Below are 72,089 nucleotides of genomic sequence, written 5' to 3' on the forward strand. Positions count from 1 at the left end.
ACCTCACGTGTTCTGACTCTTGGTTCTGCTGCTGCCCCTCTGATGGGATAGTTGTCACCAGGAACTACACTGCACAGGGATCCAGTTCTTGCTGTTAATGAAATCTCTCCTTCTACATTTCAGATGGCTCATTTGATACACAGTAGGGTGCCACTCCAAGGAATTACTGACAGAAAAATCCTACCAATAGCTTCTCCCACCTTTCTGCCAGACCAGTGCAGCAAAAGGTTATTTGCTGGCTTTTATAGACTTTGGCTGGAAGAGCCACATCAGAAAATTCACTGCCTGTGCAATACATATATTGTAAGCATGTCCTATTGGCTTGCTTGTTCATATTTGGGATGCACCGACATCCCTAAATAATTGACACAAGAAAGTGACAACTGACATAACAATATACATTGAGTTTACAAAGGACCCCTATTCCTGTCAAACATATCCCTTCTATGGAGATAGACTGTGGGGAGCTCACGTGCTTGAAGTTCCATTTTTATCACGCTTTAGTATGTATGTGTGTGTGTGTGTGTGTGTGCATGTGTGCTTGTGTTTGTTATTGTTTGAAGTGAACTTGTTTATCTGTGTGTGCGTGTGTTTGTTATAGTTTGAAGTGAACGTGTTTATCTGTGTGTGCGTGTGTTTGTTAGTGTTTGAAGTGAACTTGTTTATCACAAGACTCAAGTCCATTTCCGTTTCACTTCTTCCTTTTCTTCTTTAAGCCACTCAGAGCAATGTTGAGGTTTGGGGCTATGGAATCAGGAGGGGATGTCATGCTTTCATAGGGGAAAATACCCCCCATACCCTTTATCTTTTCAAATTGCATTACCAGATTATTTCTCCAAGATGCAGTCTCTGAATGCAAGGGCTCTTTGTAAAATATTCAATGAAGCCTCCACAGATATAATTCCACTGGAGGAACAGCTCTGTACAATGTTTAGAACGGAGACAGGGAAATAGAAATTGGAACTGAGCAATGCTTGAAAATCTTGTGGGAGAAGTTCTAGAATTTAGACCCACAATCACATCAAACTCATTGCCATCTTTTTTCATTTTAATTTATAGCAAGCTTCTAGGAGGGAAACCTGTGGGTTTCCTAGACCGGCTCTGTCTCAATGTTACTCAAATTTGGGGATCAATATGGCTACACTGACTTAAGAGGCAAAAGCGCTTAATCACTTATTCATGAACTGGAAACCAACAAGTGTCACATCATGCCCTAAGTGTCTGCTTGAAGAACCTCTGGGAAATTAGGGAGCATATAAATGAGTCTCCAGCTCTTGTATAACAGATTTACCTAATGCAACACATCTTTTGATCTCCATAGTTAGACGGGGCCCTGTTCAATAACGCATCACCCTGCAATGACAATTGGTGGAGTAGCCAGCCTATGGAAGGAAGAGACTAGCACATGCTAGAAACAGACAGATGTTCCTGAAGACAGATGTTCCTGTAGACAGATGTTCCTGTAGACAGGTGTTCCTGTAGACAGGTGTTCCTGTAGACAGATGTTCCTGTTGACAGAATATAATCAGCATGGCACCACAAGCCAAGGTATAGAAAGTTGAGTGAAAGAGAGATGAGATTGAGAAGATATAAATGTGTCAGATTCTGTTGAACCTTACAGGAAGTGAAAGAAATTTCCAGATATTTTTCTCAAACTGCTTTGTGGACATATTGGATGTTACATATGCTTAACATGTTCAGCTACCAACCAAAAGGTTGATGACTAGAAGAAATTTAATGAAACAAAAATTCACAGTTCTTTGGCGACATGGGTTTTCGTGATTCAGAGTTGAATCAATCTATGTGGTTCCAGGTAAGCAGAGGAAAGATGAATCTGGTTTATGTTTTAGAATGATAGCCCCAGATCTGAGCTGGAGATGGTTCATAGAAAGGCAAGGGGGAACTGTGGACCTCTGGACAGTGGATGAAAAGAGAACACGGGCAAGGATAAAATTCGAAGGCATTTTATACTCCATTGATTCAATTGTTGCTGTTGCCGTTAGGGTTCACCCAGTCAGGTCCGACTTACGTGACCATATGTATAATCAAATGAAACATTAGCGGGTCCGCAACCATCCTCACAATTGTTCTTATGTGAGCCCATGGCTGCAGTCATCATGTCAGTCAATCTTGTTGAGGGGCTGGCGTTTTTCCCGGTCCTTCTCCAAGGATTTTTCTCTCATGACAACACGTCCAAACTGATGACTCATCCTTGCCTCTAGGGAGCATTCTGGCTGAACATCTTTCAATATTGAAAGTATTTTCAATATTCTTCGCCAGCACCACAATGCAAATGCATTGATTCTTCTTTGGTCTTCCATATTTAATGGGCAACTTTCTATAGCTGTGAGTTTGGTTTTTTCAGTTAAGAATCAGCACAATGGCAAGAGATTTCCAAGTGTGATCTCACTTGAATCTTTCACTAGCTAGTGAAACTGCTACTATGGTACCCATTTTCATGTTAAGGAAACCCATCAAGTGGCTATGTAACATGTCTGTATTGTAAGTGAGAAGTAATGGAGTCCACGTTTTCTGTATATGCTCAGGAAATTAGTTGGTAAAGAATAATAAGCCATTCAGGGTCACAATTGGACTCAACTTTTATTTAGGAATCATCAAAAAACAAAATTTATCAATATATTAGTTATCTTTCCACTTTCTGCAGGAATTTAGGTTTACTGGTAACAATGTTCACAGAAACTAAGCAAGCAGGGCAAAGTACTTTCCAAAAAATTATTTGAAGACACATCACATGTAAGACACTATGGTAAGCTCTGCTGATACAGACATGGTTTCTGCCTGTTAGCAAACGTAACATACAATGAATGCTAAGGTGAAAACATCAAGAGTATTAGTTAAATAAGTTTGCCCTTTACTGAAAAGAATTTTCATTATTAAATATATTCATACATGATTAATAGCATAGCTTCAATGATATATATGAAAAAATGCCAGAGTAACCAGAAGATATTGAGAACTCAGAAAAAGTCTGAGAAAAGAATTCCATGAAGGGAGGCGATGCATTGTATACTGCTATTTCATCCCTTTGGGGAATCATTAGTGTAGTGTTCTGATACTCTACATTTAAAAATGATTTTATTTTAAAAATTTTAATAGTATTTTTAGTATTAACTGTCTAAATAATTCAGAGAGTTAACTGTCTTTCATTTATCCTGGAGTAAACAACAAGATTCTAAACTGAATGCCAGGCAAAAGAGAGAATGGTATTTGCTCCTTCCGTGGCACTGCTCATTAATAATTCATGGCAATGCCACACAGAACTTGCAGACAGTTCTCACTCAATTGAGGGGGGTGTGGTGGCGGGGGAGGGGTTATTAGGAAGTTAACAGGCCATAACAACCAGGATCAGAAGATATTAGGGGTAGTCACTGGTCCACAGTAAGAACTCACCTCAGCCAACAAACAAATCTCTCTCTCTAGTGCTCAGCCTCTCAAGCCTCTGGACTTCTCTCTTACTGCTTCAAAGATGGTTCATCCACATAGCTCAGGGAACAGTGCAGGTGTGGGGGGGGCATGTTCTGTGGTCACAACTAAAATTGACCAATCCCATCTATTAGTGTCACACATACCCTGTTGCAACGTCCCACACAATCACTTGGTAGAAGTTATAGAGACAAGGGTCAAAAGAACTTTTCATTAAAAACTTTTACTCCACCATAGTATTTGTCCGCAGGTGATGAATTCGTGTTTTAATCATACAGTCCTCACTTGACTATTCTGATATGCATGTGTTCTGCTTGTGACCTGACAACAGGCGGCCTCAAATTTCAGTGACCAGAGCAGAGAGACAACACCGTCATTTGAATGATTTCATGAGTGCACACTTCCCTGCTAGCTCTTCAGCCCACATAGAAACAACAGGTGCTCATCATAACAAGAGACAAAGACATCCCTTCTTTCAAAGTCTGGTTTCAGGTCATGCACAGACAGCAAAGCAGGTGGTTGGACTGACTCCTTGGCTCCTATTTACTCCAGATGAATACCGCAAAGAAGGGATTGTGCCCCACCCCACAAAGTTGCAAATTTGACCAGAAATGAAAATGCTAATGCTAAAAGTGAAATGGGAATCAAACATAACTGGAATTATAGGAAAACATAGCTGACTGCGAGAACACTGGCATTGCTACTATTAAGAGTCATGTGGCCCTGGGGAGCCTTAGTGAGGACTCGCCATTCACCTAGAAAATAAAATGCTGGTGATGAAAAGCCTGACGGTGTGTCACAGCAAGAAATGCAGGTAATCGTTTACAGATATTTCACAGCATGAGAACCACAAGAACAAAACGTTAGGAGCTGATTCAAACAGAAAGGAATGAAAGATTTTATCTTGGTAGAGTAATAAGTTATGCTATCAAAAGGATGGCAAGCATTTCTCAGGCTTCTCTCCAGTGCTTCCGTCTTTTAATACATATGTCAAAGAAAGAACACAAGCCGATTCTACAGGTTTCTGATGGTTTCATTTACAATGTAGTAAATAAATACCAGTTTTATTATTTTTCAGTTTTTCTAAGAAAAATGTTTTGAATGTGTGCAGTAAAAGTTTTCAGGGTTCACCGAACAACCATAATTTTGGTCAATGACTACTAAGGTTTCGGGATGGTTTCTGGGAGCATGGTCATTTTTATGCCTCCATGTGTACAATGAAGGACTGCCAATATATGAAAATATATTTAAGTAAGTTTAATGTCTAGTTATGAAGGTGGAATATAGTGCTAATTATTTTATCCTGGGATCAAAATAAAAGTATGAGAGAAGCTTCCAAACGTTTGTGGAAATTTGGAATTTAAAGATATTGGAAGTTCTCCACAAACTTTTTGAAGCCCCCTTTTGTCAACTCATCAAAAACCTTATTTAGAACCATCCTATGCCAACGCCCTTTATTATTACTGCCATATGATACTTTTGTACCCTCATCGTTAATAGAGAGTGTGAACATATTGGCAATAGTTCTGGTAAACAAAAAAATGGATTAGTAGTTGTAAATGACAAATGTATCTCTCCTGTGATTTTGAAAACCACTATTTAAATCATGAAGCATTGTTCCACGTCTATGGATAATCAAGGAGCTTGTTACAAATCCATTTCTTCTTGGTCTCGGACCTGGCACTACTGACACCCTTGTCATTCAAGCAGGCACACTCTCCATCCCCTTTGATGATAAACCTAAAACCAAGTGCACAAACATTGATTACACAGAGGCCAGAGATCTAAATTGACTCCACCACTAGAAATCCTCAGCAGCAGCCCTCTATTGTTTGCATGTCAATCAAAACACCGAACTGTGTCACCAATAGGACTGCTGCCCACCTTTTCCTGATTGCATGTCGCTTATATTCTCAAGGTCCCTGCTCGATTTATCACAGAATTATCATCAGAACAAGCCCAGGTGTGTTGCTGATATGGTGTGCAACTGCAGTTTGCTGTTGAGCCCAAAGTGAAGGCTATCCCGTGTGGCCATCAGCTCAGTCTATTTTCGGTCATGCCCTGAATTGCTTCATAAATGTGTGAATAGTTTAAAAAATTACTTGCAAGTAAATGCCTAAAAGGTCTAAACTTTTGTTTATGGAAATGATTAGAGCTTCACCAAATATCACCTTCAATGAAATGCCTGTGGCCAGCAGGCTGGTTCCCACTCGCAGCCACTCCGTGCAACACCGCCTGTCCTGCAGCGTCCTTACCACCAGTGCTGTGTGTGAAAAGACTCTCGTGGTCACCGTGTCACGCCCTCTCACTAAGGCTCTTCCTTTTGGCTGACCCTCTACTTTATCAGGCATGACGTCCTTTCCTCGGATATTCTGAATATCCTAAAGAAATCAGCGCACTCTAAGGTTTCTTTGGGCAATCCAACTCTAGAAAGAGTTCTCCGGGTTCTCTACTGTCCTCCTTGTATGACTGGAAGTAGCAGCAGGGGGAGTGGGCTTAGTAGGCATGATGTCAGCGCAACAAAGGGCCGTGGAAATGGACAAGTCTGGCCTCCTCTGGCTTTCCTGTTGCAATGAGACAGGGATCACACATGCCTTCGCATTCATCCTTCTTCACTACTTTCACACCACGCCGCCTAACTTGCATGCTGGGTGTGATAATTCATTGCAATGGCCACACAGAACTGTAAGACAATATTCACAACTCAGGGAGTTGTTTTGGGAAGTTAATAGGGTACCACAAGTCAGGAACAACAAACATTAAGGATAGACTCATTAGTTTCCTCAGTCAGCAGTCAAATCTTGGTGGTTCTCAGTCTCTGAGCCACGTGGTAGCCAAGTCTCTGGTTCTTAGTCTCTCGGTCATGTGGTCCTTTGTCCTTTGCTTCTGTGGGCCAGCATGCCAACCTGACTGTCACTCTGTCTCAGGCCCGAAGAAGACAAGGTCCCCCATGGTATTGGCATTGTTGTTCTTCTAAGGTCCTCTGGGTTCCTCTCTTCGAAGCTGCTCCACAGATGACTCAGCTTCACAGCAAGGAAAATGGGCCAGTCTCCTCTATCCGTGTTACACACACCCTTTGTGCATAGTCCCACCCAATCATTTGGTGGGCGTTACAGGGACTGGGGTACTCTGACACACAACTTACTCGCATTGACTTATCGTTGACTATAGGAGCCCCCTGGGGGTTTCTGAGACTTTAAATGTTTATCAGAGTAGAAAGCCCATTCTTTCTCCCGTGGAGCTGCCGGTGGTTTCAACGTGCTGACCATGAGGCTCCCAGCCCCACTTATAACCACTACCCCCACCAGGGCTCCGAGAGATTTGGGTGGAAAAGCCACATTAAGAGATTTCACTCCACCACAATCAGTTCTTCAGTGGCCTACTAGGCTTTTTAAACTATTGATGTGCATCAATTGTCTTTATATTCTACATAAGTCTTTAGGAAATAAAAGTTTTCAATTAATGGATGAGGGCAAGAACTTTGTTCGAAGACTTTATCACACTAAAGGTTTAACTTTGATTAATACCATCACAATAAGTAATATTTTCCAAGAGTGACAACTAGTAAATGGAGGAGCAGACACAGGATTTATATTCCCCACCTCACATTTCAGGGGGCTTTATATGACATTATATTTATTAGCTCTTAAAGACATCTCACATACACGGTCACACATTAACACAGCATAAGGAAGACAAGTGCCAAAACGTACCAGCTATTGTGGTCAGTGCCATCTGTCCATTCCCAGTTGTCAATTGATGATTCTCTGCTGACACCAATCCAATGGTCAGACGCACCTGCGTATCTTTTCAGGAAATCCTAAGATAAAACCCAAAATGAAAATATGTGCTTCTCTTATCACCCTCGGGTGTCTGTCCCCTCATGTCATTCTCGGATGTCTGTCCCCTCATGTCACTCTCGGGTGTCTGTCCCCTCATGTCACTCTCGGGTGTCTGTCCCCTATATCTTCTCTTTTGGGGTGGAAGCCTGGTGTAGTTGAGAAGTAGACACACTGGAGCCAGACCAGTGTCCAATGTTCAGCACTTGCCATTTCATACATGATTCTTATTAGTTACTTAAAGATAATCACATGGTTTAATTCACCTGGTAAAATCCCAATTTCTGTCTGTTGTTCTAGGATATTTTATTGTGTCCACTTTCACTTCCCAAGATATTCTAATTTAAATCATTCTTTATAGAATGTATTTTAATATATTCATTAGTGGAAGATGGAACATAGAACCAAAGAGCCTATCAAATGTGAATACTTGCTATGTGGATTAAATGAAGGTATTTAAATGACTCATAGGATGCCCAGCATGAAGAATATATCTCAACAAAGGTTTTCACTTATCCAAAAGTACATCCCTTATCTTAAAGTCTGACTGGATTGGATTCCTTCTTTATCATATCATTTAGCTTGATCTCTGTTAGGCCATCCTTTCAGGTGACTAACTATTCAACAGAAAACATGATCCCAAAACAATACTTACCAGTTCTTTCCAGGTTTCAAACTGAGCAAGTCTGGCTTCCACTGCAGTACAGAATGCCTGACTGAATGTCCAGTTTCTTGCATACTCAGAAAAATAATAACACTTCCCACTAAATTCAAGCCAGGTTTCTGGGCAGACAGCACACACAGGAAACCCGAAGACATGCTCTTTATCTCTCTCTAGGAGTTAGACAACCACAATAGAATACATTCAGTACATTTCATTTTCCCTTTTAACTGTTGACTGGTTTTATAGGCCATGAGCTGGAAGACATATGCTAAGCACAACAGTCTTTAAATACAGTGGTCTTCAAGATGGGAACCAATGAGCCTTACAGTTCAAGCAGCCAATAAATGCAAATGAGTTTAAGTAAATCTATTTCCACAGTATCAACTTCCTTAATATTTGTGTTAAACCAGCTTGGCTAGAGAAACAAACCAGGGACACTCATATATGTATAAGAAAGAGCTTGTGGTCGTTACATAACCTCCTGTCAACTTGAGGAGCTTAAGAGTGAAGGGGTGGAGTGTAGCCTGTCAATCAGGTGGGCATGGCTTTCTCATGAGGACCGTGGAAACGCTTCTCTTCCTCCCTGGAGTTAGAACACACTCTGCTTCACCTTCCTGCTGACAAGCTACTTCAGGCTATACTGATGGCAGCCACAGTCCTGAGATGCTTCCACCGCCATTGGATCCACAAAACTACCCACCCATCGGTCTGTGATCTTCCTGCATTCGGCATCATTGCATGTGCTGCTTAACTCTGAAGAGGAATTTATAGACTAGTAATTTATAGATTAATAGGCTAATAACGGACATATGGATTAGAACTAGACTTGGCTGGGACATTTTCTTAATATACAATTGTAATTGTATAATGTAGTTGTACATTAAGAAAACGGCCCAGCCCTTTCCAGATCTAGTCCATATGTCCAACATTAGCCCATATGGCTGATACTAGTATATAAATTCCTCTTCTGACTCAAGCAGTTCATGCAATGATGCCAAATGCAGGAACATCACAGGCCAGTGTATGGATAGTTTTGTGAATCCACTGCCGGTAGAAGCATCTCGGGACTATGGACGCCAACAGTATAGCTCAAAGTAGCTTGTCAGCAGGAACACAAAGTAGTGAGAAAGAGGTCGTTTGAAGCATCCTCCTCATGAGAAGGTCATACCCACCAGGTGTCATCCTAAAACTGACCGGATTGACTGCTAAACTCCACCCTTTCACTCTTAATACCTTCCGAGTGACATGGGCTTATGTAACCAGCCCAGCATCCTTTCCCAATGTTACGCCGTTTCTCCTTTTCCACATCCCCCCTCACAGGAAATCTCAACCTTTAACGGACACCCCCTCCAAAAAAAAAAAGGCAAAACCCTTCCTTCTTCTTGATTTTATTAAGGTGTATTTTGTGAGAGCTCCAGAAGCCCCCAGAGGATATTTTAGTAGCAGATTAAAAATATTGTTTTTAGTACCAAAAGTGCAATCTGGGCTTTCTTTTTCTGTTTTATGTCGTTCTGTTAAATATGGATCTCTATCTGGTTCAAACCGGCAATGCATATAGCTGTCAACCAAACTTCGAATATCCAATTCCACCCAGAGGCACCTTAGAAGCAAGGCCTGGCATCCTACTTCTGAAAATCAGCCACTAAAAACCCTATGGAACACAATTCCCAGACCTAGAGGGTGATCATGCATCAGAATAGACAGCAACTGGTATTCATGTGTGAAATAGCTCTATAAGCAATAATTTGGCCCTTGCTATATAATCTGAAACAAGTTATATTTCAGATCTGGGTTCATCAAAAGAACGGAACTTTTGTTACATAATTTCACTTTTCTTCTCTTAACATGTGCAGTCCATGGGCCAATTAATGCAGAGAGCCTATTGGCTCTCTCTGCAAAAGTTTAGTCATTTTTAAAAGCAGATAATTCTTTTGTGTATTCTCAATTAGCTAAAGAAGACACAATTTTTAAGAATAGAGAGGATATGCCTACAACCTTTCATGCCGAAGTGTCCCCTGACTATTTCTTTAATCAAATGGCAATTTGGATTAAAGCAAGCCATGGAGTCGATCCAGAGATGTAGCACCGGACCTTCCCACAAATTTCCTCCAGTCACCGCACTGCTTATATCAGTAAATGTCAACTATTCTCTTGTGTTACTAACTTCTTAATTTTTAAGAGTTAACTATGGCAAGGAGCACGCTATATTTACCATCTCCTGTTAACTGCAAACAATTTGATCCATAACTTTATTTAAGTTGACTACTGATGAATGTTTTGGTTAGAATGCACATCCATGAGAACAGAGAATTTTGTGCTTCACCTGGACAGGGCTGAGCGTATAATGGAGCTAGAAAAATATGTAGTGATAACATACATGTACACGGAGCACTGTAAATTTCAGAGCATCCGTGAGGTTACTTACCCTGAAAAAAAACAGAACGTGAAACTGCAGTTAAAGTCAGGAATACGATGATGAAGCCACACACAATTCTGGTAGTGGTTACCTTGGATGTAATACTTAGCCAGTTCATTTTACCTGAAAAATGAAAATATCATGACGGTTTAAGGGAGAAAAAACAAATTTATCATAGAACCAACAACTAAGCATAATTTACTCCAATTTTAGAAAGATCACGATGCCAGTGTCCTCTTAAAATCACCCACTATCTTCCCCTTATCCCTCTTATTCGATTTTTAAAATGCCTTCCTTTCACTTTGGGCTTCTACTCAAGGCCTCCCTTAATACAAGAATACCTTGTTCTAATAACCTGGCACTCTTTGATACTCACTTCCTAATACGATCACTGAAGGCAAAATAGGTGCCTAAGCAAATGTGGTAAAGAGCGGGGATGGGGCCCGGTTATCAAAAGATGTGGCATCTGTAGTCTTAAAGGTAAACAAGCGGCCATCTAGTAGGGAAGCAAATAAGCCCACATGGATGAAGTTCACCACCCTGTGTGATCATGAGGTGTTGACGGTATCAGGTATCAAAAGCTCCAAAACAAACAACTAAAGCATGCAAATGAGGATGGTTAGAGTGGAGTCCCAAAGCCTCTCTGTGGACAATTGGATATCCCACCACAGAAAGTTTATAAGGAAGGGGTGATTTAATCAAAGTGCAGTATAGCACCATTGAAACACGCATCATTGTCTAGTTCCTGAATGCTTCCCCGCCCACGCCCCATCCCCAACCCCCCTTACCATGACCTAGTTCTACCTTACAAATCTGGCTAACCCATGGTACAATTGTTACAGATAGGAGCTCTCAACGCATGAAATTCAGGACAGTTAACCCAACCCCTCAGGAACAGTAGTGAGAGTAGCGATATCATAAGGCATAAGGGAGGGGGCTAGTCGGGGAGGGGAAGAGGGAGAGAGGGGCACCACATTGAATGGTTAGATATACAGCCTCCCCAGCCCCCAAGAGGACGGATAACAGAAATGTGGATAGCAATTCACACTGTGCCAGGACTCCCTAAATATATATTAATAATATGTTTGTATAGAGAATAATGTAACCTTTGTGGAAAAATTTACTTACTTCTTAAGGTAACAGAAAATAAAACCCCAATGAAAGCCACAAGTACACTGAAGTGCCAGCAGGCAATAATTTTGGAAGGGAAGGTAGTGAATAACTTTACTGGATGTGTTCTTTGATCTGCAAAACACAAATGTCATCCTGAAGGTTATAGGGGAAATACACACACACACATACACACATACACACACACACACACACACTGATCATAGAATCAACAATCAAGTGCCACTGAGCCGCAACCTGCCTGCTGACAAGCTCTCTCACAAACGGTCCTGCTCCATGAGGAATGGCCATGGTCAAGGAAACACAGAGATAAGAAACCTCATTCCTTGTTATGGGAATAAGACTTTAATGAGAGGGAAATAGAACAAAACAAAAAGGAATGCTTACAAACCATATTGGAAAAGAAAAAAATTTCAAGAAATTGAAAACACCAAGAAACAAAAGCCGTTTTTAAATTTATTCATAGCTCAGTGTTATAAAATTGGAGGGAAAAGATGTTGAAGACTATGACAAGGAACAGGGAGGAATGGGAAAAGTGAAATCAAATGAGAAAGAACCACATACAAAGAACCACAAGACTGGGACAGAGGCCTGTTCTGATGCAGGTGCTTGTGCATCTCTGTATAGTATGTTTGTCTTCATATGTGTTCTAGTCCACAAGCCAAAAGGAAAAATAATAAAAATGAACTAATGCAAAAGTAAACTTTTTTTTTTTTTTTGTTAAGAGAGAAGGCTCACAGCCTTAAAAACTCTCCAGAATCTTTATCCATCGACGCAAACTCTGGTCTGAGGGTATAAAGAGAGTAAAGCCCAATTTAAATGGACAGAAATGCTTTTGTGACACATGAGCTAGTTTCAAACAAACACCAAGAAAACAAGAGGAATACACATAAAATATTAATGGTTCTCACTCTCTACAATCCAGATGATCTGGGCTTTTACTTGTTTCTCTCTTTTCACATTGTATGTCTTTTAGTTTTATAAACATACAGAAAATGTATATTCCTCCAAAATATCTGTCAGCAAATGAAGAAGTGAAGAGGCCTTCTTTACCTCGGAAGAGCTCTGGAGGTGATGTGGAAGGACCATTGCGCTGCTAACACTTCAGCTCAGTGGTTCAAACCCACCAGCCTTTTCTCAGGAGAAAACTGAGGCTGCCTGCTCCTCTGGATTTGGTATGACCTAGCCAACAGCCAGAGACCACGGGAGAAATGCTTCCCTTGTTACCACGTGAAGTGCATTTCAATTGTGGCCAACTTTGTATGTTAATGAAAGAGGGTACTATAAATATTTGGGTACTTAGCAATTGTCCATTACTTACTCTCAGCCTTGCGTTGACCTTATTTTGTCTTGCTTCTCTCCTCTCTCCTCTCTACAGGGCCCTCAACATACCCCTTGCTCAGTTGAAACAAGCATAAAAATGTAGAACATCCATCCACTCCTGTCCTCTCCTGGTAGATCATGCAAAGATATGGCCGAACACACAGAAAAGCTTTTCCTCTTGCCCTTATTTGACAAACTTGCTACCCTCGACCCTCTGGATGAATCTCAATGCTAAGACGAAGCAAAAGCTATCAGACTGAAAAGTTCCCTGCTGTGGGAGTACATTTCTGTATGACATTCTGAAAAGAAAGCAAAAGTATAAAAGGGCTGGCTTACCTACAAGTCAGTTTCTACCGCACTTTCATGGAAGAAAGATCCCCCCTCTCCCCACCACTACCCTGTTCTTTCATGCTCTCAGATTTTATAACCTGCATTACCAGATTCGAGGGAATTCTGGAAGAGTCCCGATGAAGCCTCCACAGACATCTTTCCACACAGAAGAATATTCTGGAATACAACGTAGTATTCTGGTCAGTATCTCTCTGTGAATTTTCGTTCCATCTCGCTTGTCTTGTTTATCCCTGTGAACATTGAGGACTGTGGGGATTAGATCAGCTATCCCGCATCAAGCTGGGTCCAAAATGGGGCGTGCAGATGAAAGGAAAAAAAAAGAGATATATACAAAGCATGGGATCAGGAGGACTTCAATCTGATGCACTGAAGTCTTGAGAATATTTGAAGCTTGGTTTTTATATTCTTCTTACACAAGGAAATTAGTTACAAAACAAACATCAAAGAACTTAAACATTCCTAAACTCTTATCTATGCAAATGTTACTTTTTAACTAGTCACAGTTTCTTAACCTTAGAATAATAAGAGCACTAGTTTCAAAGACAATCACAAGGATATGCAAGATTCAAGAGAGCCTCAACAGAGATCTTAAATAACTGAGTTATCTCTCAATGTTTTGAGCAGAAAAGTCACAAATAACAGTCATTTTGCAATGCTTTTGTCTGCAGAGACACAGAGGCACCAGGAATTAGTCATCCATCAGTAAACACCTTGATCAGCCCTATGCCTCCTACAGAGGACCAGCAAACTCAGAAGGGGACATGGGGTCCCAGGGTGGGGGCTAACTGGCTGAAAACCCTGAAAAGCAACCAGAGTGCCAAGAGGAGCTGGAGAGAACTGCCTTTCCCTAAAGCGGTGCGAAGAAAAGGCCAGTTTCTCGTGTCCATCTTTTCTGTGCTTCTGTCTTCTCTCATGTGGCCTCCAGCCTTTGTCTCTGTGCTCACCTCCTGGGACTCCAGTAGATCACAGGACTCCTAGCACTAGGCTGAGCAGTCACTGTACCTTCTGCCCAGACTAGACCACAGAGGGTGTGCCTGAGCCTTTACTACCTGTTTTTGTGTTTGTGTTTGCAGCTCTGTAGTGCTTTCTCTAAAATGTTCATAGTCTGTTTCCTCTCTCGCTGAACAAAGGCCTAACTAACTTCCATTTTTACCAGCCATAAAGCCAGGCCCCCCTCCCCCTCCTTGGCTTCCATTGTGTCTCTCTGATCCAAGGTCCCTGTCCACCAGTTAAAGCCACAGGCTGCGTCAGGAAACCTTCCTGTTCTGGAAAGTCCAGGACTCTCCCACAGGGCCCCTAGCTCTGACAAGGATACCTCTCAAGGTTACCGGGCCACCTCCTGACCAATGGGTGTTATCTTTCCAATTCCTGAACCGCCATTGGCCCTGCTGGACTTGGCCAAAGCCTGAGGAGACCCGGACTGGACTTCTGTCACCCTCGCCAAGCTTGGGGTATTGCTCAAGGTATTGGGTGAGTAAATTTCCGTCTTACACACAAGCTATCTTTTCTGACCTGCCTTCATTTTCTGGGCTAAGCAGTCCTTCCTCAATCTCGGTCATGGATATTGATGGCAAACCTACCTGCCCCAGGTATACTAGCCCTTTACTCATTCCTCCTTAGAATCCCTTTGTGTCTGATCCATCAGTTGGGAAGAAACATTTTAAATAAGTTAGGAGCCTCCTTACCCCTTACTTTTGGTCTCACAGCACCTCTGCTCCTTCCCCTCCTTTCACCCGACCTAGAAGAACTGGCCCTACAGATCCCGTTGCTTCCAGATGTTAACCCATCATGCAAAGCCTCCTTTCTGACAATCTCACTATTCCTAGCCCCCGTCCCTGCAATGCTCCAATCTCACCATTAAGAAAACAAAAGATACGTACTCGGCATTAACAAAGTTGTTATCCCCAGACACCCGGAAGCTCCCAACTCCTATACTCTTTTATCCCACATTCCCCCTTCCCCTATACCGTTTTCACCACCCCCCTTAACCCAGCTTGTCAACATTCCTTTGCCTTTACCTGCAGCCCCTCCTAAAACAGTTCTACAGCAGACAAAGCCCAACTCCCTAAATTCTCTCTCCCTCAAGACACACCTATCTCATTCTGCTGCTATCTGATTGAGCTTGCACCCCAACCCACCACTCAGAGTCTAAGACAAAGCTGACTTTAACAAACTCTGACATGGCATGCCTCCACTCCTGCCTCTACTGAACCCTGCCAATCCTTTTTAACTCCACACAAGCAAAAAAAAAAAAAAAAAAAAGGTATATCAGTCTGTTTCCTGGCTCAGGACCTGGGGCCCGATCTATCCCCTATAGCTTTCTGTCTAAGCAACTAGATAAGACAGCCAGCGTTGGCAACCCAGCCTCTAGGCCCTGGCAGCAGTTGGCAGCCGCTGCCCTCACCCAGAGAGCCCTCGAGTCAACCAGGAGAAAGCCTACCACACAGGTTGAAGACTCCTCTCACGCCGAGTCCTGTCCTCGCTGTCCCCAAGCCGCCTCCAGAAAGTCTATCACCTGTTTATCGAAAACCCTAACATAACTCTGCGCCAGGCTCCCTGTTTAAACCCAGCAACCCTCTTGCCTCAGCTCCTAGACTGGCTGTAACTTAGTGGTCACTCCTGCCCCAGGCAGTTGAGACACTAACACTTCCCAGACCCAGGCTCTGATCAACTGTATCCTAACCCAGATCTCACTGTTTGTTGATGGCAGTCCTGTCATAGATGCCCAGGGGCAAGGGCAGGCTGCATATGCTGTCCTCTCACTTGACCAGGTCTGGAAAGCTGCATGCCTTCCCCTAAAACGTACCTCTCTAAAAAGCAAACCCTAATAAAGCTGTTTCTGTTCTCCCTTGTCCTGTCAGTTATGTCTGTCTTCCTCCCTGTAATTCCGTTTCGCCTTGGCAGTTTTAAAGAACGGAAACCAAACAGGAAAGACTCCCACGGGTGCAAATCTCGATCTCTGACATCATGGATGGGAGGGCCTGCTTGGTGCAAAGGAAAACCAATAAGCCACCCTGCCAAAAGGGACAGCAAAGATTTTCATCACTTGTGCGTGAGCTGGAAGCAGCTAAGAGGTGTCAGCACTCCCTTCAGTGTCTATTTCAAACACCTCTGAATATTGCCAAATGTTTGCCAAAATACACAAATAGGAATCAGATTCCCAGTCCTGCCTGATTCAACTAAGCGAAATCACAAACAAAAGCGAGTAAAAACCCTAGAATTCATTTTCAGTATACTGGACATCAAACAGTGGAGGACCTGCAAACAACCTGGTGACAATCCTCACCATTGGGCCAGTTCACTGAAATGAGAGAATTTCTAGGAGGATCACCTTACTTATGGAGAAGTCACATCCTCAATGGCTCCAGGGAAGGCATCCTCATATTTCCTAAGGTGGGATGAAGTCCTCCAGGTGAGCCAGTCAGCGGATGATGAGGCAGTGGGCTTCCCTGCAGCCTCCAAAATCCTATTTAAGGCATCTTCCAGTCACTTCTGACCCATAAGGCTTGGGAAATCTTTCTGCTTCTGAAGGCAGAGATCCTCTGGCAGGCACACTGGATCCCTTTGCCTTTCAGTTTCATTTTCCTGCTTCAACCCTCTCACCCCAAAGTCCTGCCAAAAATGAGGGGAATGTGGTTGGGGTACAGTTCCTTATCACATCAGAGGATGAGGCAGGGCTCCCACGTGGCCACCCCAACCACCAGCGTCTTTTTTGCCCCTCACCACTCCATATCTGAACAGCAGCCCTTCCAGATCTGAACAGCATTCCCAGAAGTCTTGGGACTTCCAAGCAACTACCCCTTTCATGTTGATTCAGCCAGGGGCTTTTCAGAGGGCTGCGTTTGGTGGGGGTGAGGAGCTAGACCAAACACACACACACACGCAAAACAAAACATACTAATGCACCCAAGGGGAGGGTGTTCTTTATATCTCCACAGGGAAAGAGGGACGAGACTTCAACCCTGTGCTCAAAAACGTGAATGCAGTATACCGGCATTAAGCAACAAAGCAATAGAGAGGTATGAGGGGCAGGCCCCATTCCAACTATGTGGACAGTCTCCCCACATGTCCAGCCAGCCTTCCCCACTCCCAACCACCACAAAAGAATTCACTTGAGAGGGCAGCCATGAAGCTACAGCTCAGGGAGAGAGGCATGTCAGATCAGAGCACACAGGAGCAAACAAGGGGGAAGGGAGAGAGAGTGGAGCACCTCCTGGCCCACCTGCTCTGAGGACAATGTCCCTGCTAAGAGCAGCCAGTGCACACAGAGGACCATAGGGCAAGCCCCACCACAAGACACAATATCCATCAATGCCCCATAGCCCTACAGGGGACAAAACTGGAGACAGAGTAGGAATTGTGCCAGATCCGTCCCTACTACACCAAGGTGAAACACTAAGGGCGTGCAACAGAACAGCCAGGGGAACAGAGCAATGAAGTCCCCAGGGAATACCACAAGTAGACTGTGGGGCTAGGGAATTGCACCCCATCAGACTCAGACTGGAATAGAAAACACTCTTAAAGGTCACCAAACAGACCTTGAACGATTTATAGGCTTTTCTTTTCTTTTTTCTGTTTTTGGTTTTGTTGCTTTGTTTTCTTTTCTTTTGTTGCTTTGTTTTGTTCTGTCTTGTTTTTATGCATAGTATTATCTCTGCATGTCTATCTAGATAAGATAGGCGGGATACATTTTCTCCAAGAGAAAACAATGGGAGCTAAGTCTGGAGGGAGACATAGCAGAGGGGGAGGCAGGGGAAAGGATGAGGGTTTTAATCTGAATGGTGAAGTTAATCTTATTATAGTAACCAGAATGTTATAGTTAATATTGGCATTGTTTCTTTTATGATAAGGAATGTACCTTAAAATGCATGCTTGCTCTTTTTGAAGTTACTAGAAATTATAATCAATGATGTACCTTGTAATTCTCCCTAAACCTAAAGAATAGTAACTTTAATTTTACTTGCTGCTTCTGTCCATGCTTGCTTAAGTCTTAGACAAAGGATAAATGAGTTTTTCGCCTTGAAAAAAATGGACTGAAATGTGGATTTTGGACTGCAATCAAAGAATCACCCTTAGATTCCAGCATCTGGTTATAACTGAATCAAGACTCTTCTAAATAATCAAGACATTACAGTGGTTGTCATTGATTCAAATCCATAACAAAGCAAATCCATAGGAACTCATATGTGTATAAGAGAGAGTTTTATATAAAGGGCAATTATACTTTAAGAAAGCATCCCAACCCAGGTCCAAAATTAACCTATATGTTTGATACCAATTTATAAAGTCCTCTTCAGACTCACGAAACACATGCAATGCTGCTGAAAGGAGGGTGATCACAGGTCAGTGGGTAGAAAGTCTTTGGATCCAGTGGTATTGTAAGCCTCTCAGCACTGGCAGGGGCCTCTATATGGCTTCTCAGGCTTCAGAGCTCTGTTTGCATCAGGGTGGGGGGGCAAGCAGAGAGAGAGGTGTCTTCCTCCTCCAGGGAGGTAAAGCCAGATTTCCCAGAGTTCTCAGAAGAAGGCCATGCCCACACAGAGGCCTCATTGACTCTGATCTAATTGACAGACTAGGCTCCACCCTGTCACTCTGAGTCCTCTCAAGCCCCAAATTGACACCAGATTATGTGTCTACCAAAGGAACCTATAGTATATAGCATTTTTCTTCAGCAATATCAAGTCTAGTAGGAAATCAACAAATTCCACTTGCATGATCAGTAAAGAGGATGTGAAATTTTTTAAAACCATTTTATTAGGGGCTCATACAACTCTTATCACAATCTATGCATATACATACATCAATTGTATAAAGCACATCTGTACATTTTTTTGCCCTAATCATTTTCTTTTCTTTTTTTACATTTTATTGGGGGCGCATACAACTCTTATCCCAATCCACAAATGTTCATACATCAATTGTATAAAGCACATCTGTACATTCTTTGCCCCAATCATTTTCAAAGCATTTGCTCGCCACTTAAGCCCTCTGCATCAGGTCCTCTTTTTTTCCCCTCCCTCCCCGCTCCCCCCTCCCTCATGAGCCCTTGATAATCCACAGATTGTTATTTAGTCGTATCTTGACCTATCCGGAGTCTCCCTGAGGATGTGGGATTTGTTGATCCTCTTTTCTACTTGCATCATTGCAGGATACAAACACACACACAGACACACACACACCCCTCAGGTTTAGAACCTGGTAGTTCATTGACTTTCAATATTTCTAGCACAACACCTAACCAATTCATTCACAGAAGTCTACGAAACCTAGACAAAATGGATTTTATTTCATGTTGTATTCACTACCTTGTAAAAGCTCCTTGTAACAAATCACACACACTTTTAGCAAACCAGTCCAATAAATATAGTTATAATCCACCCAAATTTAGCCAAGCTACTTAGCCAGAAGTAGGGCCACCTGGTTAAGTTTTAGAGCCACCTTTGAATAAACTGTGAGCGAGGAAAGTTTGTATTAGTCCCCGCTCCCTATGGTGGGTGATTTTGATATTCTATAACCGAATCAAGAAGAATGGAGGCTTGCAACAAAGAGCCCGACTTTACATTGCAAAACGGAAGCTCAACCTGGCTCTTTCCTCATCCCCAAATGCAAAACCAGACTTTTAAAGGTAGGTGCTTTGCATCGCTAGAATCAGGCCGGTTTACACATTTCACCACTGACTGCAAACGTGTTGACATCACAAAGCCGACCTAGAGACGGAGGAAAAGGCCCGAGGCTGCCCCTGCTGAGGACTGTCAGGAAGTTGACTCAAACTCAGACCAATTCCCACAGGTCTTCCGGACACCCCCCCACCCCCATCCCTGAGTGTCATGGAAATCACTGTTCCATTCCTTTTGGCACAACTTCGCTCAGATGTGCACACTCTTGGCCAATACTTCTCCCTACACTCCCAACACAGGCAGCTCATGGGCCTTGTCAGGAAAGCAGAAAATAACATCTTCTCAGCAAGTTTTTATACTCTGATGAACCCAAGACTCACCCACGCCTCATGTTCATTGCCGATTCAGACTTCCAGGGCCTTGGCTGGTGCCTGGGGCCTGCATTTCTGATACTCTCACAGGCCAGCCTTTGCACCCGGCCCGCCCAACGTGGACCAGCGGAGCTTCTTTGCAGACCTGGTGCGTCATCAGAAATCCTCCAGGTTGCTAAGAAGGCCCAGTTCCTACAGTGTCCTTACTTTGAGATTCTCAGAGCACAAGGTGCCAGGGTGATCAGCACAGGGTTACTGGGTGAGTTGCAAACTGGGGAGTGGGGAGGAACTGGGGAGAGAACTTGAGAAAGAACTTAAGACAGAACTTTGGGAGGAACTTGGAGGAGGTATTTGGAGGAGAACTTGGGAAAAGATCTTTGCATGACGCCAAGCAGTCTCTGCCAGGCTGCATCATTGGGAGGAATCCTATGGGTGCTGCGTAAAACCTGACACTTCTTCTAACTCTCATTAAACTTACTTGGATCATGAGCCAGGCTTCGGCGTGAATTCTTTCTCGTGCAGATCCAAGGACTGAGGTACAACTCTATCCCCAGAGAGATCTTACAGTTCCTTGTAGCAGATACTTGCCTCTGGGTGTGTATGGCTGCTAGGTGAAGTGACATTCCTGGCAAGAATAAATGGAGCAACTTAGAGGCACATGTTCCTGAAACCTGCTTGGCAGCAGAACAACATGCACACAAGCCTACACAGACAGCCGGCTCTGGATGTGATGCACCCTGGACATGACTGAAGCTCAGAACCCCTTCCAGTCCAATCCCTGCCCTGTGCACTCTGTCTTTCCTGCTTCATATGATGGTGCTGTGGCTGGTTGAGGGCCTCCACTTCATTCCATCACACAGAGAAACTGTGGGTGCAGAGTCAATCTGCCCCCTCTGGTTTCTAAGGCCGTGACGTGTGGGAAGTGGATTTGCAGGAGGTTTGAACCACTGACTTTCCAGCTAGTCATCCATCGCTTAACCACTTGTGCTACCCGTTATATCATGTGTATAGTGAGTAATAGCAGCCACTTCTTTGAACGCCGAACAAATTATTAAATTCTAGAACAATGGAATCCATACTTGGGGGTTTTAATAGAGGAGGCCTTTTTGATCAGCTACTCACTTGAAGAAAGCATTCTGGTGGAACAGCCATGAAGCACTCAGCTGCTAACGATAAGGTCAGCAGTTTCAACCTACCAGCTGTTCCAAGGGAGAGAGATGGGGCCATCAACTCTGTAAATTCACTGCTGTCAAACTGGCTCAGAGCAATTTGGGAGCAAACAACTCATCTCTCTCCTTCCTACTGCATGGTGGTTTTGAACCTCTGACCTTGTGGTTAGTACTCCACTGCTTACCTATGGAGCCACGAGAGAGGTTTTTCATGAAGTGTACAGTCTGAGTAACTCTAAGAAACAGATATGTTGTTCCATAGGGTGACTGTGGGTTTGTCCCAACACAAGTGAAATGGGTTTGGGCTGTTAACCTAAAGGGTCACAGTTCAAACCGAACCAGCAGTTCCTAGGAAGAAAGTCCTAGAGCTCTGTTTCCCTACAGAGGACAGCCAAGAGGTGTAGGTCAACTACAGCAGCTACCACCACCACCAATGAGGCAAGTTGAGAATTTGCATGATTATAGGGACCTAGTATTCCGAATGGAATTATGTCCTGCATCAACTCTGCGGCAAACCCTCACCTGGGAACCTGAGGTTATAGAGCGTTTGGGGATGGGTTTTGTTATGTGAATGAGGCAGCATGAATGTCTCAATTAAACTCGCTTTCACCCAGTCAGTTACAGGATAGGGTCGAACTGTCCCTATGGAGTCCCGAGACTATCTTTTTATTGGAGTAGAAAGCCTCGGCATTCTCCAGAGGAGGGGCTGGTAATTTCACATGATTGACCTTATGGTTAGCAGCCCAGCCTGTAACCCATTACACCACCTCAATCTATTTTGAGAAATTAAAGAGCAGTTTAAGCATGGAAGCATCTAGGGTAAGATCACCAAGAATACTAGGGATAAAAGTTGAAAAGACACTGGGACCATCCCCTAGACAGAATGGAGGGGAAGAGTGCCTTCCAATCCAGAGACTGGAATTCCAAATTCTAGTATCCCAAACTCTGACAAGGCAGGAACCCTTGTGAGAACAGGGTCATTAGAGGATGCCAGGGCCATGCGGTGTTGCGTTCTGTTGTACATAAGGTCACTATGGGTCCAAACAACTCAGCAACACCTACCACCACCAAAAACAAACTGGGATACAGTGCACTGGTGGAGACACAATCATCAAAGACAAAGCAGGTGCATAGCCAAATGTGAAGAAACTGATGGTGCCTGAGTATCAGAAGATATAACATCTGGGGTCTTAAAAGTTTGAAGATAAACAAACAGCCATCAAGCTCAGAAGTAACAAAGACCACATTGAAGAAGCACACCAGCCTGTGTGTTCAGGAGGTGCTGATAGGATCAGTATAAAGCATCAAAGAACAAAAAATCATAACATTGTAAATGAAGGGTAGTGCAGAATGGAGACCCAAAGCCCATCTGTAAGCAACTGGACATCCCCTTACGGAAGTGTTAAAAGGGTCGAGGAGAGGAGATGAGCCAGTCAGGGTGCAGTGTCCCGGCCAGCGGGACATCAACAACGTGGACCTAAAAGAGGAACTGGGAATGAAGATGGGCAAGGGCACAGAGAGATGGAGGCAAGACAGGAATCTGATCAAGCCTCGTTTATTGAGTTGAGAGCAGAGGTTTAAATAGCCAGCGAGGGGCTGGCACCATTATGTCACATGTAAAATAAGGTCCAGCTGAGGTAGCCAATAGTCGTGCATCTTCAAACAAGGAAGGAATGGCGGGCAACTGATCAAACAGGTAAGTATGCTAATGAAGCATTCCTGGTGAGCCTGGGGGGAGATGCCATCATTCATGTATTGACCAATGAGCATAGCAGCTGCTAGTGAAAGAGCACCAATCCTAGCAAGGGTCAAGGCAGCCACCCTCTGGCGGGAATTGAGACAAAGGGCAGTAACACCTCAGGGCAGTTTGTATGGCAGGAAACCGAGAGTAAATTCATGGCTAAAATCCAGGGTAGGGAGACACGAAGTTCCCTACATGTCCCCCTTCTTTACCAATACAATAACAGGCAAGAGTATGATTTTAATATGGCGTATCTCTCGGGGGGCTGCGCCTGGCTTAGGTTGTCTGGCTACTGACTCATCCTTACCTGTCATTGGTCTCAAGGAATGCGCATTTTTCAAAAGCAAACCTTTTCCTAGCTTTGGTTTGTATAAGCCATGCCAATCGTACCCGTCATTGGCTGTCCAGCCCAGTGCACAAGGCAAGGGGTTCTTTCACTCTGAAGGTTCTGAGAGTGGGCCACCCCTGTCCATCATCTCTAGCCAATGATAATGTACCTGGATAGGTTTAGCCTGGATTGCCTCAATTTGTTGTTTTACAAATGCCATGAGTTTGTTGAACAATACAGTGCCCACCAACTTCTCTGGCAGTCACCTTGCTCCATCAGCATCCTGTGGGAAAAAACACAAACATTCCCTCGCCCCCTAATTAGGAGGGGAGCTGGCTTTTGCCATTAAGTGGTTCTTTCCATTTTATATATGCTTTGTCTTTATATTTGGCAATCCTTTTCCAAAGGCAGTCAGCAACAGACTGACCGTGTACATCCAAATTCCAAAATGTTAAAATAAAGTATGGTTAATTAAATTGCGAGGAGTAGAAGGATATATCTCCCCCTTTTTCATTTTGTCTAAATGTCGCTTAATAGTCCCATTAGCAGGTTCCACAATACCTTGGGTTTGAGGATTAGAAGAGATTCCAGTTATGTGTTTAATTTGAAAAGTGACACAAAATTGAGTAAATGATTTACTAATATAAGCAGATCTATTATCTCTCTTTAAGCATTTAGGTACACCAATTACAGCAAAACAACATAACATATGATGAATAACCAAAGACGTTTTTTCACCAGTCATAGGAGTGGCCACAATAAATCCAGAGTAAGTGTCCACCTAATGTGCAAACAACTCAATTTACCATACGAAGGAATGTGAGTAACATCCATCTGCCAAAGATGTCCCAGGAGCTGTACCCTGGGACTAACACCTAAATGAGGAACTGGTGAATGGAGAACACAATGGGGACAAGAGTTTAGGATGTCCCTTGCTGCTTCTTTAGATATGTTAAAGTGATGTTTTAAAGCTGGGCTAGAGTAATTTGATCTTCAGATAAACTGGCAAATGCTGCTGCAGCTTGACTTGCACAATCAGCTAAATTGTTGCCTTTTGCCAAAGCCCCTACTAGGGAAGAATGAGCTCTGATAAGTGCCGAAAAATAAGGATATTTGTGATTCCAAATTAATTGTTGCAATTCACCAAATAAAGCCAAAATAGGTTCATTTTGCGATTGAATACAAGCAACAGTTTCTAAATTATTTAATACGAAAACAACAAATAGGCTGTCTGAGTAAATGTTAGTGCAGATTGAGCTGGACATTTTTTAACCAATGTATGTAGCTGCAGTTCCATTAGAGGAACCATCAGTAAATATTGTAAGGGCATGAGGTGTGGGTTTATTTTTAAAAATACTGGGGAAAATAAATAAATGTTTTTTAGCAAATTGTAACAATTTATCTGGAGGATAAATATTTTTCACCAATCCACAAAATCCAGCCAATGCTATTTCCATAAATCACAACTTTCCCATAACCAAGAAGTTTGGGGTCTGTCATAAGGTATAACTATAGAATTAGGGTCTTTTCAAAAATATTTAACAGACTCGGATCTATCTTTCATCACTAATTTAGCTATTTAACAAAAAGGTTTCAGAACTCTTTTTTCTTGAAGAAGCTAAATATACCCATAATAATAGTCTTTTCTGCCATAACACACCAGATGTAAAGGTACCAAGGTATACCATAATTAATATACATAATTTGTTTGTCGAGAATACATAAATTTACCAAATTTAAGGTTTGTTCTGCTAAAGGGGAAATTTCCCAAGTCGAATTTGGATCAGGATCTCCTTTTAAAATATCAAAAAAAAAGGCTTAAGCTCTCCAGTACTTATTTTTAAATATGTTCTAAGCCAATTAATATCTCCTAATAATTTTGAAAATCATTTAAAGTTTGTAAGTGATCTTTTCTTATTTCTATCTTCTGGGGTTTAACAAAAGCTTTCTGTAAAATATGTCCTACATATTTGTAAGGTTCAATAACTTGTACTTTTTCTTCTGCTATAACTAAAGCCTATTTAATGCTTCTCATAATAAGTCACAAATAAAGAGAACGATCTTTTCGTCCCTATGAACCATCTAAATATCATCCATGAAGTGAATGTTAAACACCAATGTTTCAGAAGTTCTTTCTGACTTTATAACTGCAGTTACAAACTTTTGACATGGGGTGACGCTATTAGACATTCCCTGATGTAAGACTTTCCACTGATAACACTTCATAGGTTCTTTAAAATTAACACTAGGAACACTAAAAGCAAATCTTTTATAATCTTTGGAATCCAAGGGGATGGTATAAAAACAATCTTTCAACTCTAAAATGATTTTATATGTATTGGCTGAAATAGCAGAGGGGGAAGGGAGCCCAGGCTTCAGGGCTTCCAAAAATTCCACAGTAACATTAACCTTCCTCTACTATTTTCCTTGCAAAGCGACTGCTATAGCAAGCCCTGAGTAAAGAAAGGTTTAATGTCCTGGCATAGTTTGATATAATCAGACAAGTTGCTCTTGTTTCTTAAAGGTCTCAGCACTATCTAGCAGGCAGTATTTGCATTTTTTTAAAAACCAATTGTTTAATTTTTTAATACAATTCCTGATTTTAATTAGACAAAGGGACAAAAAATAGCACATACTTGAAGGTTACATAGTCTACAAATGATGGCAATATTTTCCTTGAGAGAGTAGTATCATTGGTATAATTATTTTGTAAATATTCAAAAAAGACTCAACTTTAAGCAGTAATAAACACAAGCAAAAGTGATTTTATCCTTAAAATAAACATTCAGAAAAACCTCTTTGTACATACAAAGTGAGAGTATGTAATACTTACACACACACAAGCGCACACGCACACACACATTGTTCACACAAACTTTGTTCACATAAACAGCTTATATCTGCTGTATTTTGAAAACTCTCAAGAAACTCTGAATTTCACAACAAGTAGTCTTTTCCTGACAAACACGTTTGAGCCAACTATTACCAGTCTTCTGCCCAAAACACATTTTCTCCTATCGTGGCTTCTACTAACTCCATAGGAAAATGAGCCACAGAACCATACTGAGAACAAGCAGATTTTAAATCTTTTACAGTTTTGAATGAAATGAGGGGAATTGTCGCCCCGTCAATGAGCATTTTGTCCTTTAACTGGATAACATTTTGGAATTTTTAAATCTACTTCCTGTTATGTTGCTAATGACTTGGACTCTTGCTCCCAGGCTATGGCCTTTGCCTTTCTTTCATCCCAGCAGGACTGAGTCTGTAGCACCAGGTTTCAAAGTCCTAGATCTTTATCATGCTAATGTATTGATCAGCCCTCTAACTGCTTCTGCCTGCTTTCAAAGTCCTCAGCGGCTTCAGCAGCAGAGGGAACTTTTCCTAGCTACAAAATCTGAAAACTTCTCTAATCTTTAGTAACTTATTTTGTTCCTTTAGCTTATAACATATTTTGAAACATATTTCCATACATACATTTATTAGAAATCTGTCGCATAATTTATCACTTCCAACTTTTCACCACTCACTATTTTTTTTCTCTAAATATTCACGGCCGTGCTTCTCAGTGGTGTCTGTTATGTTTTTAATCACAACTTTTAACCTTTACTCCTTGCGCCTTAAAAGCATCATGTAATTCTACAAATAATTGATGCTGACTAATTTCTTGACCATCGTCAGACAAAAAAACTCACCTGGTTATTCGTCGTAGCAGGTTACAACGACGGTGGGGTGGACTTGATAAGTCGATTGGCCGATCCTTGCTGACTTGTCTGCATCGTCAGTGGGGATCCTCGTTTTCAAAATGCTTGAGCGAGGAGCGTCTCAAAACTTCCAAGCGACAACGGCACGGCGGCGGGATGTTGCAGAGTATCACTGCAAATGGACGCTTTTGGAGCCAAGCTTTGGGCACAGCGGGTGGCCGTGGGAGCAGGGGCCCACGACATGAGCTGGCAACACTCATGAGCTGGCGGTGGGTGGGACCCATGCGGCATGGCTCCATGCTTTACAGCAGCATTGGCGCACAGCTAGTGCTCGGCAGCCAGCTTGGAGTGTCAGCTCAGTTGCCACGCTGGGTTTAGCAGCGGGGCACCAGTGGGACCGTTTTGGTTCAGCGTTTCAGCTCAGAAATACGGCCAGATGCCAGCGTCGCAGGAGTTGAGGCTTCTTCTCTTTCTCGCGACTCATTGTGGCACCAAAATATCCCTGCCCAGCAAAATATCCCGGGACATCAACAACGTGTACCTGAAAGAGGGACTGGGAATGAAGATGGGCAAGGGCACGGAGAGATAAAGGAAAGACAGGAATCTGATCAAGGCTCATTTATTGAGTTGAGAGCAGAGGTTTAAATAGCCAGCAAAGGGCTGGCACCATTACGTCACATGTAAAATAGGGTCCAGCTGAGGTAGCCAATAGTCGTGCATCTTCAAACAAGGAAGGAATGGCGGGCAACTGATCAAACAGGTAAGTATGCTAATGAAGCATTCCTGGTGAGCCTGGGGGGAGATGCCATCATTCATGTATTCACCAATGAGCATAGCAGCTGCTAGTGAAAGAGCACCAATCCTAGCAAGGGTCAAGGCAGCCACCCTCTGGCGGGAATTGAGACAAAGGGCAGTAAAACCTCAGGGCAGTTTGTATGGCAGGAAACTGAGAGTAAATTCATGGCTAAAATCCAGGGTGGGGAGACACGCAGTTCCCTACAGAGCCGTATAGCACCAAGGAAACATGCAACTTTCCTCTAGTTTTGTAATGCTTCCTCTGTCCCCACTATCATGATCCCAATTCTAACTTACAAATCCGGCTAGACGCGAGGATGTACACTGGTACAGATCAGAGCTGGAAACACAGGGAATCCAGGACAGACAAACCCCTCAGGACCAATAATGAGAGTAGTGATACCAAGAGGTGAAGGGGAAGTTGGTATCAAAAGGGGGAAACGATCACAATGATCTACGTATAACCCCTCCCTGGCGAACGGACAACAGAAAAGTGGTTGAAGAGAGACATCGGACAGGGTAAGATATGAAATAATAATAATAATTTATGAATTATCAAGAGTTTCTGAAGGAAGGGGGGTGGGGGAAGGAAGGTGGGGGAGGGAGTGGGATAATGTTGAGCTGACACCAGGGGCTCAAATAGAAAGAAAATGTTTTGAGAATGACAATGGCAACCAATGTACAAATTTGCTTGACACAATGGATTGCTGGATTGTGATAAGAGTTGTATGAGCCCCCAATAAAATGATTTTTTTTTAGCTAAAAACTAAATGTTGTGATATGTGTGTGAGAGAGAGAAAGTGCACTGGTAGAGCTGGGGGCTACACTGTGGGCTATTAACTAGCTGCAGGGAGGCGGAACAATGAGGTCTGATCCCACATCATTTCCAGAGGAGGAAAGTCAAAGGAGCCTTTCTACTCTATTCTCTAGGTCCCTCTGAGCTGCCACGGACTTGGAGCTCTGGGTTTGGATTTGGAAACAGGAAGAAAATAAGTTTCTGTTTGTTAAAGTCACCCACTTGTGGCTTTCTGCTACAGCAGCAATCAATACACACACCACTGAGCATGGGGCTAAAAGAACACAAGCTTTCCTGAAAGTGGTTGACCACATGTTAAGAATCTTAAAGTCTTTCCTATTTATAAAGTTAGAGATGAATCAATGGGGGCAAATATCCATTTACCCCTTCCTGTGCTTTAAGAACACCAGCAAGATGATATTGTTAGGATTAAAGTGCTACTCACGAGTCAGCCATCCTTAAGTACTGGGGGCTAGATGACAAATTCTGGACTGCCCTTTGGGGTATGATAATAGTTAAAATTGTGGACAAATACATTCCTGAGTGCCTCTTCTAGGGAAATGACAGGCTTATCTTTTCTGCTTTCTTGAACTGAGACATGGACTAGGACTGTTTCAGTGAATGGAGTATATTTGGGGTGTTATTGGTGGACATTTTCAGAAAAACTGTGACTTGTCACAGTCCTTTACCCCAACAGTAACAGATTGGAAGTTCCTAATGTCATCTTCTGTTGCACATCTTTCTGCAGTGAGTGCAAAGCAAAGGGGAACCTTCAGCAATTAAATATTTAATTTGGAAAAATCTTACTTTCTTCCTTTAGCAAATATCTAAATAGAATGGGGGATGCAGAATATGTGACAACTGTGATCTTAGGCTATAGTGAAGATATAGTATAATAAACTTGATTTGCATTATAGTAATCTACTAGAGGACACAGATTTGTATCTTCTAAAACAATCCCAGTGGATCAAACATTGAGATTAGGATGAAAGGGACTGTGTCTCCTTCTTGTTAGCTCTCTCTCTCTCTCTCTCTCTCTCTCTCTCTCTCTCTCTCCCTCCCTCACTGTTTGTGTGTGTGTGTTTTGGTATGTGTGGTGTTACATGTGTCAGTGTGTGTATCACACTGACCAAAAAGAAGCTTCTATATTGTGAAGAACCCTGTGGAGCATCTGATGTAGCAAAGAATTGATGTCTCTGGCCTCCAAAGATTGCCAACTGCCCAGTGAATAAATTTGACAGTCAAACTAATCCCAGTCAAGGTTTGCAATCACTGCAATTGACATTGACCTGGCTCTAGATGAGCCTTGTAAGAGATGCTGGGTTAGAGGCACTCAATGTCCACCTGATCTGTAGAAACTGAGATGACAATAGTTCTTCTAAACTGCCGTTTAGGGATAATCTGTTATACAACCACAGACTTCACGTGCAGGTGTGCTACCACACTAATACCTGCACAAGTGGAGATGATGGGGAACTACCCAGTGCATCAAAGCTGGAAGGAATTTGAATAGTGTGTGTGAGACTATTCCAGACAAGGGTTTGCAAGGAAATGAAGAGCATGGAACTGGAAACTGGAAGGACAGAGGTCCTTGTCATGTACAGTAGAAGGATGGGCATCTTGGGTCTGACAGGGAAGAGTGCTCCCCCTGGCCATGCATAGGCAATGGTGCTCTTGACCGCCTCCTCTGGCTTGTAGAGTGGGACTTGCCTGATGTTGACAATGAGATTCTCCTCAATCCAGGGAAGATAAGAGTCTGTTTGGCCTGCTAAGGAAACCTGGTTGCATAGGGGCTAAAAGTTGAGTTATGATTTTCAAAGGGTGCAGTTCTAAATCAACAACTACTCCGCATGAGAAAGCCAGGTACTTTTACTTCAGTAAACACTTCCAGTTTCAGAAACTCCAGTGGGCAAATCCAACATTAACCCATATATCCACATCAATCCACAAAGTCCTCCTCCATCTCACAAAACACACACAATGGTGCCGACTGCAGGCGGAGAGCTGAATCAGTGAGGGTGTAAACATCTCAGCACTGGTAGGGGTCTCCACACCGCTGCTCTAGCATGCAGGGCTCCATCAGGGTAGGTCCATGCGGCTTCTCCTCAGGGATGTCTTACAGGAAGTGAGCCTTGCAAGCTGAAGCAAGGAACTGGCTAAGGCAGCTGCACCCTCGTCCAACCATCAGAAAGCAAGAGAGCAGAGAATTAGAAAATGCGTCTAACTGAGCCATTTAGTCCCCCGCCATTCAAATACGCCAACGTGTGTGTAAAGACCGGGTTCGCACAATAAACCAGAACGACCTCACGTGTTCTGACTCTTGGTTCTGCTGCTGCCCCTCTGATGGGATAGTTGTCACCAGGAACTACACTGCACAGGGATCCAGTTCTTGCTGTTAATGAAATCTCTCCTTCTACATTTCAGATGGCTCATTTGATACACAGTAGGGTGCCACTCCAAGGAATTACTGACAGAAAAATCCTACCAATAGCTTCTCCCACCTTTCTGCCAGACCAGTGCAGCAAAAGGTTATTTGCTGGCTTTTATAGACTTTGGCTGGAAGAGCCACATCAGAAAATTCACTGCCTGTGCAATACATATATTGTAAGCATGTCCTATTGGCTTGCTTGTTCATATTTGGGATGCACCGACATCCCTAAATAATTGACACAAGAAAGTGACAACTGACATAACAATATACATTGAGTTTACAAAGGACCCCTATTCCTGTCAAACATATCCCTTCTATGGAGATAGACTGTGGGGAGCTCACGTGCTTGAAGTTCCATTTTTATCACGCTTTAGTATGTATGTGTGTGTGTGTGTGTGTGTGCATGTGTGCTTGTGTTTGTTATTGTTTGAAGTGAACTTGTTTATCTGTGTGTGCGTGTGTTTGTTATAGTTTGAAGTGAACGTGTTTATCTGTGTGTGCGTGTGTTTGTTAGTGTTTGAAGTGAACTTGTTTATCACAAGACTCAAGTCCATTTCCGTTTCACTTCTTCCTTTTCTTCTTTAAGCCACTCAGAGCAATGTTGAGGTTTGGGGCTATGGAATCAGGAGGGGATGTCATGCTTTCATAGGGGAAAATACCCCCCATACCCTTTATCTTTTCAAATTGCATTACCAGATTATTTCTCCAAGATGCAGTCTCTGAATGCAAGGGCTCTTTGTAAAATATTCAATGAAGCCTCCACAGATATAATTCCACTGGAGGAACAGCTCTGTACAATGTTTAGAACGGAGACAGGGAAATAGAAATTGGAACTGAGCAATGCTTGAAAATCTTGTGGGAGAAGTTCTAGAATTTAGACCCACAATCACATCAAACTCATTGCCATCTTTTTTCATTTTAATTTATAGCAAGCTTCTAGGAGGGAAACCTGTGGGTTTCCTAGACCGGCTCTGTCTCAATGTTACTCAAATTTGGGGATCAATATGGCTACACTGACTTAAGAGGCAAAAGCGCTTAATCACTTATTCATGAACTGGAAACCAACAAGTGTCACATCATGCCCTAAGTGTCTGCTTGAAGAACCTCTGGGAAATTAGGGAGCATATAAATGAGTCTCCAGCTCTTGTATAACAGATTTACCTAATGCAACACATCTTTTGATCTCCATAGTTAGACGGGGCCCTGTTCAATAACGCATCACCCTGCAATGACAATTGGTGGAGTAGCCAGCCTATGGAAGGAAGAGACTAGCACATGCTAGAAACAGACAGATGTTCCTGAAGACAGATGTTCCTGTAGACAGATGTTCCTGTAGACAGGTGTTCCTGTAGACAGGTGTTCCTGTAGACAGATGTTCCTGTTGACAGAATATAATCAGCATGGCACCACAAGCCAAGGTATAGAAAGTTGAGTGAAAGAGAGATGAGATTGAGAAGATATAAATGTGTCAGATTCTGTTGAACCTTACAGGAAGTGAAAGAAATTTCCAGATATTTTTCTCAAACTGCTTTGTGGACATATTGGATGTTACATATGCTTAACATGTTCAGCTACCAACCAAAAGGTTGATGACTAGAAGAAATTTAATGAAACAAAAATTCACAGTTCTTTGGCGACATGGGTTTTCGTGATTCAGAGTTGAATCAATCTATGTGGTTCCAGGTAAGCAGAGGAAAGATGAATCTGGTTTATGTTTTAGAATGATAGCCCCAGATCTGAGCTGGAGATGGTTCATAGAAAGGCAAGGGGGAACTGTGGACCTCTGGACAGTGGATGAAAAGAGAACACGGGCAAGGATAAAATTCGAAGGCATTTTATACTCCATTGATTCAATTGTTGCTGTTGCCGTTAGGGTTCACCCAGTCAGGTCCGACTTACGTGACCATATGTATAATCAAATGAAACATTAGCGGGTCCGCAACCATCCTCACAATTGTTCTTATGTGAGCCCATGGCTGCAGTCATCATGTCAGTCAATCTTGTTGAGGGGCTGGCGTTTTTCCCGGTCCTTCTCCAAGGATTTTTCTCTCATGACAACACGTCCAAACTGATGACTCATCCTTGCCTCTAGGGAGCATTCTGGCTGAACATCTTTCAATATTGAAAGTATTTTCAATATTCTTCGCCAGCACCACAATGCAAATGCATTGATTCTTCTTTGGTCTTCCATATTTAATGGGCAACTTTCTATAGCTGTGAGTTTGGTTTTTTCAGTTAAGAATCAGCACAATGGCAAGAGATTTCCAAGTGTGATCTCACTTGAATCTTTCACTAGCTAGTGAAACTGCTACTATGGTACCCATTTTCATGTTAAGGAAACCCATCAAGTGGCTATGTAACATGTCTGTATTGTAAGTGAGAAGTAATGGAGTCCACGTTTTCTGTATATGCTCAGGAAATTAGTTGGTAAAGAATAATAAGCCATTCAGGGTCACAATTGGACTCAACTTTTATTTAGGAATCATCAAAAAACAAAATTTATCAATATATTAGTTATCTTTCCACTTTCTGCAGGAATTTAGGTTTACTGGTAACAATGTTCACAGAAACTAAGCAAGCAGGGCAAAGTACTTTCCAAAAAATTATTTGAAGACACATCACATGTAAGACACTATGGTAAGCTCTGCTGATACAGACATGGTTTCTGCCTGTTAGCAAACGTAACATACAATGAATGCTAAGGTGAAAACATCAAGAGTATTAGTTAAATAAGTTTGCCCTTTACTGAAAAGAATTTTCATTATTAAATATATTCATACATGATTAATAGCATAGCTTCAATGATATATATGAAAAAATGCCAGAGTAACCAGAAGATATTGAGAACTCAGAAAAAGTCTGAGAAAAGAATTCCATGAAGGGAGGCGATGCATTGTATACTGCTATTTCATCCCTTTGGGGAATCATTAGTGTAGTGTTCTGATACTCTACATTTAAAAATGATTTTATTTTAAAAATTTTAATAGTATTTTTAGTATTAACTGTCTAAATAATTCAGAGAGTTAACTGTCTTTCATTTATCCTGGAGTAAACAACAAGATTCTAAACTGAATGCCAGGCAAAAGAGAGAATGGTATTTGCTCCTTCCGTGGCACTGCTCATTAATAATTCATGGCAATGCCACACAGAACTTGCAGACAGTTCTCACTCAATTGAGGGGGGTGTGGTGGCGGGGGAGGGGTTATTAGGAAGTTAACAGGCCATAACAACCAGGATCAGAAGATATTAGGGGTAGTCACTGGTCCACAGTAAGAACTCACCTCAGCCAACAAACAAATCTCTCTCTCTAGTGCTCAGCCTCTCAAGCCTCTGGACTTCTCTCTTACTGCTTCAAAGATGGTTCATCCACATAGCTCAGGGAACAGTGCAGGTGTGGGGGGGGCATGTTCTGTGGTCACAACTAAAATTGACCAATCCCATCTATTAGTGTCACACATACCCTGTTGCAACGTCCCACACAATCACTTGGTAGAAGTTATAGAGACAAGGGTCAAAAGAACTTTTCATTAAAAACTTTTACTCCACCATAGTATTTGTCCGCAGGTGATGAATTCGTGTTTTAATCATACAGTCCTCACTTGACTATTCTGATATGCATGTGTTCTGCTTGTGACCTGACAACAGGCGGCCTCAAATTTCAGTGACCAGAGCAGAGAGACAACACCGTCATTTGAATGATTTCATGAGTGCACACTTCCCTGCTAGCTCTTCAGCCCACATAGAAACAACAGGTGCTCATCATAACAAGAGACAAAGACATCCCTTCTTTCAAAGTCTGGTTTCAGGTCATGCACAGACAGCAAAGCAGGTGGTTGGACTGACTCCTTGGCTCCTATTTACTCCAGATGAATACCGCAAAGAAGGGATTGTGCCCCACCCCACAAAGTTGCAAATTTGACCAGAAATGAAAATGCTAATGCTAAAAGTGAAATGGGAATCAAACATAACTGGAATTATAGGAAAACATAGCTGACTGCGAGAACACTGGCATTGCTACTATTAAGAGTCATGTGGCCCTGGGGAGCCTTAGTGAGGACTCGCCATTCACCTAGAAAATAAAATGCTGGTGATGAAAAGCCTGACGGTGTGTCACAGCAAGAAATGCAGGTAATCGTTTACAGATATTTCACAGCATGAGAACCACAAGAACAAAACGTTAGGAGCTGATTCAAACAGAAAGGAATGAAAGATTTTATCTTGGTAGAGTAATAAGTTATGCTATCAAAAGGATGGCAAGCATTTCTCAGGCTTCTCTCCAGTGCTTCCGTCTTTTAATACATATGTCAAAGAAAGAACACAAGCCGATTCTACAGGTTTCTGATGGTTTCATTTACAATGTAGTAAATAAATACCAGTTTTATTATTTTTCAGTTTTTCTAAGAAAAATGTTTTGAATGTGTGCAGTAAAAGTTTTCAGGGTTCACCGAACAACCATAATTTTGGTCAATGACTACTAAGGTTTCGGGATGGTTTCTGGGAGCATGGTCATTTTTATGCCTCCATGTGTACAATGAAGGACTGCCAATATATGAAAATATATTTAAGTAAGTTTAATGTCTAGTTATGAAGGTGGAATATAGTGCTAATTATTTTATCCTGGGATCAAAATAAAAGTATGAGAGAAGCTTCCAAACGTTTGTGGAAATTTGGAATTTAAAGATATTGGAAGTTCTCCACAAACTTTTTGAAGCCCCCTTTTGTCAACTCATCAAAAACCTTATTTAGAACCATCCTATGCCAACGCCCTTTATTATTACTGCCATATGATACTTTTGTACCCTCATCGTTAATAGAGAGTGTGAACATATTGGCAATAGTTCTGGTAAACAAAAAAATGGATTAGTAGTTGTAAATGACAAATGTATCTCTCCTGTGATTTTGAAAACCACTATTTAAATCATGAAGCATTGTTCCACGTCTATGGATAATCAAGGAGCTTGTTACAAATCCATTTCTTCTTGGTCTCGGACCTGGCACTACTGACACCCTTGTCATTCAAGCAGGCACACTCTCCATCCCCTTTGATGATAAACCTAAAACCAAGTGCACAAACATTGATTACACAGAGGCCAGAGATCTAAATTGACTCCACCACTAGAAATCCTCAGCAGCAGCCCTCTATTGTTTGCATGTCAATCAAAACACCGAACTGTGTCACCAATAGGACTGCTGCCCACCTTTTCCTGATTGCATGTCGCTTATATTCTCAAGGTCCCTGCTCGATTTATCACAGAATTATCATCAGAACAAGCCCAGGTGTGTTGCTGATATGGTGTGCAACTGCAGTTTGCTGTTGAGCCCAAAGTGAAGGCTATCCCGTGTGGCCATCAGCTCAGTCTATTTTCGGTCATGCCCTGAATTGCTTCATAAATGTGTGAATAGTTTAAAAAATTACTTGCAAGTAAATGCCTAAAAGGTCTAAACTTTTGTTTATGGAAATGATTAGAGCTTCACCAAATATCACCTTCAATGAAATGCCTGTGGCCAGCAGGCTGGTTCCCACTCGCAGCCACTCCGTGCAACACCGCCTGTCCTGCAGCGTCCTTACCACCAGTGCTGTGTGTGAAAAGACTCTCGTGGTCACCGTGTCACGCCCTCTCACTAAGGCTCTTCCTTTTGGCTGACCCTCTACTTTATCAGGCATGACGTCCTTTCCTCGGATATTCTGAATATCCTAAAGAAATCAGCGCACTCTAAGGTTTCTTTGGGCAATCCAACTCTAGAAAGAGTTCTCCGGGTTCTCTACTGTCCTCCTTGTATGACTGGAAGTAGCAGCAGGGGGAGTGGGCTTAGTAGGCATGATGTCAGCGCAACAAAGGGCCGTGGAAATGGACAAGTCTGGCCTCCTCTGGCTTTCCTGTTGCAATGAGACAGGGATCACACATGCCTTCGCATTCATCCTTCTTCACTACTTTCACACCACGCCGCCTAACTTGCATGCTGGGTGTGATAATTCATTGCAATGGCCACACAGAACTGTAAGACAATATTCACAACTCAGGGAGTTGTTTTGGGAAGTTAATAGGGTACCACAAGTCAGGAACAACAAACATTAAGGATAGACTCATTAGTTTCCTCAGTCAGCAGTCAAATCTTGGTGGTTCTCAGTCTCTGAGCCACGTGGTAGCCAAGTCTCTGGTTCTTAGTCTCTCGGTCATGTGGTCCTTTGTCCTTTGCTTCTGTGGGCCAGCATGCCAACCTGACTGTCACTCTGTCTCAGGCCCGAAGAAGACAAGGTCCCCCATGGTATTGGCATTGTTGTTCTTCTAAGGTCCTCTGGGTTCCTCTCTTCGAAGCTGCTCCACAGATGACTCAGCTTCACAGCAAGGAAAATGGGCCAGTCTCCTCTATCCGTGTTACACACACCCTTTGTGCATAGTCCCACCCAATCATTTGGTGGGCGTTACAGGGACTGGGGTACTCTGACACACAACTTACTCGCATTGACTTATCGTTGACTATAGGAGCCCCCTGTGGGTTTCTGAGACTTTAAATGTTTATCAGAGTAGAAAGCCCATTCTTTCTCCCGTGGAGCTGCTGGTGGTTTCAACGTGCTGACCATGAGGCTCCCAGCCCCACTTATAACCACTACCCCCACCAGGGCTCCGAGAGATTTGGGTGGAAAAGCCACATTAAGAGATTTCACTCCACCACAATCAGTTGTTCAGTGGCCTACTAGGCTTTTTAAACTATTGATGTGCATCAATTGTCTTTATATTCTACATAAGTCTTTAGGAAATAAAAGTTTTCAATTAATGGATGAGGGCAAGAACTTTGTTCGAAGACTTTATCACACTAAAGGTTTAACTTTGATTAATACCATCACAATAAGTAATATTTTCCAAGAGTGACAACTAGTAAATGGAGGAGCAGACACAGGATTTATATTCCCCACCTCACATTTCAGGGGGCTTTATATGACATTATATTTATTAGCTCTTAAAGACATCTCACATACACGGTCACACATTAACACAGCATAAGGAAGACAAGTGCCAAAACGTACCAGCTATTGTGGTCAGTGCCATCTGTCCATTCCCAGTTGTCAATTGATGATTCTCTGCTGACACCAATCCAATGGTCAGACGCACCTGCGTATCTTTTCAGGAAATCCTAAGATAAAACCCAAAATGAAAATATGTGCTTCTCTTTCTCTTATCACCCTCGGGTGTCTGTCCCCTCATGTCACTCTCGGATGTCTGTCCCCTCATGTCACTCTCGGGTGTCTGTCCCCTCATGTCACTCTCGGGTGTCTGTCCCCTATATCTTCTCTTTTGGGGTGGAAGCCTGGTGTAGTTGAGAAGTAGACACACTGGAGCCAGACCAGTGTCCAATGTTCAGCACTTGCCATTTCATACATGATTCTTATTAGTTACTTAAAGATAATCACATGGTTTAATTCACCTGGTAAAATCCCAATTTCTGTCTGTTGTTCTAGGATATTTTATTGTGTCCACTTTCACTTCCCAAGATATTCTAATTTAAATCATTCTTTATAGAATGTATTTTAATATATTCATTAGTGGAAGATGGAACATAGAACCAAAGAGCCTATCAAATGTGAATACTTGCTATGTGGATTAAATGAAGGTATTTAAATGACTCACAGGATGCCCAGCATGAAGAATATATCTCAACAAAGGTTCACTTATCCAAAAGTACATCCCTTATCTTAAAGTCTGACTGGATTGGATTCCTTCTTTATCATATCATTTAGCTTGATCTCTGTTAGGCCATCCTTTCAGGTGACTAACTATTCAACAGAAAACATGATCCCAAAACAATACTTACCAGTTCTTTCCAGGTTTCAAACTGAGCAAGTCTGGCTTCCACTGCGGTACAGAATGCCTGACTGAATGTCCAGTTTCTTGCATACTCAGAAAAATAATAACACTTCCCACTAAATTCAAGCCAGGTTTCTGGGCAGACAGCACACACAGGAAACCTGAAGACATGCTCTTTATCTCTCTCTAGGAGTTAGACAACCACAATAGAATACATTCAGTACATTTCATTTTCCCTTTTAACTGTTGACTGGTTTTATAGGCCATGAGCTGGAAGACATATGCTAAGCACAACAGTCTTTAAATACAGTGGTCTTCAAGATGGGAACCAATGAGCCTTACAGTTCAAGCAGCCAATAAATGCAAATGAGTTTAAGTAAATCTATTTCCACAGTATCAACTTCCTTAATATTTGTGTTAAACCAGCTTGGCTAGAGAAACAAACCAGGGACACTCATATATGTATAAGAAAGAGCTTGTGGTCGTTACATAACCTCCTGTCAACTTGAGGAGCTTAAGAGTGAAGGGGTGGAGTGTAGCCTGTCAATCAGGTGGGCATGGCTTTCTCATGAGGACCGTGGAAACGCTTCTCTTCCTCCCTGGAGTTAGAACACACTCTGCTTCACCTTCCTGCTGACAAGCTACTTCAGGCTATACTGATGGCAGCCACAGTCCTGAGATGCTTCCACCGCCATTGGATCCACAAAACTACCCACCCATCGGTCTGTGATCTTCCTGCATTCGGCATCATTGCATGTGCTGCTTAACTCTGAAGAGGAATTTATAGACTAGTAATTTATAGATTAATAGGCTAATAACGGACATATGGATTAGAACTAGACTTGGCTGGGACATTTTCTTAATATACAATTGTAATTGTATAATGTAGTTGTACATTAAGAAAACGGCCCAGCCCTTTCCAGATCTAGTCCATATGTCCGACATTAGCCCATATGGCTGATACTAGTATATAAATTCCTCTTCTGACTCAAGCAGTTCATGCAATGATGCCAAATGCAGGAACATCACAGGCCAGTGTATGGATAGTTTTGTGAATCCACTGCCGGTAGAAGCATCTCGGGACTCTGGACGCCATCAGTATAGCTCAAAGTAGCTTGTCAGCAGGAACACAAAGCAGTGAGAAAGAGGTCGTTTGCAGCATCCTCCTCATGAGAAGGTCATACCCACCAGGTGTCATCCTAAAACTGACCGGATTGACTGCTAAACTCCACCCTTTCACTCTTAATACCTTCCGAGTGACATGGGCTTATGTAACCAGCCCAGCATCCTTTCCCAATGTTACGCCGTTTCTCTTTTTCCACATCCCCCCTCACAGGAACCCTCAACCTTTAACGGACACCCCCTCCAAAAAAAAAAGGCAAAACCCTTCCTTCTTCTTGATTTTATTAAGGTGTATTTTGTGAGAGCTCCAGAAGCCCCCAGAGGATATTTTAGTAGCAGATTAAAAATATTGTTTTTAGTACCAAAAGTGCAATCTGGGCTTTCTTTTTCTGTTTTATGTCGTTCTGTTAAATATGGATCTCTATCTGGTTCAAACCGGCAATGCATATAGCTGTCAACCAAACTTCGAACAACCAGTTCCACCCAGAGGCACCTTAGAAGTAAGGCCTGGCATCCTACTTCTGAAAATCAGCCACTAAAAACCCTATGGAACACAATTCCCAGACCTAGAGGGTGATCATGCATCAGAATAGACAGCAACTGGTATTCATGTGTGAAATAGCTCTATAAGCAATAATTTGGCCCTTGCTATATAATCTGAAACAAGTTATATTTCAGATCTGGGTTCATCAAAAGAACGGAACTTTTGTTACATAATTTCACTTTTCTTCTCTTAACATGTGCAGTCCATGGGCCAATTAATGCAGAGAGCCTATTGGCTCTCTCTGCAAAAGTTTAGTCATTTTTAAAAGCAGATAATTCTTTTGTGTATTCTCAATTAGCTAAAGAAGACACAATTTTTAAGAATAGAGAGGATATGCCTACAACCTTTCATGCCAAAGTTTCCCTGCCTATTTCTTTAATCAAATGGCAATTTGGATTAAAGCAAGCCATGGAGTCGATCCAGAGATGTAGCAACGGACCTTCCCACAAATTTCCTCCAGCCACCGCACTGCTTATATCAGTAAATGTCAACTATTCTCTTGTGTTACTAACTTCTTAATTTTTAAGAGTTAACTATGGCAAGGAGCACGCTATATTTACCATCTCCTGTTAACTGCAAACAATTTGATCCATAACTTTATTTAAGTTGACTACTGATGAATGTTTTGGTTAGAATGCACATCCATGAGAACAGAGAATTTTGTGCTTCACCTGGACAGGGCTGAGCGTATAATGGAGCTAGAAAAATATGTAGTGATAACATACATGTACACGGAGCACTGTAAATTTCAGAGCATCCGTGAGGTTACTTACCCTGAAAAAAAACAGAACGTGAAACTGCAGTTAAAGTCAGGAATACGATGATGAAGCCACACACAATTCTGGTAGTGGTTACCTTGGATGTAATACTTAGCCAGTTCATTTTACCTGAAAAATGAAAATATCATGACGGTTTAAGGGAGAAAAAACAAATTTATCATAGAACCAACAACTAAGCATAATTTACTCCAATTTTAGAAAGATCACGATGCCAGTGTCCTCTTAAAATCACCCACTATCTTCCCCTTATCCCTCTTATTCGATTTTTAAAATGCCTTCCTTTCACTTTGGGCTTCTACTCAAGGCCTCCCTTAATACAAGAATACCTTGTTCTAATAACCTGGCACTCTTTGATACTCACTTCCTAATACGATCACTGAAGGCAAAATAGGTGCCTAAGCAAATGTGGTAAAGAGCGGGGATGGGGCCCGGTTATCAAAAGATGTGGCATCTGTAGTCTTAAAGGTAAACAAGCGGCCATCTAGTAGGGAAGCAAATAAGCCCACATGGATGAAGTTCACCACCCTGTGTGATCATGAGGTGTTGACGGTATCAGGTATCAAAAGCTCCAAAACAAACAACTAAAGCATGCAAATGAGGATGGTTGGAGTGGAGTCCCAAAGCCTCTCTGTGGACAATTGGATATCCCACCACAGAAAGTTTATAAGGAAGGGGTGATTTAATCAAAGTGCAGTATAGCACCATTGAAACACGCATCATTGTCTAGTTCCTGAATGCTTCGTCGCCCACGCCCCATCCCCAACCCCCCTTACCATGACCTAGTTCTACCTTACAAATCTGGCTAACCCATGGTACAATTGGTACACATAGGAGCTCTCAACGCATGAAATTCAGGACAGTTAACCCAACCCCTCAGGAACAGTAGTGAGAGTAGCGATATCATAAGGCATAAGGGAGGGGGCTAGTCGGGGAGGGGAAGAGGGAGAGAGGGGCACCACATTGAACGGTTGGATATACAGCCTCCCCAGCACCCAAGAGAACAGATAACAGAAATGTGGATAGCAATTCACACTGTGCCAGGACTCCCTAAATATATATTAATAATATGTTTGTATAGAGAATAATGTAACCTTTGTAGAAAAATTTACTTACTTCTTAAGGTAACAGAAAATAAAACCCCAATGAAAGCTACAAGTACACTGAAGTGCCAGCAGGCAATAATTTTGGAAGGGAAGGTAGTGAATAACTTTACTGGATGTGTTCTTTGATCTGCAAAACACAAATGTCATCCTGAAGGTTATAGGGGAGACACACACACACACACACACACACACTGATCATAGAATCAGCAATCAAGTGCCACTGAGCCACAACCTGCCTGCTGGCAAGCTCTCTCACAAACGGTCCTGCTCCATGAGGAATGGCCATGGTCAAGGAAACACAGAGATAAGAAACCTCATTCCTTGTTATGAGAATAAGACTTTAATGAGAGGGAAATAGAACAAAACAAAAAGGAATGCTTACAAACCATATTGGAAAAGAAAAAAATTTCAAGAAGTTGAAAACACCAAGAAACAAAAGCCGTTTTTAAATTTATTCATAGCTCAGTGTTATAAAATTGGAGGGAAAAGATGTTGAAGACTATGACAAGGAACAGGGAGGAATGGGAAAAGCGAAATCAAATGAGAAAGAACCACATACAAAGAACCACAAGACTGGGACAGAGGCCTGTTCTGATGCAGGTGCTTGTGCATCTCTGTATAGTATGTTTGTCTTCATATGTGTTCTAGTCCACAAGCCAAAAGGAAAAATAATAAAAATGAACTAATGCAAAAGTAACCTTTTTTGTTGTTGTTGTTAAGAAAGAAGACTCACAGCCTTAAAAACTCTCAAGAATCTTTATCCATCGACGCAAACTCTGGTCTGAGGGTATAAAGAGCGTAAAGCCCAATTTAAATGGACAGAAATGCTTTTGTGACACATGAGCTAGTTTCAAACAAACACCAAGAAAACAAGAGGAATACACATAAAATATTAATGGTTCTCACTCTGTACAATCCAGATGATCTGGGCTTTTACTTGTTTCTCTCTTTTCACATTGTATGCCTTTCAGTTTTATAAGCAGACAGAAAATGTATGTTCCTCCAAAATATCTGTCAGCAAATGAAGACGTGAAGAGGCCTTCTTTACCTCGGAAGAGCTCTGGAGGTGATGTGGAAGGACCATTGCGCTGCTAACACTTCAGCTCAGTGGTTCAAACCCACCAGCCTTTTCTCAGGAGAAAACTGAGGCTGCCTGCTCCTCCGGATTTGGTATGACCTAGCCAACAGCCAGAGACCACTGGAGAAATGCTTCCCTTGTTACCACGTGAAGTGCATTTCAATTGTGGCCAAGTTTTTATGTTAATGAAAGAGGGTACTATAAATATTTGGGTACTTAGCAATTGTCCATTACTTACGCTCAGCCTTGCGTTGACCTTATTTTGTCTTGCTTCTCTCCTCTCTCCTCTCTACAGGGCCCGCAACATACCCCTTGCTCAGTTGAAACAAGCATAAAAAAGTAGAACATCCATCCACCCGTGTCCTCTCCTGGTAGATCATGCAAAGATATGTCCGAACACACAGAAAAGCCTTTCCTCTTGCCCTTATTTGACAAACTTGGTACCCTCGACCATCTGGATGAATCTCAATGCTAAGACGAAGCAAAAGCTATCAGACTGAAAAGTTCCCTGCTGTGGGAGTACATTTCTGTATGACATTCTGAAAAGAAAGCAAAAGTATAAAAGGGCTGGCTTACCTACAAGTCAGTTTCTACCGCACTTTCATGGAAGAAAGATCCCCCCTCTCCCCACCACTACCCTGTCCTTTCATGCTCTCAGATTTTATAACCTGCATTACCAGATTCAAGGGAATTCTGGAAGAGTCCCGATGAAGCCTCCGCAGACATCTTTCCACACAGAAGAATATTCTGGAATACAACGTAGTATTCTGGTCAGTATCTCTCTGTGAATTTTCGTTCCATCTCGCTTGTCTTGTTTATCCCTGTGAACATTGAGGACTGTGGGGATTAGATCAGCTATCCTGCATCAAGCTGGGTCCAAAATGAGGCGTGCAGATGAAAGGAAAAAAAAGAGATATATACAAAGCATGGGATCAGGAGGACTTCAATCTGATGCACTGAAGTCTTGAGAATATTTGAAGCTTGGTTTTTATATTCTTCTTACACAAGGAAATTAGTTACAAAACAAACATCAAAGAACTTAAACATTCCTAAACTCTTATCTATGCAAATGTTACTTTTTAACTAGTCACAGTTTCTTAACCTTAGAATAATAAGAGCACTAGTTTCAAAGACAATCACAAGGATATGCAAGATTCAAGAGAGCCTCAACAGAGATCTTAAATAACTGAGTTATCTCTCAATGTTTTGAGCAGAAAAGTCACAAATAACAGTCATTTTGCAATGCTTTTGTCTGCAGAGACACAGAGGCACCAGGAATTAGTCATCCATCAGTAAACACCTTGATCAGCCCTATGCCTCCTACAGAGGACCAGCAAACTCAGAAGGGGACATGGGGTCCCAGGGTGGGGGCTAACTGGCTGAAAACCCTGAAAAGCAACCAGAGTGCCAAGAGGAGCTGGAGAGAACTGCCTTTCCCTAAAGCGGTGCGAAGAAAAGGCCAGTTTCTCGTGTCCATCTTTTCTGTGCTTCTGTCTTCTCTCATGTGGCCTCCAGCCTTTGTCTCTGTGCTCACCTCCTGGGACTCCAGTAGATCACAGGACTCCTAGCACTAGGCTGAGCAGTCACTGCACCTTCTGCCCGGACTGGACCACAGAGGGTGTGCCTGAGCCTTTACTACCTGTTTTTGTGTTTGTGTTTGCAGCTCTGTAGTGCTTTCTCTAAAATGTTCATAGTCCGCTTCCTCTCTCCCTGAACAAAGGCCTAACTAACTTCCATTTTTACCAGCCATAAAGCCAGGCCCCCCTCCCCCTCCTTGGCTTCCATTGTGTCTCTCTGATCCAAGGTCCCTGTCCGCCAGTTAAAGCAGCGCCAGTTAAAGCCACAGGCTGCATCAGGAAACCTTCCTGTTCTGGAAAGTCCAGGACTCTCCCACTGGGCCCCTAGCTCTGACCAGGATACCTCTCAAGGTTACCGGGCCACCTCCTGACCAACGGGTGCTGTCTTTCCAATTCCTGACCCGCCGTTGGCCCTGCTGGACTTGGCCAAAGTCTAAGGAGACCCGGACTGGACTTCTGTCACCCTCGCCAAGCTTGGGGTATTGCTCAAGGTATTGGGTGAGTAAATTTCCGTCTTACACACAAGCTATCTTTTCTGACCTGCCTTCATTTTCTGGGCTAAGCAGTCCTTCCTCAATCTCGGTCATGAATATTGATGGCAAACCTACCTGCCCCAGGTATACTAGCCCTTTACTCATTCCTGCTTAGAATCCCTTTGTGTCTGGTCCATCAGTTGGGGAGAAACATTTTAAATAAGTTAGGAGCCTCCTGACACCTTACTTTTGGTCTTACAGCACCTCTGCTCCTTCCCCTCCTTTCACCCGACCTAGAAGAACTGGCCCTACAGATCCCGTTGCTTCCAGATGTTAACCCATCATGCAAAGCCTCCTTTCTGACAATCTCACTATTCCTAGCCCCCGTCCCTGTAACGCTCCAATCTCACCAGTAAGAAAACAAAAGATACATACTCCGCATTAACGAAGCTGTTATTCCCAGACACCCGGTAGCTCCCAACTCCTATACTCTTTTATCCCACATTCCCCCTTCCCCTATACCTTTTTCACCACTCCCCTTAACCCAGCTTGTCAACATTCCTTTGCCTTTACCTGCAGCCCCTCCTAAAACAGTTCTACAGCAGACAAAGCCCAACTCCCTAAATTCTCTCTCCCTCAAGACACACCTATCTCATTCTGCTGCTATCTGATTGAGGCTGCACCCCAACCCACCACTCAGAATCTAAGTCAAAGCTGACTTTAACAAACTCCGACATGGCATGCCTCCTTCATCTCCACTCCTGCCTCTACTGAACCCTGCCAATCCTTTTTAACTCCACACAAGCAAAAAAAAAAAAAAGGTATATCAGTCTGTTTCCTGGCTCAGGACCTGGGGCCCGATCTATCCCCTATAGCTTTCTGTCCAAAGAACTAGATAAGACAGCCAGCGTTGGCAACCCAGCCTCTAGGCCCTAGCAGCAGTTGGCAGCCGCTGCCCTCACCCAAAGAGCTCTCGAGTCAACCAGGGGAAAGCGTACCACACAGGTTGAAGACTCCTCTCACTCAGAGTCCTGTCCTCGCTGTCTCCAAGCTGCCTCCAGAAAGTCTATCGACTGTTTATCGAAAACCCTAACATAACTCTGCGCCAGGCTCCCTGTTTAAACCCAGCAACCCTCTTGCCTCAGCTCCTAGACTGGCTGTAACTTAGTGGTCATTCCTGCCCCAGGCAGTTGAGACACTAACACTTCCCAGACCCAGGCTCTGATCAACTGTATCCTAACCCAGATCTCACTGTTTGTTGATGGCAGTCCTGTCATAGATGCCCAGGGGCAAGGGCAGGCTGCATATGCTGTCCTCTCACTTGACCAGGTGTGGAAAGCTGCATGCCTTCCCCTAAAATGTACCTCTCTAAAAAGCAAACCCTAATAAAGCTGTTTCTGTTTCCGTTCTCCCTTGTCCTGTCAGTTATATCTGTCTTCCTCCCTGTAATTCAGTTTTGCCCTGGCAGTTTTAAAGAACGGAAACCAAACAGGAAAGACTCCCACGGGTGCAAATCTCGATCTATGACGTCATGGATGTGAGGGCCTGCTTGGTGCAAAGGAAAACAATTGAACCACCCTGCCAAAAGGGACAGCAAAGATTTTCATTACTTGTGCGTGAGCTGGAAGCAGCTAAGAGGTGTCAGCACTCCCTTCAGTGTCTATTTCAAACACCTCTGAATATTGCCAAATATTTGCCAAAATATACAAATAGGAATCAGATTCCCAGTCCTGCCTGGTTCAACTAAGCCAAATCACAAACAAAAGCCAGTATAAACCCTAGAATTCATTTTCAGTATACTGGACAACAAACAGTGGAGGACCTGCAAACAACCTGGTGACAATCCTCACCATTGGGCCAGTTCACTGAAATGAGAGAATTTCTAGGAGGATCACCTTACGTATGGAGAAGTCACATCCTCAATGGCTCCAGGGAAGGCATCCTCATATTTCCTTAGGCGGGATGAAGCCCTCCATGTGTGCCATCCAGCAGATGATGAGGCAGTGAGTGGGCTTCCCTGCAGCCTCCAAAATCCTATTTAAGGCATCTTCCAGTCACTTCTGACCAATAAGGCTTGGGAAATCTTTCTGCTTCTGAAGGCAGAGATCCTCTGGCAGGCACACTGGATCCCTTTGTCCTTTCAGTTTCCATTTCCTGCTTCAACCCTCCCACCCCTAAAGTCCTGCCAAAAATGAGGGGAATGTGGTTGGGGTACAGTGCCTTATCACATCAGAGGACGAGGCAGGGCTCCCATGTGGCCACCCCAACCACCAGCGTCTTTTTTGCCCCTCACCCCTCCAGATCTGAACAGCAGCCCCTCCAGATCTGAACAGCATTCCCAGAAGTCTTGGGACTTCCAAGCAACTACCCCTTTCATGTTGATTCAGCCAGGGGCTTTTCAGAGGGCTGCGTTTGGTGGGGGTGAGGAGCTAGACCAAACACACACACCCATACAAAACAAAACATACTAATGCACCCAAGGGGAGGGTGTTCTTTATATCTCCACAGGGAAAGAGGGACGAGACTTCAACCCTGTGCTCAAAAATGTGAATACAGTATACCGGCATGAAGCAACAAAGCAATAGAGAGGTATGAGGGGCAGGCCCCATTCCAACTATGTGGACAGTCTCCCCACATGTCCAGCCAGCCTTCCCCACTCCCAACTACCACAAAAGAATTCACTTGAGAGGACAGCCATGAAGCTACAGCTCAGGGAGAGAGGCATGTCAGATCAGAGCACACAGGAGCAAACAAGGGGGAAGGGAGAGAGAGTGGAGCACCTCCTGGCCCACCTGCTCTGAGGACAATGTCCCTGCTAAGAGCAGCCAGTGCACACAGAGGACCATAGGGCAAGCCCCACCACAAGACACAATATCCATCAATGCCCCATAGCCCTACAGGGGACAAAACTGGAGACAGAGTAGGAATTGTGCCAGATCCGTCCCTACTACACCAAGGTGAAACACTAAGGGCGTGCAACAGAACAGCCAGGGGAACAGAGCAATGAAGTCCCCAGGGAATACCACAAGTAGACTGTGGGGCTAGGGAATTGCACCCCATCAGACTCAGACTGGAATAGAAAACACTCTTAAAGGTCACCAAACAGACCTTGAACGATTTATAGGCTTTTCTTTTCTTTTTTCTGTTTTTGGTTTTGTTGCTTTGTTTTCTTTTCTTTTGTTGCTTTGTTTTGTTCTGTCTTGTTTTTATGCATAGTATTATCTCTGCATGTCTATCTAGATAAGATAGGCGGGATACATTATCTCCAGGAGAAAACAATGGGAGCTAAATCTGGAGGGAGACATAGCAGAGGGGGAGGCAGGGGAAAGGATGAGGGTTTTAATCTGAATGGTGAAGTTAATCTTATTATAGTAACCAGAATGTTATAGTTAATATTGGCATTGTTTCTTTTATGATAAGGAATGTACCTTAAAATGCATGCTTGCTCTTTTTGAAGTTACTAGAAATTATAATCAATGATGTACCTTGTAATTCTCCCTAATCCTAAAGAATAGTAACTTTAATTTTACTTTCTGCTTCTGTCCATGCTTGCTTAAGTCTTAGACAAAGGATAAATGAGTTTTTCGCCTTGAAAAAAATGGACTGAAATGTGGATTTTGGACTGCAATCAAAGAATCACCCTTAGATTCCAGCATCTGGTTATAACTGAATCAAGACTCTTCTAAATAATCAAGACATTACAGTGGTTGTCATTGATTCAAATCCATAACAAAGCAAATCCATAGGAACTCATATGTGTATAAGAGAGAGTTTTATATAAAGGGCAATTATACTTTAAGAAAGCATCCCAACCCAGGTCCAAAATTAACCTATATGTTTGATACCAATTTATAAAGTCCTCTTCAGACTTACGAAACACGTGCAATGCTGCTGAAAGGAGGGTGATCACAGGTCAGTGGGTAGAAAGTCTTTGGATCCAGTGGTATCATAAGCCTCTCAGCACTGGCAGGGGCCTCTATATGGCTTCTCAGGCTTCAGAGCTCTGTTTGCATCAGGGTGGGGCAAGCAGAGAGAGAGGTGTCTTCCTCCTCCAGGGAGGTAAAGCCAGATTTCCCAGAGTTCTCAGAAGAAGGCCATGCCCACACAGAGGCCTCATTGACTCTGATCTAATTGACAGACTAGGCTCCACCCTGTCACTCTGAGTCCTCTCAAGCCCCAAATTGACACCAGATTATGTATCTACCAAAGGAACCTATAGTATATAGCATTTTTCTTCAGCAATATCAAGTCTAGTAGGAAATCAACAAATTCCACTTGCATGATCAGTAAAGAGGATGTGAAATTTTTTAAAACCATTTTATTAGGGGCTCATACAACTCTTATCACAATCTATGCATATATATACATCAATTGTATAAAGCACATCTGTACATTTTTTTGCCCTAATCATTTTCTTTTCTTTTTTTACATTTTATTAGGGGCGCATACAACTCTTATCCCAATCCACAAATGTTCATACATCAATTGTATAAAGCACATCTGTACATTCTTTGCCCCAATCATTTTCAAAGCATTTGCTCTCCACTTAAGCCCTCTGCATCAGGTCCTCTTTTTTTCCCCTCCCTCCCCGCTCCCCCTCTCCCTCATGAGCCCTTGATAATCCACAGATTGTTATTTAGTCGTATCTTGACCTATCCGGAGTCTCCCTGAGGATGTGGAATTTGTTGATCCTCTTTTCTACTTGCATCATTGCAGGATACACACACACACACACACACACACACACACACACACACACACACACACACATACACACCTCAGGTTTAGAACCTGGTAGTTCATTGACTTTCAATATTTCTAGCACAACACCTAACCAATTCATTCACAGAAGTCTACGAAACCTAGACAAAATGGATTTTATTTCATGTTGTATTCACTACCTTGTAATAGCTCCTTGTAACAAATCACACACACTTTTAGCAAACCACTCCAATAAATATAGTTACAATCCACCCAAATTTAGCCAAGCTACTTAGCCAGAAGTAGGGCCACCTGGTTAAGTTTTAGAGCCACCTTTGAATAAACTGTGAGCGAGGAAAGTTTGTATTAGTCCCCGCTCCCTATGGTGGGTGATTTTGATATTCTATAACCGAATCAAGAAGAATGGAGGCTTGCAACAAAGAGCCCAACTTTACATTGCAAAACGGAAGCTCAACTTGGCTCTTTCCTCATCCCCAAATGCAAAACCAGACTTTTAAAGGTAGGTGCTTTGCACCGCTAGAATCAGGCCGGTTTACACATTTCACCACTGACTGCAAACGTGTTGACATCACAAAGCCGACCTAGAGACGGAGGAAAAGGCCCGAGGCTGCCCCTGCTGAGGACTGTCAGGAAGTTAACTCAAACTCAGACCAATTCCCACAGGTCTTCTGGACACCCACCCACCCCCATCCCTGAGTGTCATGGAAATCACTGTTCCATGCCTTTTGGCACAACTTCGCTCAGACGTGCACACTCTTGGCCAATACTTCTCCCTACACTCCCAACACAGGCAGCTCATGGGCCTTGTCAGGAAAGCAGAAAATAACATCTTCTCAGCAAGTTTTTATACTCTGATGAACCCAAGACTCACCCACGCCTCATGTTCATTGCCGATTCAGACTTCCAGGGCCTTGGCTGGTGCCTGGGGCCTGCATTTCTGATACTCTCACAGGCCAGCCTTTGCACCCGGCTCGCGCAACGTGGACCAGCGGAGCTTCTTTGCAGACCTGGTGCGTCATCAGAAATCCTCCAGGTTGCTAAGAAGGCCCAGTTCCTACAGTGTCCTTACATTGAGATTCTCAGAGCACAAGGTGCCAGGGTGATCAGCACAGGATTACTGGGTGAGTTGCAAGCTGGGGAGCGGGGAGGAACTGGGGAGAGAACTTGAGAAAGAACTTAAGACAGAACTTTGGGAGGAACTTGGAGGAGGTATTTGGAGGAGAACTTGGGAAAAGATCTTTGCATGACGCCAAGCAGTCTCTGCCAGGCTGCATCATTGGGAGGAATCCTATGGGTGCTGCGTAAAACCTGACACTTCTTCTAACTCTCATTAAACTTACTTGGATCATGAGCCAGGCTTCGGCGTGAATTCTTTCTCGTGCAGATCCAAGGACTGAGGTACAACTCTATCCCCAGAGAGATCTTACAGTTCCTTGTAGCAGATACTTGCCTCTGGGTGTGTATGGCTGCTAGGTGAAGTGACATTCCTGGCAAGAATAAGTGGAGCAACTTAGAGGCACATGTTCCTGAAACCTGCTTGGCAGCAGAACAACATGCACATAAGCCTACACAGACAGCCGGCTCTGGATGTGATGCACCCTGGACATGACTGAAGCTCAGAACCCCTTCCAGTCCAATCCCTGCCCTGTGCACTCTGTCTTTCCTGCTTCATATGATGGTGCTGTGGCTGGCTGAGGGCCTCGACTTCATTCCATCACACAGAGAAACTGTGGGTGCAGAGTCAATCTGCCCCCTCTGGTTTCTAAGGCCGTGACGTGTGGGAAGTGGATTTGCAGGAGGTTTGACCACTGACTTTCCAGCTAGCCATCCATCGCTTAACCACTTGTGCTACCCGTTATATCATGTGTATAGTGAGTAATAGCAGCCACTTCTTTGAACGCCGAACAAATTATTAAATTCTAGAACAATGGAATCCATACTTGGGGGTTTTAATAGAGGAGGCCTTTTTGATCAGCTACTCACTTGAAGAAAGCATTCTGGTGGAACAGCCATGAAGCACTCAGCTGCTAACGATAAGGTCAGCAGTTTCAACCTACCAGCTGTTCCAAGGGAGAGAGATGGGGCCATCAACTCTGTAAATTCACTGCTGTCAAACTGGCTCAGAGCAATTTGGGAGCAAACAACTCATCTCTCTCCTTCCTACTGCATGGTGGTTTTGAACCTCTGACCTTGTGGTTAGTACTCCACTGCTTACCTATGGAGCCACGAGAGAGGTTTTTAATGAAGTGTACAGTCTGAGTAACTCTAAGCAACAGATATGTTGTTCCATAGGGTGACTGTGGGTTTGTCCCAACACAAGTGAAATGGGTTTGGGATGTTAACCTAAAGGGTCACAGTTCAAACCGACCCAGCAGTTCCTGGGAAGAAAGTCCTAGAGCTCTGTTTCCCTACAGAGGACAGCCAAGAGGTGTAGGTCAACTACAGCAGCTACCACCACCACCAATGAGGCAAGTTGAGAATTTGCATGATTGTACGGACCTAGTATTCCGAATGGAATTATGTCCTGCATCAACTCTGCGGCAAACCCTCACCTGGGAACCTGAGGTTATAGAACGTTTGGGGATGGGTTTTGTTATGTGAATGAGGCAGCATGAATGTCTCAATTAAACTCGCTTTCACCCAGTCAGTTACAGGATAGGGTCGAACTGTCCCTATGGAGTCCCGAGACTATCTTTTTATTGGAGTAGAAAGCCTTGGCATTCTCCAGAGGAGGGGCTGGTAATTTCACATGATTGACCTTATGGTTAGCAGCCCAGCCTGTAACCCATTACACCACCTCAATCTATTTTGAGAAATTAAAGAGCAGTTTAAGCATGGAAGCATCTAGGGTAAGATCACCAAGAATACTAGGGATAAAAGTTGAAAAGACACTGGGGCCATCCCCTAGACAGAATGGAGGGGAAGAGTGCCTTCCAATCCAGAGACTGGAATTCCAAATTCTAGTATCCCAAACTCTGACAAGGCAGGAACCCTTGTGAGAACAGGGTCATTAGAGGATGCCAGGGCCATGCGGTGTTGCGTTCTGTTGTACATAAGGTCACTATGGGTCCAAACAACTCAGCAACACCTACCACCACCAAAAACAAACTGGGATACAGTGCACTGGTGGAGACACAATCATCAAAGACAAAGCAGGTGCATAGCCAAATGTGAAGAAACTGATGGTGCCTGAGTATCAGAAGATATAATATCTGGGGTCTTAAAAGTTTGAAGATAAACAAACAGCCATCTAGCTCAGAAGTAACAAAGACCACATTGAAGAAGCACACGAGCCTGTGTGTTCAGGAGGTGCTGATAGGATCAGTATAAAGCATCAAAGAACAAAAAATCATAACATTGTAAATGAAGGGTAGTGCAGAATGGAGACCCAAAGCCCATCTGTAAGCAACTGGACATCCCCTTACGGAAGTGTTAAAAGGGTCGAGGAGAGGAGATGAGCCAGTCAGGGTGCAGTGTCCCGGCCAGCGGGACATCAACAACGTGGACCTAAAAGAGGAACTGGGAATGAAGATGGGCAAGGGCACGGAGAGATGGAGGCAAGACAGGAATCTGATCAAGCCTCGTTTATTGAGTTGAGAGCAGAGGTTTAAATAGCCAGCGAGGGGCTGGCACCATTACGTCACATGTAAAATAGGGTCCAGCTGAGGTAGCCAATAGTCGTGCATCTTCAAACAAGGAAGGAATGGCGGGCAACTGATCAAACAGGTAAGTATGCTAATGAAGCATTCCTGGTGAGCCTGGGGGGGAGATGCCATCATTCATGTATTGACCAATGAGCATAGCAGCTGCTAGTGAAAGAGCACCAATCCTAGCAAGGGTCAAGGCAGCCACCCTCTGGCGGGAATTGAGACAAAGGGCAGTAACACCTCAGGGCAGTTTGTATGGCAGGAAACCGAGAGTAAATTCATGGCTAAAATCCAGGGTAGGGAGACATGCAGTTCCCTACATGTCCCCCTTCTTTACCAATACAATAACAGGCAAGAGTATGATTTTAATATGGCGTATCTCTCGGGGGGCTGCGCCTGGCTTAGGTTGTCTGGCTACTGACTCATCCTTACCTGTAATTGGTCTCAAGGAATGCGCATTTTTCAAAAGCAAACCTTTTCCTGGCTTTGGTTTGTATAAGCCATGCCAATCGTACCCGTCATTGGCTGTCCAGCCCAGTGCACAAGGCAAGGGGTTCTTTCACTCTGAAGGTTCTGAGAGTGGGCCACCCCTGTCCATCATCTCTAGCCAATGATAATGCACCTGGATAGGTTTAGCCTGGATTGCCTCAATTTGTTGTTTTACAAATGCCATGAGTTTGTTGAACAATACAGTGCCTACCAACTTGTCTGGCAGTCACCTTGCTCCATCAGCATCCTGTGGGAAAAAAACACAAACATGCCCTCGACCCCTAATTAGGAGGGGAGCTGGCTTTTGCCATTAAGTGGTCTTTCCATTTTACATATGCTTTGTCTTTATATTTGGCAATCCTATTCCAAAGGCAGTCAGCAGCAGACTGACCGTGTACATCCAAATTCCAAAATGTTAAAATAAAGTATGGTTACTTAAATTGCGAGGAGTAGAAGGATATATCTCCCCCTTTTTCATTTTGTCTAAATGTCGCTTAATAGTCCCATTAGCAGGTTCCACAATACCTTGGGTTTGAGGATTAGAAGAGATTCCAGTTATGTGTTTAATTTGAAAAGTGACACAAAATTGAGTAAATGATTTACTAATATAAGCAGATCTATTATCTCTCTTTAAGCATTTAGGTACACCAATTACAGCAAAACAACATAACATATGTTGAATAACCAAAGACGTTTTTTCACCAGTCATAGGAGTGGCCACAATAAATCCAGAGTAAGTGTCCACCATAATGTGCAAACAACTCAATTTACCAAACGAAGGAATGTGAGTAACATCCATCTGCCAAAGATGTCCCAGGAGCTGTACCCTGGGACTAACACCTAAATGAAGAACTGGTGAATGGAGAACACAATGGGGACAAGAGTTTAGGATGTCCCTTGCTGCTTCTTTAGATATGTTAAAGTGATGTTTTAAAGCTGGGCTAGAGTAATTTGATCTTCAGATAAACTGGCAAATGCTGCTACAGCTTGACTTGTGCAATCAGCTAAATTGTTGCCTTTTGCCAAAGCCCCTACTAGGGAAGAATGAGCTCTGATATGTGCCGAAAAATAAGGATATTTGTGATTCCAAATTAATTGTTGCAATTCACCAAATAAAGTCAAAATAGGTTCATTTTGCGATTGAATACAAGCAACAGTTTCTAAATTATTTAATACGAAAACAACAAATAGGCTGTCTGAGTAAATGTTAGTGCAGATTGAGCTGGACATTTTTTAACCAATGTATGTAGCTGCAGTTCCATTAGAGGAACCATCAGTAAATATTGTAAGGGCATGAGGTGTGGGTTTATTTTTAAAAATACTGGGGAAAATAAATAAATGTTTTTTTAGCAAATTGTAACAATTTATCTGGAAGATAAATATTTTTCACCAATCCACAAAATCCAGCCAATGCTATTTCCATAAATCACAACTTTCCCATAACCAAGAAATTTGGGGTCTGTCATAAGGTATAACTATAGAATTAGGGTCTTTTCAAAAATATTTAACAGACTCGGATCTATCTTTCATCACTAATTTAGCTATTTAACAAAAAGGTTTCAGAACTCTTTTTTCTTGAAGAAGCTAAATATACCCATAATAATAGTCTTTTCTGCCATAACACACCAGATGTAAAGGTACCAAGGTATACCATAATTAATATACATAATTTGTTTGTCTAGAATACATAAATTTACCAAATTTAAGGTTTGTTCTGCTAAAGGGGAAATTTCCCAAGTCGAATTTGGATCAGGATCTCCTTTTAAAATATCAAAAAAAAAGGCTTAAGCTCTCCAGTACTTATTTTTAAATATGTTCTAAGCCAATTAATATCTCCTAATAATTTTTGAAAATCATTTAAAGTTTGTAAGTGATCTTTTCTTATTTCTATCTTCTGGGGTTTAACAAAAGCTTTCTGTAAAATATGTCCTAAATATTTGTAAGGTTCAATAACTTGTACTTTTTCTTCTGCTATAACTAAAGCCTATTTAATGCTTCTCATAATAAGTCAAAAATAAAGAGAACGATCTTTTCGTCCCTATGAACCATCTAAATATCATCCATGAAGTGAATGTTAAACACCAATGTTTCAGAAGTTCTTTCTGACTTTATAGCTGCAGTTACAAACTTTTGACATGGGGTGACGCTATTAGACATTCCCTGATGTAAGACTTTCCACTGATAACACTTCATAGGTTCTTTAAAATTAACACTAGGAACACTAAAAGCAAATCTTTTATAATCTTTGGAATCCAAGGGGATGGTATAAAAACAATCTTTCAACTCTAAAATGATTTTATATGTATTGGCTGAAATAGCAGAGGGGGAAGGGAGCCCAGGCTTCAGGGCTTCCAAAAATTCCACAGTAACATTAACCCTCCTCTACTATTTTCCTTGCAAAGCGACTGCTATAGCAAGCCCTGAGTAAAGAAAGGTTTAATGTCCTGGCATAGTTTGATATAATCAGACAAGTTGCTCTTGTTTCTTAAAGGTCTCAGCACTATCTAGCAGGCAGTATTTGCATTTTTTTAAAAACCAATTGTTTAATTTTTTAATACAATTCCTGATTTTAATTAGACAAAGGGACAAAAAATAGCACATACTTGAAGGTTACATAGTCTACAAATGATGGCAATATTTTCCTTGAGAGAGTAGTATCATTGGTATAATTATTTTGTAAATATTCAAAAAAGACTCAACTTTAAGCAGTAATAAACACAAGCAAAAGTGATTTTATCCTTAAAATAAACATTCAGAAAAACCTCTTTGTACATACAAAGTGAGAGTATGTAATACTTACACACACACAAGCGCACACGCACACACACATTGTTCACACAAACTTTGTTCACATAAACAGCTTATATCTGCTGTATTTTGAAAACTCTCAAGAAACTCTGAATTTCACAACAAGTAGTCTTTTCCTGACAAACACGTTTGAGCCAACTATTACCAGTCTTCTGCCCAAAACACATTTTCTCCTATCGTGGCTTCTACTAACTCCATAGGAAAATGAGCCACAGAACCATACTGAGAACAAGCAGATTTTAAATCTTTTACAGTTTTGAATGAAATGAGGGGAATTGTCGCCCCGTCAATGAGCATTTTGTCCTTTAACTGGATAACATTTTGGAATTTTTAAATCTACTTCCTGTTATGTTGCTAATGACTTGGACTCTTGCTCCCAGGCTATGGCCTTTGCCTTTCTTTCATCCCAGCAGGACTGAGTCTGTAGCACCAGGTTTCAAAGTCCTAGATCTTTATCATGCTAATGTATTGATCAGCCCTCTAACTGCTTCTGCCTGCTTTCAAAGTCCTCAGCAGCTTCAGCAGCAGAGGGAACTTTTCCTAGCTACAAAATCTGAAAACTTCTCTAATCTTTAGTAACTTATTTTGTTCCTTTAGCTTATAACATATTTTGAAACATATTTCCATACATACATTTATTAGAAATCTGTCGCATAATTTATCACTTCCAACTTTTCACCACTCACTCTTTTTTTTTCTCTAAATATTCACGGCCGTGCTTCTCAGTGGTGTCTGTTATGTTTTTAATCACAACTTTTAACCTTTACTCCTTGCGCCTTAAAAGCATCATGTAATTCTACAAATAATTGATGCTGACTAATTTCTTGACCATCGTCAGACAAAAAAACTCACCTGGTTATTCGTCGTAGCAGGTTACAACGACGGTGGGGTGGACTTGATAAGTCGATTGGCCGATCCTTCCTGACTTGTCTGCATCGTCAGTGGGGATCCTCGTTTTCAAAATGCTTGAGCGAGGAGCGTCTCAAAACTTCCAAGCGACAACGGCACGGCGGCGGGATGTTGCAGAGTATCACTGCAAATGGACGCTTTTGGAGCCAAGCTTTGGGCACAGCGGGTGGCCGTGGGAGCAGGGGCCCGCAACATGAGCTGGCAACACTCATGAGCTGGCGGTGGGTGGGACCCATGCGGCGTGGCTCCATGCTTTACAGCAGCATTGGCGCACAGCTAGTGCTCGGCAGCCAGCTTGGAGTGTCAGCTCAGTTGCCGCGCTGGGTTTAGCAGCGGGGCACCAGTGGGACCGTTTTGGTTCAGCGTTTCAGCTCACTGATACAGCTCAGAAATACGGCCAGATGCCAGCGTCGCAGGAGTTGAGGCTTCTTCTCTTTCTCGCGACTCATTGTGGCACCAAAATATCCCTGCCCAGCAAAATATCCCTGCCCAGCAAAATATCCCGGGACATCAACAACGTGTACCTGAAAGAGGGACTGGGAATGAAGATGGGCAAGGGCACGGAGAGATAAAGGAAAGACAGGAATCTGATCAAGCCTCATTTATTGAGTTGAGAGCAGAGGTTTAAATAGCCAGCAAAGGGCTGGCACCATTACGTCACATGTAAAATAGGGTCCAGCTGAGGTAGCCAATAGTCGTGCATCTTCAAACAAGGAAGGAATGGTGGGCAACTGATCAAACAGGTAAGTATGCTAATGAAGCATTCCTGGTGAGCCTGGGGGGAGATGCCATCATTCATGTATTGACCAATGAGCATAGCAGCTGCTAGTGAAAGAGCACCAATCCTAGCAAGGGTCAAGGCAGCCACCCTCTGGCGGGAATTGAGACAAAGGGCAGTAAAACCTCAGGGAAGTTTGTATGGCAGGAAACTGAGAGTAAATTCATGGCTAAAATCCAGGGTGGGGAGACACGCAGTTCCCTACAGAGCCGTATAGCACCAAGGAAACATGCAACTTTCCTCTAGTTTTGTAATGCTTCCTCTGTCCCCACTATCATGATCCCAATTCTAACTTACAAATCCGGCTAGACGCGAGGATGTACACTGGTACAGATCAGAGCTGGAAACACAGGGAATCCAGGACAGACAAACCCCTCAGGACCAATAATGAGAGTAGTGATACCAAGAGGTGAAGGGGAAGTTGGTATCAAAAGGGGGAAACGATCACAATGATCTACATATAACCCCTCCCTGGCGAACGGACAACAGAAAAGTGGTTGAAGAGAGACATCGGACAGGGTAAGATATGAAATAATAATAATAATTTATGAATTATCAAGAGTTTCTGAAGGAAGGGGGGTGGGGGAAGGAAGGTGGGGGAGGGAGTGGGATAATGTTGAGCTGACACCAGGGGCTCAAATACAAAGAAAATGTTTTGAGAATGACGATGGCAACCAATGTACAAATTTGCTTGACACAATGGATTGCTGGATTGTGATAAGAGTTGCATGAGCCCCCAATAAAATGATTTTTTTTAGCTAAAAACTAAATGTTGTGATATGTGTGTGAGAGAGAGAAAGTGCACTGGTAGAGCTGGGGGCTACACTGTGGGCTATTAACTAGCTGCAGGGAGGCGGAACAATGAGGTCTGATCCCACATCGTTTTCCAGAGGAGGAAAGTCAAAGGAGCCTTTCTACTCTATTCTCTAGGTCCCTCTGAGCTGCCACGGACTTGGAGCTGTGGGTTTGGATTTGGAAACCGGAAGAAAACAAGTTTCTGTTTGTTAAAGTCACCCACTTGTGGCTTTCTGTTACAGTAGCAATCAATATACACACCTCTGGGCATCGGGCTAAAAGAACACAAGCTTTCCTGAAAGTGGTTGACCACATGTTAAGAATCTTAAAGTGTTTCCTATTTATAAAGTTAGAGATGAATCAATGGGGGCAAATATCCATTTACCCCTTCCTGTGCTTTAAGAACACCAGCAAGATGATATTGTTAGGATTAAAGTGCTACTCACGAGTCAGCCATCCTTAAGTACTGGGGGCTAGATGACAAATTCTGGACTGCCCTTTGGGGTATGATAATAGTTAAAATTGTGGACAAATACATTCCTGAGTGCCTCTTCTAGGGAAATGACAGGCTTATCTTTTCTGCTTTCTTGAACTGAGACATGGACTAGGACTGTTTCAGTGAATGGAGTATATTTGGGGTGTTATTGGTGGACATTTTCAGAAAAACTGTGACTTGTCACAGTCCTTTACCCCAACAGTAACAGATTGGAAGCTCCTAATGTTATCTTCTCTTGCACATCTTTCTGCAGTGAGTGCAAAGCAAAGGGGAACCTTCAGCAATTAAATATTTAATTTGGAAAAATCTTACTTTCTTCCTTTAGCAAATATCTAAATAGAATGGTGGATGCAGAATATGTGACAACTGTGATCTTAGGCTATAGTGAAGATATAGTATAATAAACTTGATTTACATTATAGTAATCTACTAGAGGACACAGATTTGTATCTTCTAAAACAATCCCAGTGGATCAAACATTGAGATTAGGATGAAAGGGACTGTGTCTCCTTCTTGTTAGCGCTCTCTCTCTCTCTCTCTGTCTCTCTCTCTCTCTCTCTCTCTCCCTCCCTCACTGTTTGTGTGTGTGTGTTTTGGTATGTGTGGTGTTACATGTGTCAGTGTGTGTATCACACTGACCAAAAAGAAGCTTCTATATTGTGAAGAACCCTGTGGAGCATATGATGTAGCAAAGAATTGATGTCTCTGGCCTCCAAAGATTGCCAGCTGCCCAGTGAATAAATTTGACAGTCAAACTAATCCCAATCAAGGTTTGCAATCACTGCAATTGACATTGACCTGGCTCTAGATGAGCCTTGTAAGAGATGTTGGGTTGGAGGCACTCAATGTCCACCTGATCTGTAGAAATTGAGATGACAATAGTTCTTCTAAACTGCCGTTTAGGGATAATCTGTTATACAACCACAGACTTCACATGCAGGTGTGCTACCACACCAATACCTGCACAAGTGGAGATGATAGGGAACTACCCAGTGCATCAAAGCTGGAAGGAATTTGAATAGTGTGTGTGAGACTATTCCAGACAAGGGTTTGCAAGGAAATGAAGAGCATGGAACTAGAAACTGGAAGGACAGAGGTCCTTGTCATGTACAGTAGAAGGATGGGCGTCTTGGGTCTGACAGGGAAGAGTGCTCCCCCTGGCCATGCACAGGCAATGGTACTCTTGACCGCCTCCTCTGGCTTGTAGAGTGGGACTTGCCTGATGTTGACAATGAGATTCTCCTCAATCCAGGGAAGATAAGAGTCTGTTTGGCCTGCTAAGGAAACCTGGTTGCATAGGGGCTAAAAGTTGAGTTATGATTTTCAACAACTACTCCGCATGAGAAAGCCAGGTATTTTTACTTCAGTAAACACTTCCAGTTTCAGAAACTCCAGTGGGCAAATCCAACATTAACCCATATATCCACATCAATCCACAAAGTCCTCCTCCATCTCACAAAACACACACAATGGTGCCGACTGCAGGCGGAGAGCTGAATCAGTGAGGGTGTAAACATCTCAGCACTGGTAGGGGTCTCCACACGGCTGCTCTAGCATGCAGGGCTCCATCAGGGTAGGTCCATGCGGCTTCTCCTCAGGGATGTCTTACAGGAAGTGAGCCTTGCAAGCTGAAGCAAGGAACTGGCTAAGGCAGCTGCACCCTCGTCCAACCATCAGAAAGCAAGAGAGCAGAGAATTAGAAAATGCGTCTAACTGAGCCATTTAGTCCCCCGCCCTTCAAATACGCCAACGTGTGTGTAAAGACCGGGTTCGCACAATAAACCATAACGACCTCACGTGTTCTGACTCTTGGTTCTGCTGCTGCCCCTCTGATGGGATAGTTGTCACCAGGAACTACACTGCACAGGGATCCAGTTCTTGCTGTTAATGAAATCTCTCCTTCTACATTTCAGATGGCTCATTTGATACACAGTAGGGTGCCACTCCAAGGAATTACTGACAGAAAAATCCTACCAATAGCTTCTCCCACCTTTCTGCCAGACCAGTGCAGCAAAAGGTTATTTGCTGGCTTTTATAGACTTAGGCTGCAAGAGCCACATCAGAAAATTCACTGCCTGTGCGATACATATATGGTAAGCATGCCCTATTGGCTTGCTTGTTCATATTTGGGATACACTGACATCCCTAAATAATTGACACAAGAAAGTGACAACTGTCATAACAATATACATTGAGTTTACCAAGGACCCCTATTCCTGTCAAACATATCCCTTCTATGGAGATAGACTGTGGGGTGCTCACGTGCTTGAAGTTCCAGTTTTATCACGCTTTAGTATGTGTGTGTGCATGTGTGCTTGTGTTTGTTATTGTTTGAAGTGAACTTGTTTATCTGTGTGTGCGTGTGTTTGTTATAGTTTGAAGTGAACGTGTTTATCTGTGTGTGCGTGTGTTTGTTAGTGTTTGAAGTGAACTTGTTTATCACAAGACTCCAAGTCCATTTCCATTTCACTTTCTTTCTTTTCTTCTTTAAGCCACTCAGAGCAATGTTGAGGTTTGGGGCTACGGAATCAGGAGGGGATGTCATGCTTTCATAGGGGAAAATACCCCCTATACCCTTTATCTTTTCAAATTGCATTACCAGATTATTTCTCCAAGATGCAGTCTCTGAATGCAAGGGCTCTTTGTAAAATATTCAATGAAGCCTCCACAGATATAATTCCACAGGAGGAACAGCTCTGTACAATGTTTAGAACGGAGACAGGGAAATAGAAATTGGAACCGAGCAATGCTTGAAAATCTTGTTGGAGAAGTTCTAGAATTTAGACCAATAATCACATCAAACTCACTGCCGTCTTTTTTCATTTTAATTTATAGCTAGCTTCCAGAAGGGAAACCTGTGGGTTTCCTAGACTGACTCTGTCTCAATGTTACTCAAATTTGGGGATCAATATGGCTACACTGACTTAAGAGGCAAAAGCGCTTAATCACTTATTCATGAACTGGAAACCAACAAGAGTCACATCATGCCCTAAGTGTCTGCTTGAAGAACCTCTGGGAAATTCGGGAGCATATAAATGAGTCTCCAGATCTTGTATAACAGATTTACCTAATGCAACACATCTTTTGATCTCCATCGTTAGACGGGGCCCTGTTCAATAACGCATCACCCTGCCATGACAATTGGTGGAGTAGACAGCCTATGGAAGGAAGTGACTAGCACATGCTAGAAACAGACAGATGTTCCTGTAGACAGATGTTCCTGTAGACAGGTGTCCCTGTAGACAGGTGTCCCTGTAGACAGATGTTCCTGTTGACAGAATATAATCAGCATGGCACCACAAGCCAAGGTATAGAAAGTTGAGTGAAAGAGAGATGAGATTGAGAAGATATAAATGTGTCAGATTCTGTTGAACCTTACAGGAAGTGAAAGGAATTTCCAGATATTTTTCTCAAACTGCTTTGTGGACATACTGGATGTTACAAATGCTTAACATGTTCAGCTACCCACCAAAACGTTGATGACTAGAAGAAATTTAATGAAACAAAAATTCACAGTTCTTTGGCGACATGGGTTGTCGTGATTCAGAATTGAATCAATATATATGGTCCCAGGTAAGCAGAGGAAAGATGAATCTGGTTTATGTTTTAGAATGATAGCCCCAGATCTGAGCTGGAGATGGTTCATAGAAAGGCGAAGGAGGACTGTGGACCTCTGGAGAGTGGATGAAAAGAGAACACGGGCAAGAATAAAATTCGAAGGCATTTTATACTCCATTGACTCAATTGCTGCTGTTGCCGTGAGGGTCCACCCAGTCAGTTCCGACTTAGCGTGACCATATGTATAATCAAATGAAACACTAGCGGGTCCTCAAACATCCTCACAATTGTTCTTATGTGAGCCCATGGCTGCAGTAACCATGTCAATCCATCTTGTTGAGGGTCTGGCGTTTTTCCCGGTCCTTCTCCAAGGATTGGTCTCTCATGACAACACGTCCAAACTGATGACGTCTCTTCATCCTTGCCTCTAAGAAGCATTCTGGCTGAATATCTTTCAATATTGAAAGTATTTTCAATATTCTTCGCCAGCACCGTAATGCACATGCATAGATTCTTCTTTGGTCTTCCATATTTAATGGGCAACTTTCTATAGCTGTGTGTTTGGTTATTTTGATTAAGAATCAGCAAAATGGCAAGAGATTTTCATGTGTGAACTCACTTGAATCTTTCAACTAGCTAGTGAAACTGCTACTATGGTACCCATTTTCATGTTAAGGAAACTCATCAAGTGGCTATGTAATTTCTCAGTCTTGTAAGTGATAAGTAATGGGGTCCACGGTTTCTGTATATGCTCAGGAAATTAGTTGGTCAAAAATAATAAGCCATTTAGGGTCAGAATTGGACTCAACTTTTATTTAGGAATCATCAAAAAACAAAATTTATCAATATATTAGTTTTCTTTCCACTTTCTGCAGAATTTAGATTTATTGGTAACAAAGTTCACAGAAACTAAGCAAGTAGGGCAAAGTACATTCCAGAAAAATTATTTGAAGACACATCACATGTAAGACACTATGGTAAGCTCTGGTGATACAGACATTGTTTCTGCCTGTTAGAAAACGTAACATACAAGAAATGCTAAGGTGAAAATATCAAGAGTATTAGTTAAATAAGGTTGCTATTTACTGAAAAGAATTTTCATTATTAAATATATTCATACATGATTAATAGCATAGCCATGATTATATATATGAAAAAATTCCAGAGTTACCAGAAGATATTGAGAACTCATGAAAAAGTCTGAGAAAAGAATTCCATGTAGGGAGGAGATGCATTGTATACTGCTATTTCATCCCTTTGGGGAATCATTAGGGTAGTGTAACTGATACTCTAAATTTAAAAACAATTTTATTTTTAAAATTTTAATAGTATTTTTAGTATTAAGTGTCTAAATAATTCAGAGAGTTAACTGTCTTTCATTTATCCTGGAGTAAACAACAAGATTCTAAACTGAATGCCAGGCAAAAGAGAGAATGGTATTTGCTCCTTCCGTGGCACTGCTCATTAATAATTCATGGCAATGACACACAGAACTTGCAGACAGTTCTCAATCAATTGAGGGGGTTGTGGTGGCAAGGGAGAGGTTATTAGGAAGTTAACAGGCCATAACAACCAGGATCAGAAGATATTAGGGGTAGGCTCTGGTCCACAGTAAGAACTCTCCTCAGCCAACAGACAAATCTCTCTAGTACTCAGCCTCTCAAGCTTCTAGACTTCTCTCTTACTGCTTCAAAGATGGTTCATCCGCATAGCTCGGGGAACGGTGCAGGTGTGGGGGGGCATGTTCTGTGGTCATAACTAAAGTTGACCAATCCCATCTATTAGTGTCACACATACCCTGTTGCAACGTCCCACACAATCACTTGGTAGAAGTTATAGAGACAAGGGTCAAAAGAACTTTTCGTTAGAAACTTTTACTCTACCATAGTATTTGTCCGCAGGTTTGATGAATTCGTGTTTTAAACATACAGTCCTCACTTGACTATTCTGATATGCATGTGTTCTGCTTGTGATCTGACAACAGGCGGCCTCAAATTTCAGTGACCAGAGCAGAGAGACAACACCGTCATTTGAATGATTTCATGAGTGCACACTTCCCTGCTAGCTCTTCAGCCCACATAGAAACAACAGGTGCTCATCATAGCAAGAGACAAAGACATCTCTTCTTTCAAAATCTGTTTTCAGGTCATGCACAGACAGCAAAGCAGGGGGTTGGACTGACTCCTTGGCTCCTATTTATTCCAGATGAATACCGCAAAGAAGGGATTGTAACCCACCCCACAAAGTGGCAAATTTGACTGAGAAATGAAAATGCTAATGCTAAAAGTGAAATGGGAATCAAACGTAACTGGAATTATAGGAAAACATAGCTGACTGCGAGAACACTGGCATTGCTACTATTAAGAGTCATGTGGCCCTGGGGAGCCTTAGTGAGGACTCGCCATTGACCTAGAAAGTAAAATGCTGGTGATGAAAAGCCTGAAGGTGTGTCACAGCAAGAAATGCCGTAAATGGTTTACAGATATTTCACAGCATGAGAACCACAAGAACAAAACGTTAGGAGCTGATTCAAACAGAAAGGAATGAGGGATTTTATCAAAAGGAAGGCAAACATTTCTCAGGCTTCTCTCCAGTGCTTCCGTCTTTTAATACATATGTCAAAGAAAGAACACAAGCCGATTCTACAGGTTTCTGATGGTTTCATTTACAATGTAGTAAATAAATACCAGTTTTATTATTTTTCAATTTTTCTAAGAAAAATGTTTTGAATGTGTGCAGAAAAAGTTTTCAGGGTTCACCGAACAACCATAATTTTGGTCAATGACTACTAAGGTTTCGGGATGGTTTCTGGGAGCATGGTCATTTTTATGCCTCCATGTGTACAATGAAGGACTGCCAATATATGAAAATATATTTTAGTAAGTTTAATGTCTAGTTATAAAGGTGGAATAGAGTGCTAATTATTTTACCCTGGGATCAAAATAAAAGTATGAGAGAAGCTTCCAAACGTTTATGGAAATTTGGAATTTAAAGATATTGGAAGTTCTCCACAAACTTTTTGAAGCCCCCTTTTGTCAACTCATCAAAAACCTTATTTAGAACCATCCTATGCCAACACCCTTTATTATTACTGCCATATGATACTTTTGTACCCTCATTGTTAATAGATAGTGTGAACATATTGGCAATAGTTCTGGTAAACAAAAAAATGGATTTAGTAGTTGTAAATGACAAATGTATCTTTACTGTGATTTTGAAAACCACTATTTATATCATGAAGCATTGTTCCACGTCTATGGATAATCAAGGAGCTTGTTACAAATCCATTTCTTCTTGGTCTCGGACCTGGCACTACTGACCTTGTCATTCAAGCAGGCACACTCTCCATCCCCTTTGATGATAAACCTAAAACCAAGTGCACAAACATTGATTACACAGAGGCCGGAGATCTAAATTGACTACACCACCAGCAATCCTCAGAAACAGCCCTCTATTGTTTGCATGTCAATCAAAGCACCGAACTGTGTCACCAATAGGACTGCTGCCCACCTTTTCCTGATTGCATGTCGCTTACATTCTCAAGGTCCCTGCTCGAATTATCACAGAATTATCATCAGAACAAGCCCAGGTGTGTTGCTGATATGGTGTGCAACTGCAGTTTGCTGTTGAACCCAAAGAGAAGGCTATCGCGTGTGGCCATCAGCCCAGGCTATTTTCGGTCATGCCCTGAATTGCTTCATAAATGTGTGAATAGTTTAAAAAAATACTTGCAAGTAAATGCCTAAAAGGTCTAAACTTTTGTTTATGGAAATTATTACAGCTTCACCAAATATCCCCTTCAATGAAATGCCTGGGGCCAGCAGGTTGGTTCCCATCGCAGCCACTCCATGCCAACACTGCCTGTCCTGCAGCATCCTCACCACCAGTGCTGGGTGGTCTTCAAGTTTGGAACCAATGAGCCTTACAGTTCAAGCAGCCAATAAATGCAAATGAGTTTAAGTAAATCTATTTCCACAGTATCAACTTCCTTAATATTTGTGTTAAACCAGGTTGACTAGAGAAACAAACCAGGGACACTCATATATGTATAAGAAAGAGCTTGTGGTAGTTACACAACCTCCTCTCAACTTGAGGATATTAAGTGTGAAGGGGTGGAGTGTAGCCTGTCAATCAGGTGGGCATGGCTTTCTCATGAGGACTCTGGAAATGCTTCTCTTCCTCCCTTGAGTTAGAACACACTCTGCTTCACCTTCCTGCTGACAAGCTACTTCAGGCTATACTGATGGCAGTCAGAGTCCTGAGATGCTTCCACCACCACTGGATCCATAAAACTATCCACCCACCGATCTGTGATCTTCCTGCATTTGGCCTTATTGCATGTGCTGCTTAACTCTGAAGAGGAATTTATAGACTAGGAATTTATAGATTAATAGGCTAATATCAGACATATGGATTAGATCTGGTCTTGGCTGGGATGTTTTCTTAATATACAATTGTAATTGTATAATGTAATTGTACATTAAGAAAACGGCCCAGCCCTTTCCAGATCTAGTCCATATGTCCGACATTAGCCCATATGGCTGATACTAGTATATAAATTCCTCTTCTGACTCAAGCAGTTCATGCAATGATGCCGAATGCAGGAACATCACAGGCCAGTGTATGGATAGTTTTGTGAATCCACTGGCAGTGGAAGCATCTTAGGACTCTGGACGCCATCAGTATAGCTCAAAGTAGCTTGTCAGCAGGAACACAAAGTAGTGAGAAAGAGGTCGTTTGCAGCATCCTCCTCATGAGAAGGTCATACCCACCAGGAGTCATCCTAAAACTGACCGGATTGACTGCTAAACTCCACCCTTTCACTCTTAATACCTTCCGAGTGACACGGGCTTATGTAACCAGCCCAGATCCTTTCCCAATGTTACGTCATTTCTCTTTTTCCACATCCCCCCTCACAGGAACCATCTACCTTTGATGGACAACCCCTCCAAAAAAAAAAAAGGCAAAACCCTTCCGTCTCCTTGATTTTATTAAGATGTATTTTGTGAGAGCTCCAGAAGCCCCCAGAGGATATTTTAATAGCAGATTAAAAATAATGTTTTTAGTACCAAAAGTGCAATCTGGGCCTTCTTTTTCTGTTTTAAATGTCTTTCGGTTAAATATGGATTTCCGTCTGGTTCAAACCGGCAATGCACATAGCTGTCAACCAAACTTCGAATATCCAATTCCACCCAGAGGCACCTTAGAAGCAAGGCCTGGCATCCTACTTCTGAAAATCAGCCACTAAAAACCCTATGGAACACAATTCCCAGACCTAGAGGGTGATCATGCATCAGAATAGACAGCAACTGGTATTCATGTGTGAAATAGCTCTATAAGCAATAATTTGGCCCTTGCTATATAATCTGAAACAAGTTATATTTCAGATCTGGGTTCATCAAAAGAACGGAACTTTCATTACATAATTTCACTTTTTCTTCTCTTAATATGTGCAGTCCATGGGCCAATTAATGCAGAGAGCCTATTGGCTCTCTCTGCAAAAGTTTAGTCATTTTTAAAAGCAGATAATTCTTTTGTGTATTCTCAATTAGCTAAAGAAGACACAATTTTTAAGAATAGAGAGGATATGCCTACCAACCTTTCGAGCCAAAGTGTCCCCTGACTATTTCTTAAATCAAATGGAAATTTGGATTAAAGCAAGCCATGGAGTCGATCCAGAGATGTAGCACCGGACCTTCCCACAAATTTCCTCCAGCCACCGCACTGCTTATATCAGTAAATGTCAAATATTCTCTTGTGTTGCTAACTTCTTAATTTTTAAGAGTTAACTATGGCATGGAGCACGCTATATTTACCATCTCCTGTTAACTGCAACCAGTTTGATTCATAACTTTATTTAAGTTGACTACTGATGAATGTTTCGGCCATGAGAACAGAGAATTCTGTGTTTCATCTGGATAGTGCTGAGCGCATACTGGGGGTAGAGAAATATGTAGTGATAATATACATGTACACGGAGCACTGTAAATTTCAGAGCATCGGTGAGGTTACTTACCCTGAAAAAAAAAACAGAACGTGAAACTGCAGTTAAAGTCAGGAATATCATGATGAAGCCACACACAATTCTGGTAGTGGTTACCTTGGATATAATACTTAGCCAGTTCATTTTACCTGAAAAATGAAAATATCATGAAGGTTTAAGGGAGAAAAAAACAAATTTATCATAGAACCAACAACTAAGCATAATTAACTCCAATTTTAGAAAGATCACGATGCCAGTGTCCTCTTAAAACCACCCACTATCTTCCCCTTATCCCTCTTATTCGATTTTAAAAATGCCTTCCTTTCACTTTGGGCTTCTACTCAAGGCCTCCCTTGTTCTAATAACCTGGCACTCTTTGATACACACTTTGATACTCACTTCCTAATACGATCACTGAAGGCAAAATAGGTTCCTAAGCAAATGTGGTAAAGAGCGGGGATGGGGCCCGGTTATCAAAAGAAGTGGCATCTGTGGTCTTAAAGGTAAATAAGCGGCCATCTAGTAGGGAAGCAAATAAGCCCACATGGATGAAGCTCACCACCCTGTGTGATCATGAGGTGCTGACGGTATCAGGTATCAAAAGCTCCAAAAAAACCAACTATAGTATGCAAATGAGGGTGGTTGGAGTGGAGTCCCAAAGCCTCTCTGTGGACAATTGGATATCCCACCACAGAAAGTTTATAAGGAAGGGATGATTTAATCAAAGTGCAGTATAGCACCATTGAAACACGCATCATTGTCTAGTTCCTGAATGCTTCGTCTCCAGCCCCCATCCCGCCTATCCCCATTACCATGATCTATTTCTACCTTACAAATCTGGCTAAACCATGGTACAACTGGTACAGATAGGAGCTCTCAACGCATGAAATTCAGGACAGTTAACCCAACCCCTCAGGAACAGTAGTGAGAGTAGCGATATCATAAGGCATAAGGGGAGGGGGCTTCGGCGAGGGGAAGAGGGAGAGAGGGGCACCACATTGAATGGTTGGATATACAGCCTCCCCCGCCCCCAAGGGGGCAGATAACAGAAATGTGGATAAACGGACAGTGTCTCCCTTGCGGGCCTGATCACAAGCCCTGGGCAGCTTGCTTCGCACTCTGATTCTTTAGGCACCACTGAGCAGCGGAGTCCCAAGAGATGGCCCAGGAAGACAATGCACCAAATCAGTCGTTCTAGAAGACAAGTCCATCCACTTTAGGGAAGACTACAGCCCTGGAAACCCCGTGGGGCGGGATCGCTGGTCACTAGGAATCTACAGCAATTGGTTTAGGTTTGTTCTTTTCTTTTTCTCTCCCCCCACCCCTAGCTAAATAGTAGAGTTGTCTGTAAGCAACAAATGACATTATGATGTCCGTGCCCTAGAATGACGCTGGCCAACAGGCACGATTGTTCTTATTAACTTGGCTAAAATGGGAGACCCACCGATTTCCATAAAAATGGCAGCAGACAGATGAGTAAACAAGGGAGTGGTCATGGCTTCGGGATTGTGGATGGCACAGCACCCGGTAGCTAGAGTCACTCATAGCTGAACATACAACTCAAAACGCACGGTCATCGACTGTGGGGCGGGGGAAGAATGGCCGCATTTGGTTTCTGAGAGTCTAAACTTCAGGACCCGAGCCCCGGTGGCGTAGTATTTAGTTCTATGTTGCGTTAATAACTTCAAGGTCAACACTTCTTCGAAGCAACCAGTGAGTGTCCTCTGCAGGAGAGAGATTCTTTCAACGCACAGAATGAGTTAGAGCACAGGGAGTTCTATCGTGTGCTAAAGGGTCCTTATGAGTCGGAATCTACTGGATGGTTCTGAGAGGTAGGAGTTAATTTTCACAGAGCAAGACAAGCAAGCTTACCTTGCTCCTGCAAAGCCACTAGCCCTTCTGAGTTGCTGGTCTTGAAGTAGCAGCTTCGAAGAGTCATCATCCGGGTCATCATCCGGGTCATCATCCGGGTCCTGCCCCTTTTAAGCAGGACTGGAGACCAAACGGCCCCCACCCTGGCCGAGCACAAGAGCCCCTCCTAAGATCATTCCAGACTGGACTTGGCACACACTCATTCTTTTTTTGTTTTGTTTTGTTTTGTTTTTAAACATTTTATTAGGGGCTCATACAACTCTTATCGCAATCCATACATATACATACATCAATTGTATAAAGCACATCTGCACATTTCCTGCCCCAATCATTCTCAAAGCATTGGCTCTCCACTTAAGCCCTTTGAATCAGGTCCTCTTTTTTTATTTTTCTCCAACGCTCATTCTTAAGGGACAAGCACTGTCTTTACTAAC

The 72,089-nt window shown here is 42.6% G+C and overlaps 1 protein-coding gene and 1 long non-coding RNA gene across 7 annotated transcripts; both read right to left on the reverse strand.

Annotated features, from left to right (window-relative positions):
• Positions 1-2,622: 2,622 nt before the first annotated feature.
• On the reverse strand, positions 2,623-16,787 carry LOC142450306 (C-type lectin domain family 2 member F-like). Of its 4 annotated transcripts, none has more exons than XM_075552081.1 (7): positions 16,505-16,787; positions 13,255-13,324; positions 11,492-11,608; positions 10,373-10,486; positions 7,939-8,117; positions 7,158-7,264; positions 2,623-5,184 (listed from the first exon to the last, which is right to left on the reverse strand). In XM_075552081.1, the coding sequence occupies exons 2-7, from the start codon at positions 13,301-13,303 to the stop codon at positions 5,070-5,072; spliced, it is 681 nt and encodes a 226-aa protein (XP_075408196.1). In that variant the 5' UTR covers positions 13,304-13,324; positions 16,505-16,787; the 3' UTR covers positions 2,623-5,069. The 4 variants fall into 4 exon arrangements, with proteins under 4 accessions (XP_075408196.1, XP_075408197.1, XP_075408193.1 ...); XM_075552082.1 differs by having other exon boundaries at positions 16,500-16,787; XM_075552078.1 differs by having other exon boundaries at positions 13,255-13,447; positions 16,505-16,785.
• A 16,822-nt stretch (positions 16,788-33,609) lies between these two features.
• LOC142450308 (uncharacterized) lies at positions 33,610-47,686 on the reverse strand. 3 transcript variants are annotated; one of them, XR_012784932.1, is made up of 5 exons: positions 47,494-47,686; positions 44,226-44,295; positions 41,362-41,475; positions 38,145-38,251; positions 33,610-36,171 (listed from the first exon to the last, which is right to left on the reverse strand). It is a non-coding gene; the product is annotated as an uncharacterized LOC142450308 (long non-coding RNA). The 3 variants fall into 3 exon arrangements; XR_012784931.1 differs by lacking the exon at positions 47,494-47,686 and having other exon boundaries at positions 44,226-44,451; XR_012784930.1 differs by lacking the exons at positions 41,362-41,475; positions 44,226-44,295; positions 47,494-47,686 and adding an exon at positions 38,930-39,774.
• Between the last annotated feature and the right edge of the window lie 24,403 nt (positions 47,687-72,089).

Source organism: Tenrec ecaudatus, chromosome 6, assembly GCF_050624435.1.
Source record: "Tenrec ecaudatus isolate mTenEca1 chromosome 6, mTenEca1.hap1, whole genome shotgun sequence".
Taxonomy (NCBI): Eukaryota; Metazoa; Chordata; class Mammalia; order Afrosoricida; family Tenrecidae; genus Tenrec; species Tenrec ecaudatus.

Coding starts and splice junctions, on each gene's coding strand:
- LOC142450306 (XM_075552081.1), bottom strand. CDS start 13,303: ATGTCTGTGGAGGCTTCATCGGGACTCTTCCAGAATTCCCTCGAATCT. Junction 10,487..11,491: donor ATTTTCTGTTACCTTAAGAA/GTAAGTAAATTT, acceptor TTCATTTTTCAG/GTAAAATGAACTGGCTAAGT. Junction 7,265..7,938: donor TTGAAACCTGGAAAGAACTG/GTAAGTATTGTT, acceptor GTTTTATCTTAG/GATTTCCTGAAAAGATACGC.